General features: G+C 46.3%; 1 protein-coding gene across 2 annotated transcripts; it reads left to right on the top strand.

Annotated features, from left to right (window-relative positions):
- The first annotated feature begins 17,221 nt into the window (after nt 1-17,221).
- On the top strand, nt 17,222-69,815 carry LOC119442456 (delta-sarcoglycan). Of its 2 annotated transcripts, none has more exons than XM_037707352.2 (9): nt 17,222-17,519; nt 55,632-55,887; nt 60,976-61,095; nt 61,895-61,996; nt 64,249-64,336; nt 65,463-65,582; nt 66,342-66,414; nt 66,896-67,019; nt 68,662-69,815. In XM_037707352.2, exons 2-9 carry the CDS (start codon nt 55,648-55,650, stop codon nt 68,830-68,832), a joined length of 1,038 nt encoding a protein of 345 aa, XP_037563280.1. In that variant the 5' UTR covers nt 17,222-17,519; nt 55,632-55,647; the 3' UTR covers nt 68,833-69,815. The 2 variants fall into 2 exon arrangements, with proteins under 2 accessions (XP_037563280.1, XP_049518137.1); XM_049662180.1 differs by lacking the exon at nt 17,222-17,519 and adding an exon at nt 24,799-25,140.
- Nucleotides 69,816-72,089: the final 2,274 nt, after the last annotated feature.

The following is a 72,089-nucleotide window of genomic DNA, read 5'->3' as shown; positions in this document are numbered from 1 at the left end:
TCCGCATCCCCGATTTTTGATTGATCATGTTTAATTCACTTGCTGTGATCTGGCAATTTCGCGCACCGGACACGTGCGTGAAAGAAACATTTGTAGACGCCAAGGTTGTAAGTCGGATGCTCGTGGTCGTGGATCCGTGTAAGGGCGGCAAAAAGAAATAAACATCACCGTTATGAGGAAGAATCCAGGGCCTAATTCACAAAGCGTTTCGTTCGTAAGAACTACGTATCGTTTTTGATAATGACACGTTCGCTATCTGAATCGACTGCCTTCTTTTCTCACGGAACGCTGTAGCGTATCAAACGGAAGTGTGTATACGGGCGATGTATCTTGCCAGCACGCGAACGTTGCATTCAGCGAAATAACGGTAGGTTCGGCTGATGAGGCGAAAAGAAAATGGCGCTCGGGGCCTATCGGATGGAAGTAGAATGCGTTAGTTTGAGCCGCGCTTGATATAAATCAGTCACTGCTTCTCAGTCGAAAGTCACGCCCGTTTACTTTGAGTAAGGCGGCGTCAGTACTGTTTTGTTTCTCACACTACGCGTACACAACGGCAGAGCACCAACAGGCCCAATTCCGCGTTGTGTTTCGTGACTAGCGTTCCACCAAGAGTATGACTTAACTGCTGAGAAAAGCCTGCCGCTCACCCGGAACTCGGGCGGTGTTCTTCGATCATCAAGCTTGTTGTCTCCTTCTCAGTGCAGGCGATTAGTGGCTCGCTGGGTCTTTGTTGAAACGGGCCCCCAACAACAGAAGGCCTTGCGTAGCCTTCGGGCTGGCCCTCCGCAATATAACGTCTTCAGATCACGGCCCCAAGGGGCGATTGGCTCGCTCGTGCTGTTGTTTTTTTCTTCTCCTTGCCATCGACGGGATAAAAGTCGAGCCGAGAATTCACAATGAGTCAAGGCCGGCCTCTAGCGACCGGCGCCGTCCCGACGAATTCCTTCCTGTGAGCGACGTGCGTCGCAAGTGGCAGCGTGGACGTAACACGTTTCTTGCTCTATTGACCGCCACTGATTTTCCTTAACCTTTGAAGGGAAGGCCCGGTAGACAAAAAAGTGTTGACAACGTTATCACTATGTCAAAGATGTCCCGGCGACGTGCGATTGAAGATGTTCTGGTTTGATCAGCACAATGATTGGACGCACTTCGTCGCATGGTGGGAACAATCGAGTACCAAAAGGATGGAAAGTTGAGCTTGGCGGTGCTTCACGACTATAGGTACAGCACGAGGAAGAGAACACGGACAGGAGCTGTGTGTCAGGTGGACACACAGACAGACAGAGTGCTGTGTGCGTCCGCTCCAGTCCGTCTTGTCTCCCGCGCTGTACCTATAGTAGGTTGCAGTACGATTAGCGAACAGCTCACATCCTTGGTGAAACCCCATACGGCTTTGGTAATGAGCTACGCTCTCTATACCGGCTGTCCCCTGATATTATCGCCAGAGTCAAGCAATGTAATCGGGCTAGTTGCATACGATCCCTATCGTCACATGCAGCGCGAACTCGACACCGGACACAGGAGCAAGCAAACACGAGTACTAGAGTGAATAAACTTTCAAAAGAGCATGAATGCAATGTGCGAACGGCTTTTCTCAGAGTGAGTCAGTCATGATGGAGGCGTTAGCTCGGCGAGAACCAATCAGCGAGCGCTTTCTCTTCCTTCGACATCCTTCGCTCCCGCGCGGCCCTTTGCAAAATGGCAGTAACTCTTTAAACGGCAGCCAAAGAAAGCTATTTGCTCTAACAATTAGCATGTTGATAGCAAGATAGCACAATAAACCTCGTTATTGATTGTCTGCTTGGCTGGAATGAAAAACAAATGTATGTTTTGCGTGCCAAACCGCGTTATGAGGCACGCCGTAAGGGGGACTCCTGATTTGTCTTTAACCACCTGAGGTTCTTCAACTTGCTACCGATGCACGGCACATGGGCGTTTTAACAGTGGAGCTGTTTAAGCCAACCGTAATTCGTGCCGCGAGCCGGAAAATCGTGGGCCGATCCTGGCGGCAGTGCAGAAAGGGTCCAAGCTCAATGGCACATACCCCTGTGAACTAGCGAATTAAGCCTGGCTAAGTCTAGCTAAGCATGGTTGGGACTACTTAAACTTAGTCAGTAATCGATAGACAATCGATAGCCAATCAATAGCTAATCAATAATCGATAAGTTATCAATAAATTCCGGCAAATGCGTACGCTCGTGCTCTGCGAGGTGAAGAGGTTTTGCGCGCTATGAGAGCGAGAGAGAGAGAGAGACGCATTCACGGAGCGGGTCTCCTGGAACGCGGTGTCCCCATTGGAACGCGGTGTCGGTGTTGCAAGCTGCGCTATGCAACGCGCAGTGACGGCCATAAGTCCGAGACGCACGAAAAGAAATTATCATCATAAGTAATAAGATGACAAGTTCGCGCGCACTTCCAGAAAATGTTGGGCTACGATTGCCCAGCTTCGCTGTTTCAAGCGTTGAGCGGCCGAGTGCAAAGTTTTTTTACACTTCGCCCCCATTGAAATGCGGCCGCCGCGGCCTGGAATCGAAGCCAGGGCCTCGTGCTTAGCAGCGCAACGCCATATAGCGTTGCCATATAGCAAACCCAACGTACGCGGGTTCAGCTGGGCTGATCTCAGAGACAAGGTGATTCGCTGAACACCATGGCGCAGGGCGAATACGACAAATGAACAGCTACGCGGAAGCGCTAAATGAGGTGCGTCGGATTTCCGATTTCTTAGTTAACTTGTGTGATGCCAATTACCAGTTTGATATTTTGTGAACACTTTGATAGCTTTCTTGCAAAATATTTAATATGAATCTATAATTAAATGAACAAGCAATCACTTCCGTGAGGGACTATATTCTTGACCGAAATGGAACATATAATTTACATTCGTGCAGTATGTATTATAAGCAGGCATTTATGATCGAAGAAGGTGCCTGAACATCCCTTCGCAGTTTACAGTTAAGTCAAAACAAATCGTAAGTACCGTAGGTGGGGCCAAATGACACAACTATGTATACTTGCGCAGTTCCGGCTGCCACAGCATACACCGTACCTTACGCTCCTCTGCACGAAGTCGGTAAGACGTACTGCAGTCGAGCGTCGCCACTGGAACGACTGGCGCTGCCGTCGGTGTGACCTGACACGAGGGATCACGAGAACAGAGTCACCGCGTTGGACACACAGGAGTGGTCGGAGAACGAAAGTATTTAGCAACGTTACGGGAGCCTTAGATGCACTGCAATAATCAGAAATAATGAGATATATGAATGGTATAGAGAAACCTTGATACGAATGCGAAGCGCTGTCGCATATTCACGTGGGTAATGGAGTCCCTTATTGCACAACAAAGGCATATTTTCAAACAGCTCCGAAAGCACTCTCGGAACGGTGGTTTCCTGTGGCATGATAAAATGCTCATATACTGTGACCAAAAGCACTCGGCACGGTGAAAAAACCCGCGTGTTACGTTATGTGATATCCATGTCAGAAAAAAAAGTGGTCGCAGTTTCACCTGAAAGGCGAAGCATCAATTGCGATAGCAAACTTGTAGAGAGCTATACGGAGTAATGATATTAGCTTTATCAGCTGTATAAACTTGGACATGCAGCAGCATCGGCAACACGCAGAACTGTTGTCGATGCCATCGGCGTTTTGCCCGCGTTCGCTCAAAATGCGTGCGGCGTTGGTGACTGTTGCCGGAGCCTGTGATATAAATAGGCACTTGGTGCCGCAGCTAAACGTCGCCTCCCTTCCCTCCCCCTCCCCCACGGCTTCTCGCGCGTCGGAAGAAGGTGCGTTTGCTCTACATATATGGTGATTGTAAAGGAGAAAAGAGACACCTACTTCTGCAGCCCTTACGCGAGCACGGCGCAGAACGCGCGTTTGTTCTCCGCCGTGCGTTCACTCCCCGTGAAAGACGCGCCCCTCGCGCCCTTTCACTCGCACATACAGCGTTCGGCGCGCGGCGACGATTTCTTCTCCAAATGACGTCATACGGAACCTCACGGCGACGGCGACGGCGACGCCGACGGCGGAAATCTGCTTTTGAGTGTCCATATAATTGCTATCGCAATAAAAAGAAAAGAAAAGAAATAGAGAAAGAAGAAGCAAGGGACAGCCGGTCGGCGTGACGTTGCACAATCACAGCCCAATTTCGAGGGATGCTGTTTCTTTCGAGCAGTTGAAACATGTGTTTCAGTTGCCTGTTTTATTGCGATAGCAATTATATGGACACTTCAAGCGTATTTCTGCCGTCGGCGTCGCCGTCGCCGTCGCCGTGAGGTTCCCTATAGATAAAATCTTCGCCGCGTGCCGTATGCCCGAGCGGAAGCGTGCGGGGACGCGCGCTATCACGGAGAGCGAACGCACTCAATCTCCCACGCGCAAGCAAGGAAGCTGGAAGCCAGCGCCGGAAAGAGCGGGGGGGGGGGGGGGGCGCACTTCCACTCTGCCAACAACCGCGCTCGTCGCTCGCTCGCACCGTCTCTTATCTCCACACGGCTCTGACCTTTATGCGCCGTGCATTCGCCGCTCAGTTTCCGTTGAAGCGATAGACCGCACGTACCTTCGCCGCTGCGGCGTATCCGCTTGCTGCCAGAGTTTGCCGGTCGTTGTCTGCAGTCATTCAGTGTGATCTATTCATGTTTGTTTGTGCGCGCTCACACCACGCTTGTTCATTCAGTTAGTAATAGTCGGGCCACATTTTCCAACGCACGCTACACATGCAATGCTGCCCGGATCGGCAGTGCAGCGCTACAGGTGTGTCCCTTCGCACGCGCTGCCCACGGGAAGCGCTTCTCATCAACACCACCGTTTCACACGCGCCTTCTCGTGGTCATCGAGTCTGTCTTCATGTCGGTCTACTTACGCCGCAGCACACCTGCTTACTTAATCAGCTCATGTTTACTACAATTCATATTGCTACCAAAGCCGCTCACCTTACTTCGTATGACATTGCTGTGTTGCTATCGCATTCATTGCTTCGCCCTTAGGGCGAAACTGTGACATTTTTTTTAAAACTTTGCCCGTATACAGGGTGTTTCAGCGAACACTTTATAAATTCTTACAGTTTACCTGTGGCAGATAGCCCAATTCTACTTAATGAGCCGGTCTACTCGAAGCGACGGACACTACTCGCGCAAGAAATTGAAATCATAATCGACTAACTAATAAAAATTCACTAATTAAGTTTTTAACTAATTACCTGATGGCCCATATTGTAATCTACAAATTGTAGTCGTGGAGTTCGCAAGACGGACCCACTTGGAACAAATTCTCGGGATGATACCACTTTCGGGATATTAATTCCAGAACTTTGCGGAGGATCGCATTGGCGTTCCAGTTAATATTGTGCTTCAATGCATAAAGTGACGTTTTTTTCCAAAAAAAAAAAAAAAAAAAAAAAACTAACTGAAACGCCAATGCATTTCTTCGCAAAGTTCAGGAATTATTATCTCGAAAGCGGTGTCATCCCGGGAATGCGTTCCAAGTGGGCCCGTCTTGCAGACTCCACGGCTACAATTTGTAGATTACAATATGGGCCATCAGGTAATTAGTTAAAAAGTGAATTAGTGAATTTTTATTAATTAGCCGATTATGCATTTCAATTTTTTGCGCAAGTAATGTCCGCCGCTTCGAGTACACCAGCTCATTACCTAGAATTGGGCTATCTGCCACAGGCAACCTTAAATAAATTTTGAAAGTGTTCGCTGAAACACCCTGTATGACTGGCTCATTTTAAACCTTGCTCGTATACAACGCTTTCGAGCACTGGTTAATGAATTTTTACAAAGACAGTAATTTATCCACACACATTTTACTTCGCCAGAAAATTGGCCACAATGTTCCGCCCCCCCCCCCCCCCCTCCGGCAATTTTTTGCTAAATGTGATGTTTGTTGCATTCATAGCTCTCCCATAGGTCGCCCCTGCACACATTAACACAATACAGAAGTACGCACGCACACGTACAGTACACACACACAACACACACACACCACACACACACCACACACACACACACACACACCACACAACACACACACACACACACACACACACACACACACACACACACACACACACACACAACACACACCACACACACACACCCACCACCACAGAGACACAGAACACACACCACCACACGACGACACGAAGCACGCACGCACGCACGAACGCACACACACAGCACGACACGCACGCAGACACGTCCACGCACGCAGGCATCCCTGTTCTCAAGCCTGTAACAAGCACCCGGTTTATAGCGCCAAGGCACAACAGGGAAAAAAAAGTACCGTGTTCAAAATGCCACCCGCAAGGTTTCGAAGACAAATGGACGTCACCACACCACGGTGTTCCCCCAGCATCCGCGGATTGTTGAAAACCGATCGGCGTTTCCAAGTTTTTCATGCCCGACCGAGAACAGGTGCCGTGCGCGGCCCCGAAGCCGCGGTCGAGTGCGCCGAACGAAAGCGCGTCGGCCTCGCAGAACACCGTGATTTCAGGAAAGTGCATTGCAATATGTTTTCTCGACGCAAGAGTCTACGAACCAGATGCTGTCCTGACGCCGCCTAGCTTAAGCTTCGGCGCCGGGCCTGCCAGCTTGTTTTTCCCAGCTGAATGTCGCTTTCGCGTTAGCACGCTTAGATGATTAACTCATGAATTTCAGTGCAGCGTCAAACACCGGAATTTGCCCCAAGGAAGGAGAAGGAAATGACGGTAGAACCAGTCAAAAAAGTGATTCTGATTACAATAGGTGGTCTTTGTCACGGCGAAGCTGTCACGATAGGAGCGGCAGCCGTAAATGCGCTGGGCGTGAGACCTAAATGTGAAATGACTTCACGAAGATTAAAGTCTGCTGAAGATAGCCTTGATTAATACGATGCTTCTCTTGGGGTTTATTTGCTTGCTAGAAAGTCAGTTTTGTCTGCTCATACGGGATGGCGAGTATTTCAATTGATATGAAGTTACACTAGACGAAGTCTTTCTTTTTTTATTTCTGCTTCATCGAACACGGCCAAACAACTGCACAGTGCACGTGCTCTCGCGTCCGAAACTGGGGGGTTTTTAGGGTCATTTCTTTGTAACCTTGAGTTTGTTTGCTTCAATGCCCGACCAGCTTACTTCGGCCATCAATCTCACCGTCTATGCCGAGGACACCTGTCTTGGGCTTCAATGTATCAACGGCCAAGCCAATTGGTAAAATGTCCCAGAGATTTTCAGGCGTCACTTTCCGCCGGGATTCACTCCTGGGTCCCTCACGTTACTCACCCGAAGAAGCAACGCTCGTCAATCCTCTGCCATTCAAAGTTATCGCAGCTGCCATACACAGCTAAACTGTGCATTCCTTGCTAGAAAAGCTTTAACAGCGAAGCTGTTTAAGCCAGCCGTAATTTGTGGTGCGTAGCCGTGGTAGCCATGGCAACCCGAAGGAAGAGGAGGAGGAGACGCGGTCTCCTCCTCCTTCTTGGCGCACGAAACCCTTTCCTGCCCTTTCCCTCTCCGGCGGAAGCGAAACGGCTCTGATTGGCTGCGCACGTGGCATGAGCGCGCGCCTACGCAGCTGGCACAATGCCTAATCACTCACGCTCCGGCGCCGGCGAGCCGCCGCTGGAGCCGGAGTTTTAGCGTTACATCGCCGGCGCAGGCTAACGTATACAAACTTCGCTTAAAAATAATTTTCATTATTTGATGCACGCACGTGATGCCCTTCACAATTGGACGTTCGGCCAACTGAGGCGCTTGTAGATGATAAACTGCTTTTCGTTATCTGATGCACCACGACAATAACAGTAATGGACCAAGGGAGCAGCACAATTAGTACGTGCACTTAGAGCGTTGCGTTCGGTAAAGAGAGATGATGGCTTTTATTTATAGGAAGGCAGAGAGGTCGCCCTGAACTAATGCGCTCCAACCTGCTACCCTGCGCTGGGGAAGGGGAAAAGGGTAAGAAAAAGGGGGGTGGAGGATGGTGATTGCAAGAATAGGGGTGCGATGAATGCTGGTCAAGAAAACGGCCATACTTGAATCACAGTCTTGAGTTCAGTACTGTGTCGTGAAAAAATTGCCCCACGATCACAAGCGCGATACTACGTACAGCGCCTTGCACTACAAGACTGGCCAAATAATAAATTATTTTGCATAAAGGGAGACAACAATTTCCTAAACAGCGTAAAACAGGACATTTTACGGACTTACTGAAGTTACTGAGCAGAAGTTATCTGCCCCGTGCGCTTGCTGAGTAACTGGTGCCTCTGTGAAGCTACAGCGGCTCTCCTTCCGCAGTATGATTCGGGACACTCACACCACTCACATAGGTGATTCCATCTGTAGACTAATATTAGTGTTTATATCCCTTACGGTCGACCAGAACCGAATATTCGGCAATTTCGAATACCGAATACTGGAATAAAATTCGAAACGAATGGCAGACTTGTCGAACAAATTTCGAAATTTTGAATATACGGTCGCCTCTGCATTTCCATTAGTATTTCCTAATTTCTTCACATCCCTCCACACATTCTTCATCACCACATCGTTTAACAAAATTGCAGAATAAAATAAAGATAGTCCTCTTTAGAGCCGGCTTTCCCAAAATCGAGAACGCCACTCAAGAAAGAATAATTTAAACTAAATTCTGTGTTTTGACGTCCCAAAACCACCATCTGATTATTGCCACGTCGTAGTGAGAAACTCCGGATTTATTTTGACCACCTGGGGTTCTTTAACACGCACCTAAATCTAAGTACACGAGCGCTTTTACATTTCGCCCCCGTCAGAATGCGGCCTCCGCGGCTGGGATTGAACCCGCGACCTCGAGCTCAGCAGCGCAACGCCATAGCCACTAAGGTACCGCGGCGGGTGCGAAGTGGAAACAAGGAATAATGAAAAGAAAGCAAGAAGGAGATAGCACCAAGTACCACACGTGTGAACACAAGTCACAAGCACATACATATTGCAACAACAATATACAACAACAACAACAACAACAACAACAACAACAACAACAACAACAACAACAACAACAACAACAACAACAACAACAACAACAACAACAACAACAACACAACAACAACAACAACAACAACAACAACACAACAACAACACAACAACAACAACAACAACAACAACAACAACAACAACTACTACTACTACTACTACTACTACTACTACTACTACTACTACTACTACTACTACTACTACTACTACTTCTTCTACTACTACTACTACTACTACTACTACTACTACTACGAACTACTTCTAACTACTGCTGCTACTATTAACGACTACTTAAAATTACTGATTACTAATACTACAACAACTACTACTACTACGACTACGACTTATAAGACCATAGAAAACCTTACCACGAGATTTAATGAGAACGAGATAAACACAGGGCAGAAAAAAATATGGAGCACAGAACTTCAGCTTTGAGAAAAAAAATAAAACCATACGATACCGGTAAACTGAAAAATAAAAATAAAGAATAGGCGCACCTGTGCAAGCTATGGGGGCGTGAATTAGTCTATTGTCGGATAATTCGTAACAATGATCACTGATTACTAACCACGAGCGGGTTTCGAAGCGTGTCGGGTCGTCGAAGGGCAGGACTTCGACCGGGGTGGAAGGCGAACAAATGACCCTATATCGGCTGCGGCGCCCTTTCAACCAAACTTCGCTAGAGCATCGGAAGTCATTTAATGTGCACCACTGGTTTCCGACCGGCGACTGCTCGCAAGGTGCAGCTTCGCGCGAGGCACGGTCCCTACGACACCTAATGGCGCGCCGATTAATGACCCACAATTATTCCCCGAAGGCATCTGTAGTGTATCCACTAATGTTCCTTGTCTCCAACTTCCCCCGATGGCCCCTCGTTTACCCTGCACTCCATTCACGCCATCGGCTCTTTGACGCATTCTCAACAATTCGCGACGAGCGTTCCCCTGCTTCAGCAGAAGTATATGACGTAGGACGTCACATTAACGAGTGGCTGTTTAGGATCCTCCCGCCCATCTTTGAGCTCGTGTCTGTGAAAAAGAGAGCATTGAAGAAATAATAAGAAAAAGAAGTTCGTGCGAAAGCTTTATGTGGGGCAATTAGGCGCGTTGTGGCAAGTTAGCAAATGTAATTCATAATATAATTCAGTCATTCAAAGCATACATTTGTCATCTACGAAGAAATGGGATAGGTTGAAGTTCAAAGCTGTTATTGCCACTCAGACACTGATAGCTGGGCAGAAACCTCGTAAATAAAACCAGGCAGAAAGAGTTCAAATAATCGTACAATATTTTCGCGCTTAAATATAAACCTATAGATCATTTACAGCGCCGACGCATTTGCGCTGCAATCTTTGACCAGGCAACCGCGCCGCCAGTGAGCTCCTTCTCACTTCCCTTTGCCGATAGCGGACGACGTACTCAGTGAATGCAGAAAAGCGCTGTTTTCGCTTTCTGCCTTATTTATTATCCGCCAGTGATGCAACGGCCTTCAACCGAAAGCGGAAACGGAACGTTAGTGCTGGTGATAATCTAAACACAGCTTTGTTTCAGCCCGATAGTGGTGAGCGATTACTTCAAGTCGGCGCGTGTGCGTTCTCCGATGAAGTGGTACCCGATTGCGCGTACTTCTTTTTGTTTTGTTTTCGCGTATCAGCAGATAGCTGTCGGTCGGTAATATTGTTCTCAGTCGCATTAAAAATGTATCTCTGCTGATTTCACTGCCTCTGGTAGCCATCGGTTCTTCTGAAGATGCAAGGACTGATTGCCCCTGGAGATACGTAAGCAGCGAGAATAGATCGATACAATATGTAAATAAGCGTCTGCCGATATACTTAGCAACGCTGTTATTATATTACCTTATCGGGTGCCAAACTATAGCCCCTAGGTTAAAATAAAAATCAGCAGTCCCTCTCCTGTCGAGGAAATGGAGGTAAGCGAAGCTTGTCGTGTGTTTTTTCGATGTTCCTCGGAACGAATTGCACTGACGAGTACCACATTGTACTCAAACCACAACCGGTCACACGCACTGCAGCTGGCTCCGAAGTTCCGGTTGATACACTCGCGTTGAAACCTGGCCGTCGCACCAGGGAAGCTGGCGCTAGCGTTGCCGAGGCGTGCACCTCCGTTGTCGGGTTCCTGGAGGGCAAGACGACGCTGACGTTTGGCCTCAACATCGCGCAAAATGATGCTAAATGTGATCTGGGGGGCGTTTACAGTTCGCCAGGGCAGCGGGATAAACTCTGCGTTCAACGTAAAACACACGTATAATGCTCCGAATCGCTCGCATACGTAATTTACTGCAAATGTAGTAATTAGTCCTCACACTTTAAACTTCGTCTGCACATCACGCACAACCAGCCCTTAATTTTAAACAAGTATAAACAACGTGCCTTGTTTAGTTCACCGAGGAGACCGGGAAGCCTGTACTATGAACCTCGTTTACTGCTCATAGAGAGAGAGAAAAAAAACGATGGTGCAGTAATTACTTGCGACGCTTCTAATTAGGCCAGGAAAGCTAAAGTTTCGCCACATAATGCACGTAACATGAGCCCCATTTCCACGAAATATCAACTTGGTGTTACGTAGAGTTATCTCGGGAAACGGGCAGGTCTTGCAGCTAAGAATGGCTGCAAGACATTTTCGAACATTGGATTAAATTATTTTTGTAAAGGCCGCAGTTGATCCACACATATTTAATTTCTCCCAGAGATTTGCCATAGCATTCTCCCCATTTTCGTTAAACTTAATTTCGGTGGTATATGTAGGTCTGCCAGGGTAATGAGCTGAATTTTACAATGCTAGTAAGACACACTTATAACGTTTCAGAGCACTTGAATACGTAACTTATTGTAAAGGCCGCAGTGAATTTGCCTACACATCACACATTACCCGATCTTACTTCCACCAATCATAAACAAGCTCCCAAGTTTAGTTCATCGACGACAACGAGAGAAACTTGTATAACCATGGAAAAAACCGGAAAAACTGCGGTTCAATAATTATTTGGAACTCGATCTCCTAATTGACTCAGAAGCATTATAATTTCGCGACACATTGCAGCTAAACCGTGTCTCATTTCCGCTAAGTATAAACTTTATGTAACGCAGAGTTCTTTCGGGACATTGGGAAACGTAGCTAATATCGGCCGCTGTATATTTCCCATCACTCGGTTCAGAATTTGTTACCAATGGTTATTTTGATCCACGCGCATTTACTTCACACATAGCTTTGCTATAGTGACCAGCCCCATTGTGCTAAGTTTGATCTTGGTGGCATTTGTAGTTACGCCAGTGCAGGTGCCAAATTTTGCGTGGCTCGTAAGACGGGCTCATAATGCTTCAGAACACTTGCATACGTAGTTTATTGCAAAGAACGCAATCAACCCACACATTTTTAAATGTACCTACACGTCAAACATAACGTGCATCTTATTTTCGAAGGTGACATCTATAATTCATCGAGGACACTGGAGTAATCAAGTACAATTCTAGCATCAAGCACGGAAATAGAAAAAAAAGAGAAGAAATCACGATGGCTCAGCATTTTTTCCCTATGATTTCGTTCAAACCGGAAACATGAAATTTTCTCCACGCAGTACACCTCACATCCCCTCCATTATCACTGAATTTTAAGTTGGTGGCTTATGCAGTTGTTTATGATCCTAGGCATCTTTGCGGATAACGTCAGTATGACACTTTAGATCTCTTGGATAAGTAACCTTCTACAAGGGATGTAAATAACCTACATAAATTAAAAACTTATAATTCGTCACTCCGAACATGCTTCATACTTCAACGAAATATGAACACCGTGCCTCTCACAGTTAACCGAGGAGACCATGAAAACAACAACAACAACAACAACAACAACAACAACAACAACAACAACAACAACAACAACAACAACAACAACAACAACAACAACAACAACAACAACAACAACAACAACAACAACAACAACAACAACAACAACAACAACAACAACAACAACAACAACAACAACAACAACAACACAACAACAACAACAACAACAACAACAACAACAACAACAACAACAACAACAACAACATCATGCTTGTATAGCGCATGAAAGTGTGCGAAGACGAATATTCAGTAATCATTTTCAAAGCACACAATTGACTTATACGCTTCAACCTTTTGGTACACGTTGCGCATAGAAGTTCCTCTATTTGTTAAAAAAACTCTCTGCCATATTTGTTAAACTTAATTCGCGTGTTACAGACAAACACGTACCCCTCACTAACACGTTACCACAGGATCTACCCAGACACCTACCCTAGTAACATTTGCAAGATCTGTAAGACTCAGGCAGAATCGCTTCCCCACATGCTATGGGAATGTAAATACCCACGTACGCTTCGCCTGTTACAGACAAACACTTACCCCTCACTAACACGTTACCACAGGATCTACCCAGACACCTACCCTAGTAACATTTGCAAATCTGTAAGACTCAGGCAGCATCGCTTCCCCACATGCTATTGGAATGTAAATACCAATATCCGACAAATAATACCGTGACCCTCTCGTCGAGACGCCGCCCTGCGTAGCTCCCACCTCGACGACCAACTCTGGGCTACCCAGCAAGCCTGCGAGGCGGCGAAGAGGCAAGACCTCGATGTCCCCACGTGGGAGGCCTAGGCCCAGTCAACTAAACTGCTGGTTTAAATAAAAGTTTGTTCCTCCTCCTCCTCCTGCCATTTTTGGGTTCTCTCATAACAGCAGAAAATATTTTGAAATGTTTCATATAACGCCTTTAAACGTGCCAAAAACAAGGATTTAGCAAGTTTCAGTTACCCCAGTTAACATACACAGTTTAAAGTTTGCCTGCTCATTTCCCATAACATTTCCCACATTTACCTAAAAGATAAACATGGTCAGTGATCTAGTTTTTTCAGAAAACCATGAAAACTGGCATATAAAGTTTCCGCTTCTAGTCGTATTCTCAGCTTCACTGTAAAAGGAAAAAAGAAAGAAATAAAGAAAAAGAAAGAAAGGAAAGAGGAGGTGGACATTGTCTAAGAGTGTTAAAGTCTATAAAGGCCACTCAAACGTAGAAACTTCAATAACACCTTGACCGACTTCTGCTGTGACGACCGCATGGGCCGTCATTCCAGGATTGTCAGCTCCGAAAGCTGTCGGTCGTAGAGATAGCCGTCCGCGAGTGACGGCATGTGGGCCCTTCTGCGAGAACAACGGAAGATGACATTTCGGATAGTTTTCTGGCTGCTGCAGTTGTCAGGAGCAGCGCTGTCGTCTATTCCAATACGGATTTCTTTAAAGCGACGCCAGCTCACAGTCGGCAAAATATTGTTCTGTCTGTTCGGAATAGTCCAGATTGAGGACGGGGTTTATGAGAGGGGTCCAGGTCATGCAGACGTGTGTGTTGGAAACTTATTGCACTCCATAAGGCATTTGTGGCATCATAATCGAGCACGCGAAGGCTCTGGGTTGAATCTGTAATTCCAATCGGAATTGGTTCCTGCATGCCTCTTCACCATTAGACTGAGCCACTTCATCGGCATACTCGCTGCGACAGTGGCTTGTAAGCCATTGAAACGTGACGTAGATCTCCTTGCTCGATGAGGAGGCGAAGGGGCTTCTAAGTTTCTAGAAAAACTCGTTCGTAGTTTCCACGGCGTAAAGCAGAAAGCAAGCAATTTAGAACTGCCGTGAAGTCAATCCATTTTAGGGGTGGTTCGTCACGAATTGCACTACAAGGAGCAGCAAGCGTCGTAGCTTTCGATGATGTCTGGTGGGCTGCGTTAAAATTTACTGGTCGTTATTTGAGCAGAAAAAAATTACTGATAACGCAATTTCGTCCATGGTGGTTGAACCGTCGGTGTAAAGTTGAGTGCGGTCATTACAACAGGAGCCCAGAGAGCGACTTAAGAGCTGCTGATGACAGTTCATGCCTTCGTCCGCATTTCTGATACTGTCAGCCGAACTCGTGCTTAAGCCAAGCACCAAAGGGAAACCAGAACTATCGCTGCAGCTTTTTAATATGATATAAGGCGTACACGATGAGGTAATATCGTCCTGCAAAAAGATGCACGTGCTTAGCATTCTGGCCGTGAAGCGAGATGGTAGGAAGGGGCGCGAGCAAGGTGCCTGACGTGTGCTCTTGAGTGCTTCCATAAGAAATCAAATTTTATTAAAATATATTGTGCATCAGGAGAAGCGATGATTGAAAAACCTGGAAGCTACTGGTGCATTGGGGGCGTTACAGGACATTTGCAAAATGTCGTCGGAGCGCTTCGAACGCCCTATTGAACAGTAATTCAAATTTTAAAATTGTTGCTGTCAGGAAATGGCTAAAGATTACTGACGGAAACTTTGCACAGGTGCAGAGGGAAACGTTTAGTGCAAGCGCCAAATCTTGAATGTATTTTTTACAGTTAAGATGTATTGGTTTGAACGCGTTTAATTGTAAGCTGCTGCTAGTTCAGCGCCACCGGCATCGGCACTACGAGTGTGGCTGGACGCAGTGCACGAAGGCGGTAAATTAGGTGCAAGAATTCGGCGAAAAATTTACAGTGGGAGCCGAAGCACCTATTCGCCGAAAACAAAAGGCATTCAGAATCTACAACGAGGAGCGCAATCGGCGCCTAGATTCTGTTTCTTTCAAAGTTCCGCATCATGTTTACCATACACACAGAGAATCACTAACCCTCACTGAAATATTTCATCGTCAACTAATTTTCCTTTCTTTATTTCACTGCCTTGCCCCAAGTGGTGTGCTACTCCCAATTGGGGAGTAGCAGGTCAGAGATATGCTCCTCCGGCCGGCCTCTCCACACTTCTTATCATTATGCTTCTCTCTGTCACTAACTTCGCTGGAATTTGGTTTGGTATTCTGTAAGGTCGCAAAAGCCGGTCATGCGTGATGCCAGCATTCCGAGGTGTGCTATTTCATTGATTACGTACATTATTTTGTGCCTCCTGGGTATTGAATATTGACGGTCCCTTTGACTGATCTTTACAGATCCCCCTGTTTGTGCCACGAAAGTCATCAAAGCAGCTCTAAAGCTGTATTACTAGAATGGGTGGCTATAGTAGCTGTAATCAGGATTCATTATTGACACTGGGCCCCCTTACGCTCGCGGCCTAGAATCTTGAAAGTAACGTTGTCTTGCTCTGATGCCTGTACATGTATCTTCACTGCATTATTTGTGAGCGTGCGGCTGAGCCAACTCACATCAAATGAGTACCATACGGGGGAGTTGAAGGAAGGCGAATATGGATAGATAGTTTGTTGCTACGAATACGCGACGATAAAATTGCAGTGACAGGACGGGAAAGGACATTGCGTTAGGAAAGAAGCAGAGAGGACGAAAGAAGACTACACAATAACAACAACAAAACAAACGAGGACGCTTTACACCGAAGCACCATGAAGGAAGTTTGCATACAATCGCGTGTCTCCTACGTGGTCGGATATTCAGTTTCAGTTTATTCAGGTTGGTCAGAGATGTACATTATAATGTACATGTATAATTATTGTGGTTTTGCTAATTCAAGACGCAAGGTTAACATATCTTTGTCAATTAGCGCATAATATCCTTCGCCAGTAGTGTGCACTGACAACATTTTCGCGCTGTATTTGGCGTACCGCCGTGACTATACACCATGTTTTCATTTACCCTTAAGTGAAATCACATTAACCATGCATTCTTGAGTTTTGTTTTATTCGCAGTCTTAAATTGAATACTTCTTTATTGTTGCATGTTAAAAAAATGAATATTGTTTTTCTTTCTTTCTTCGAGCACAGGCGCGTGTTACCGCGTGCCACTTCCACAGCCATTTATGCTTTGCAGGTTCCTTTGTTTTAGGTGACACACCTGAAATCTTCAATCACGGCTCCTTATACACCGCCAACCTGCGTGCCCTTTCTCTCGCACAGCGCAGCCTTTCCCACTCCATCTTCCCACGCTTCGCTTGGTGTGGCGGTGGGCTCCGAGGCGGAAGGAAAGGTGATGCGGCGCGGCGGAACCGGAGGAACCCCCAACTGACGGACCGGCGGCGTCAGGCGCACCGGGAGCTGGGAGCGACGACGCGCTCTCGCTGTAAATATGGGGCGCCCCGGGAGCGCGTTCGGCGGCCGCGCCGGCGGCGCTCAGCCAATGAACGTCGGTGGCGCGCGGCGTGCGCGGTAGGCGGAGCGCCCCGGGGCGGCAGCGTGCGCCGCGCGACGCGACCCGGACGCCCGAAACTTGGCTCCGGAGCGTCCAAGAAAAAGGAAGGGGGCCCTCCGGCGCGGCTGGCGGACTTAAAATACGCGCGGCCGCCGCTTGGGCCCTGTCTCTGGAGGGAGAGGGGCGCCGGGGCGCGCGAGCGCGCGCGGCCACGTGGTTCTTGCGCGGAGCCTGCCAGCGGGCCTCCAAGTCTGCGGCGGCGGGCCGTTGTGCGCTCTTGCTTTCGCACGTGAGACGCGAGCTGCTGTTGCCGACGCTAGACTGCTGCTGTGCCTGTGGCCAGAATCTGCATGGCAAGCGAGGAACTGAGGTGAGCGATCGACGCCTCTTCCTTCTTTCCCACCTCTTGCCTTTCTCACCCCCGTTTGGTCTTCCCTTCCGAGATATGGGCATAATATACCTGCAGAGAGATTCACGTGGGAGATGAAAATAAGGCTTGGCTTCTTAGACGCTGTCATGTTTGGACTCGAGATAACTGATGAGTGAGAGCGACAGCAAGAAAATAATTATATTAGAACGCCGCGGCATAAATCGTAAATTGGGAGGCTGTTTATTGTTTCCTTAAAGAAACGACAGGCGATGATGCCTGTACTTGTTCACTGCCCCGAGAATGGATGACACGACCTTACGACTGAGATATTGATGGCAGAAAGGCTAAGGAAAGGGGAGGGGAGCGTGGAGTCCCTTACCCTTGTATGAACTGGGCAGTCGAAAGCTTTGGCTTGTTTTGCACTTACTTTCGCCTAAGAGTGGGCCCCCTGTTGACAAACACATTGCTTAAGTATTTGAGGATGCGGTTATGCCAGCAGCAACTCGGCTTCCTTTATCTCGCTTTCTGGAAGGCGAGGCAAACATTACCCAAATTACCCGCCGTGGTCACCCAGTGGCTATGGCGTTGCTCTATTGACCTCGAGGTCGCGCGTTTGAACCTGGTCGCTGTAGCCGCATTTGAATAGGACCTTACGCGAGAGCTCCTGGCTCGGACCTTTACGTCTTGATATCGTATTAACAATTACGATGCTTGTTTACTTTATGGAACAACCTTTTCTAACGTCCTGTTCTTGTGCTCACTGACAGTTTATTCTCAATCCAAGAAATAGCAATGAAAGCTTCTGCTTACTGTTTTGTCACGCAAGTTGAATCAGTAAAGAAGGGCGCGTCAAACCTAAATGGGCGCTATATGCTGGAATTAGGCATAAACATAATGCTTGTACAGCAATGGCAACAACGTCCGCATTGCTTTTTATACCTGCGCGCTCAGCGAATGAACGAGACCCAGCTACGCAAATTGAATGAAACACGAGTGAACGACACTGTTTAGGTGGCACGTAGAACCCTAGAATAGAATTAACACTGTTCAGGACTCTGATATACAGATAATAGAATCACATAAAATGTTACAGCAATGGCGAGAAGCACTCAATTTATGAACGGAGGCTACAATTTGAACGATGCTCATATTTCACAGATAGAACGGTGGGTTTCAAACAGTCCTAACGTAAATAATTCAGTGGATACCTTGTTTCATTTAATGCCTCTTACCTGTCCTGAAGCGTAAGCGGATTATTCCGCAAAGGTCTGCAAAGTTACTCTAGCTTTCCTACACCATGGCTTCAAGTGCAGGTGCTTCGCACGGTGAAGCATTTGTTACTAAAACGTTGCTTTCGAAAGGTTACTTAGAACTTCTTGGGGGAACATTTTCGGTGTAACGTACGCGGAAAAAATTGACGTCGTTGTACGTGGAAGAAATCCGGCAAGCTTCATTCGAAATAAATGAAAACGAAACTTAACTCAGCAATGATGATAAGAAATGTTCCTATAGTATGTGCGCACCTAAATAATGTATTCGTGTGAAGAACATGTAAAACGTTCTGTAGAGATTTTAAATAGATGAGTGAAGCTCAAAGCGATGAGCTTTTTTTATTGGGTCCCGTCGTGCCTTCCGGCGCAAATGATTATAAAAGCATCTTTTTAGGCAACTTAACAATGCATGTGGATGGAACTGTGCAGGTTTGTACTCTTTCGATGTGAAGACAGTTAGAAACCTTTCGTCTTTGTGACGTATTTGTGGTTATCTAGTTCAGCGTGCACATGGAAACCGCGTGTTCAGCGACTATGTTCTTAAGCCATGAGTGGATTCCTGCTTGTGGAGATGGAGTCGATAGTTCGACGGAATACCGCCGGATCAGGTAAAATCATTGCTAGGAAAGAAGCAGGCCACTGACCATAGTCAAAACAAGATGACGCTTCGAGATCCGTACGGATCCCTTGTTCACAATGGGAAGCCAACTACGCAGAAAGTTCTTAAGTATTGTAGTCTTGTTTGTAAAAAGCATGGAGTACGGACTGTGCTTGCACCGGCAAGCACGCTTAAATATGACGATCCGTTCTTGCGTTGGCGTTAGAAAACAACTTAAATAAAGAAAGAGAGATGGAAAGAGAGAGAGAGAGAGATAAAGGCAAAAGAAAGACAGGCAGGTTAACCAAAGGATATCTCCTGTTGGCTACTCTGTACCGGGGAAGGGGCAAAGGAGGGTGAAAGATGAGAGAAAGAAGAAGAAAACAAAACAGTACAGAACTTTCTCTGTTCAACGATTAGTGTGGCGTTAAAATTCGAGCAACGACGAGCACGAATGTACGAGATTAAACATGTGAAGCGCAAAGTATCATCTTGCGTTTATTACAAAATGCGCGGACGAAGAAAACAGAAACAAACAAACTATGAAGGAGCAGCCCTAAGCGTGCTACGTGTGACGTTTTCTGGAATTGTCACTCAAAAAATCCACTTTTTGCCTTGTCAAGCTGATAAGAGGAGCCGTTACACACTCACCTGCAGTTCCGAACAACATGGCAGGTGCTTTCAGAATTGCTTTATTATGATTATGGATTTACCGAGTGGCAAATGAAGATAAACCACGTGTTACACACTTAAAACAGCTTTTTCATCTTCTCTGTTTCTTTTTTCTTCGTCCACGCGCTTTGAAATAAATGCCATTTGATAGTTTACGCTTCACACGTTCAGTCTCGTACGTTTGTGTTGGTCCTTGTTCAAGCTGTTTCCTAACGCTAACGCAAAAAGAAAGCATAAAACTTCACCAACTAGCCCAACTTTATTCATGGCTGTTAAATATGACGTAATGAATGTGAAGAATCCACTGGCTCGGTAAGTTTTTTCTGGTGTAGTCTACAAGATTCTGTGTGCAGATTGCGAATCGGCGTATATTGGTGAAAGCAGAAATTTTTGTAGGAGTCAGTAAAAAGATGGTGTCAGCAAAAAGATGGCAGCAAAAAGATGGTGTCACCAATGACCTCTCACTGACAAATGTCGCCGCGCAGCATGCCCAGAAGACGGGTCACGATATAAACTGGGACAACGCGCGTATCGTAGCCACATTTAAGAACCTTACATCACGGCTCAATCTTGAATCTTTAATCATTCAAACAACCGGTACTAACACATCAAAAACATCATGTGCCACCCTCAATCACGTGTACTCCCAAAGTTTGCGACGTGCGTTCAAGGCTACTTAATAACCTTCTGCGTCGTTTGCTTCGCATTGTGCACAAGTGATTCGTACGTATCTTCAAACATTATGTTTTGACCTATATCTCCTTCTTTAATAGTAACTTCTTTACTCTAACACTTGTAGATATGTAACGACAAAGCGGCTATGACAGGTGCTCCAGGCTGCCTCATGAAAAACTTAGGGACCTTGAGAAAAGCTTAGGCAGCACCATAAGCCGCGACATCCTTTGTTTCAGATGAATGCTAAATGCGAGATGCTGATATCCTTCAGAATCTAAAACATATCACGACTCGAATTTATGAGTAAAGTGACAAATTACGTGTCGACACCACATGCAAAAGACGTGTGTTTCGAGAGAACACCACTCTTCCCTTTATCCTTTTTTTCCTTTCAACAAGGGCCGAAGCGTCAAAATATCTAGGCAGCCTCAGAAAAAAAAAGGCAAAAGAAAAAAAAAAGACAGTTCAGTTGCCTGTCCACTTTATCCTATACTGAAGCCTTCCTCCTTGTTCAGTGGCTATGACATTCTAATGCTGAGGATGCACTCGCCGGTTTGATTGACGGCCGCGGTGACCAAATTTCGATGGGGGTGAAATGCTAAACACGCTTGCGCACATAGATTTGGCTGCATTTTGAAGACCACCAAGTGTCAAAATTTATCGGGAGCCCCCGTTAGGGCGTCTCTCATAGCGCCAGTGATGCTTGGCTACGTTAAATCCGGTAAATAAATAAATAAATAAATAAATAAATAAATAAATAAATAAATAAATAAATAAATAAATAAATAAATAAATAAATAAATAAATAAATAAGTCTTCTTGCCCTTTTCGCCAATAACTTGTCAGGCAACCGAAATCTTTAGAGTTTGCGTTATGCTACATGTTAAGCCTAACACACTGTAAATGTATAGCAAATGCTAGACATTTACGGTGTGGTAAGCCTGGTTGCAATCTCTTATTTAACGAGAGTCTTCCCGTTTTTTTTTTCTTCTCTTACACACACATAATGTGTAGTACCATGTAGGTGAGAATTTCAGTATTTCATGACTCCGTGGAGCAATTTATTTGCGGCTGTGTATAATAGTGAATATTTACAATAATTATTAAAGTGTTATGATTAAGCATGTTACTACTGTCTGGAAAATATGGAAGGCTAACTTAATTTGTTACACCTACAGGGAACATGAGTCGCATGAGATTTCCTGACGATCTGTCAAAGGAGCTACGTAACTTCAGAGCAGGGCTGCACGAATAAAAACTTACAATTAAGTGCACTTCACCTCTGCGAGCATAGTTCACAGCGATAATGGCAGCACATGAATTGCTACAGCTTGTAATTACGGCTATAACCACTAAAAAATACATTTTGTAGTAAATCGGCACAATGAGCTGATCATATCGAAACGCGTACATTGTTTATCACTTGTTTATCCTATTTCCTGGGACCGCTTTCCACCCTCTAACAACTTAAAGTCATCGCCCAGTGCAAGCTTACGCGTCTGCATGCGTTAGAACTTTCTCGAATGCTATCGTTGGTTCTTTCTTTTGTCTATGCTGTCGCCGACCTTGCGTCCACTGCTGTGTAGAGCGTGCGAGCGGCAGGCTTTGCTCTGCAGGGCGACACTTGGCGGCAGTTGCTGGGTCCGAGACAGTGTGCCCAGGATCATGCGTGGCGTAATAAACCTGTAGTACTGCTTTTGACGAGTGGTGACGTTGAAAAGCGCATTTGTTTACCTAAATCTGCACTCGGCCTGAGGGCACTTGCGGCTCCGAAAATGCCATAGAATGAAACACATAGGCTGATAACACGCGCCGGCCTTTCACAACGAATGAAGCGCGCTCACGGACTGTTAGAGATAACAAAGGCGCTCACGAACATCACCTCTGGTTAAACGCAACACGCGCAAGTTTGGGCGTTTATTAGGCCGCGCATGCTCCAGGGCACGCAATTTCGGACCCATTAACCCCTGCCAGGTGTCACCCCGCAGAGCAAAGACGGCCGTACAGCACTGTACTTTCTGGAAGGTACGCGCGATTACGCTAGAATCTTCCACGAATCGTATAAATAGTCGGCGCGCTTGAGCCGCTGATCAGATTTTCGACGATCAACCGTTCGTCACTATTGTTCCTCCTGAGTGTAACTTGTTTTTGTGGGCACAGATTCGCCCAATAGAAAGTTAGTTTTGTGAGTCGCCGTTGTGCCACGCTGTGGTTCTTTTTTCACCGTCACGGCAATGTGACAATATAGCGCCGTCCTTCACAGCAGGGGTCCCCATTTATTCCTAAAATATAACACGGATACATTTTAGAACCGGTCGAGCGCGAAAAATATAGTTGGACCAAAGAGTGACAGACGCATGCACAGTATACTCTCGTGCCAACGCCAACTATCACTTTGAGACGGCTGGCACGTGTGTGACGTCGCAAGGCAACAAGTTGCTTAAGAAGTGAGAGCACGTGCCCTCGCGCCAGTTTCCAGTAGGCCGCGAACGCAGCAACAGGACGAGCAAGCAACTGTCAACATTGTATTGTTATTCTCGTGCATCACGTCACATAGCAACAAGTTGCTTATAAAAGCGAGAGCACACCAGCTTTAACCTCACCTTTCCCTGTAGCAGCTAGCGCTTTCGGACGCTATGTTACAGTGTACTGCCATCGGGATGGGCCCAGGTCGTAATGTAACATGTAACGTTTCTTCGCCAGAGTACATTAACTAAGTTGTCATGCTATCGTCACCCACACCGTCGACGCCTTGCTACTGTCGTTGCAGAAATGTTCGCGTCACACACGCAATAATTGATCACCTTACACAAACGTGTTGGTTCATCTTTTAACGCTTTGCAGAACCCCAAACGATGATGGATAGCTACGTACCTGCAAGATTCTTCTCATAAAATTGATTCCTACGGTGCATGAGCTCTACATACCTCTTTTTTTCCCGCTAACGTCTTCTGGAAAAACTCGTCTGGCCGTCCATTGAAATCCTTCGCAGATTCATTGCACCAAAATGCATTCAATTGTGCCAGTGAAGCTTAAATGCTATAACTTCCACTACTGACTTTTCTGTCAGAAGATTGAAGAGCGCAGGTAGAGGTGGCAAAGAAGGTAAGAAACGCTGCATCCTTATCTAGCACCGGCCTACCATAGTGTGAGGTCTATTCCACGAACCATCGCGGCCTTACCGCAATTATCGGATACATTAACAAAATATACCTGACTAATAAGTTTTCTGGTTGCGGAGAAATTATTTGTTAGGTTCCCAAGAGAATATTTCCTAATACAAAGATGCTCTGCGTACGTCTTCAGAATCGCGCAAGTTTCAACTTTCCAACCGTCGGCAAGCCCATTGAATCTCTTTCCTGTCGCTGCCAGCAACACTTGAATGCATAGAACGCTATTTCCCGTAAGAAGCGTAGGGAGGCATGACTTGCTTTGGACCACCTGTCGACTTTGCTTTGTCAGTTAATGTGAAGTTAGTGCGACGTCGAGTCGCATTGGACTCGTTTCTGTGTCACTTTGAGAGCATGCAAACGCTTCAGAAACAGAAACAGAGCAACAAAACTACGGCACGCAAGAAACCTCTTTAGTGCACGTGACTACTTTACATTCGAAACACATTATAAATACCGTGCGCCGTGCTCCTCATAGTAATTGAGTAGGTAATTGCTTGCAGACAACATATGTAATGAGGAAATAGGTAGGTGTTCTGCTCGCAAATTATTGTTCGTAATTGCAGGATGAGCTCCATCGCGGCGGGCAAGCATCGGGTTAGACGTATCAAAATTGGGGTCCACCTCGGCACGCATCTTGGTTGCCTAGCGGGGCGCAGAAAGTGGTGAATATTTCCGCCGGCTCAGTGTATTTTGGTGCGCCGATGGCCTCACGAAAGCGCAGAGTCTGACGGCCGTTCAAAAATAACGCGCTCCCAGGGGGTGGGCAGTACGGCAGGCAAGCAGAAAGGGGGGTGAGAGAAGGGTAGGCAGAAACGGGCAGGGTGCGAGGGAGAGGAGAGGGCGTTGTGGCCAAGGAAGCCGTGGCTCTGGTTGATGGCACAGCGATATCGTAAATCGTAAACAAACGCCACACTTTGCGTACACTCAAGAGCGCATTTGCTGCGGCTCAGACGGGGCCGTGGGCGAGCGGAAATGGGCGTCGGTTGAGACAGCTGGCGCTGGGTGTGTTTGTGTGTGTGCGGGCTCTTGTTCCTAAGGGCGGTGCGTTGTGCCGCGGCCGGCCGCCGACGGACCAGCGAGACTTGCAGCTCGGGCTTTTTCGCGTTCCCGCCGTTCCCCGGCGACTTGCCAGGGGAGGCTGCCGTGGCTGTTCGCCCCTGCTGTGCGAAGAGCCAGAAGCCGACGCGATCCCGCAGCCGAAGATGTTATCGCGGTATGCGACGTATAAAAAGGTGCGCATTCTGTTCTGTTCTCGCTGCGTTTGCTGAGACCTCTGCCACCTCTCTGTCCGTTCGTGCGTTCGTTCATTCGTTCGTTGGTTCGAGTGTTTGATCAATCAATCAATCAATCAATCAATCAATCAATCAATCAATCAATCAATCAATCAATCAATCAATCAATCAATCAATCAATCAATCAATCAATCAATCAATTATTCACGGCGCGAACTTACAGTGATTCACAAAAAGTACTGTGCGACTTGCTTGTTCAGCTTCAGCACTCGACAGCGCGCAGCTGCAGATGTAGAAACCATGGCAGGAATGGACGATTTACGAATTGCACGTCTCGGATTTGTTTACTTTGGTTGCGGTGCGGTGTTCTGAAAATAGTCCTGAAATTAATTTGAAACGTCCGTATATTTGCATGTAGTGCCGGCATAGGGATATGATTATGTAATCATGTTATAAACGGTTTTGATTCGTATCTATGACCTTGTGACATAGCATAATGTGCTACGTCATAATGAGCAGCCATATGTACAATTTATAGGGTACGTTTACTTAGCTACATATTCAATAGTCAGGCTCTTTCTTACATTTACATGGACGTAAATATGATAAGACCCCTGATAAGGCCCCTATAAATGAGCTAGAGTGGTTGTATGTTGAGACCCAGGAAAGAGGAACATGAAAAAAAAAAAAAAAGCAGTAAGCCAGCATCTTAAAAAGAACTTAGGGCCAAAGGGCTTAACGCTGCACAAAGGCTAACAACAGCCCTTCTACACCACACATGCATGATTACCGAGCGAATATTTTAGCATATTGAGATTGACCATCAAGCCGAATGTTTAGCTACATTAACGGTTTAACCAACGCAACAAGCGCTCGCTCGGAAAGATACAGTGTCGCACACGCATGCCCGAACACACGAACGCAGAGGGATTTCATCGCCACGAGAGCTCGGTGCTGAACGAGGTGTACGTTGGCAAGCCATACCGGATGTAGACACCAATATATTTTGCCATCAGAAGCCCGATGCTGGAACCCCTGCATGTTTCTGAGTCTATGCCGAGCATGATGCAGCTGCTGTGTTCAGCAGCGAAAAAGCTGCACTATATGTCGTGCCCAGGTCAAGAGCAGTACAACGGCGCTGCAAAAGTTGAACCCTTTTACGGCCGCCTCTGACGACCCCAACGAAAGGCAGACAACAGCAACGAGGACACTTTAACGTGTGGTTGACAACGTGTACCTCTCATTTCTAGGCTAGATGCTTAGGCCGCGTGTTAGCTGATTCTAATGCTTTCGAGGGGCAAGCCCACCCTACCATTTACCATTTCCTAACTCTGTTTACTATACCTCTCTTTTATATTTAGCAAGTTCAGTTAATTAGGCATCGTAACTATTGCCACCCCCCTTTGTTCATTGGGTTATGCTCAGTTTATTGATAAATTAGCGGTCGGCATACGCCTATAGTTGTCCTCTGGCATACTACTTCGGTAAGGTACTGAGCTATTCATGAAAAGTGTATAATCAACACATGCGAGGTTTTAAGCGGAATATTACTGTCTCTGAGCAAACAAACAGTTATTATTGCGCACATACAATTTACTCTGGCAGCATACGAGTATAGACCCCGCCGCTAAAGTGAGAAACTTAAGGAACGTTCTTTTCTCGGTTATAGAAAAACGCCAACCACAGCTCACAGTTGAAGGAGAGTCCGATTTTTTTTCGATGGGGCCGAAATACCACGTATCCTTGTCAAATTTCGGCACAAGATTCACTAATGAAGCGTACAACGTCCCAATGCAACATAAAGGCTATGAGTGATGCCGTGCGGAAGGCCTCCTGGGTAATGCTGACAGCCTGCGGTTGCTTAACGCGCATCCATCGTGCAGGGAACACTCCTCCGTCCTTCATATGACATATGGGCCTTTCCTCCCGTTAAGCTTTCTTCTGCCTTCTCAAAGCGTGGTACGCGAGGTACTACCTCTATTGAAACGCAGTCGCTGCGGCCAGTAATCAAACCCACGCGACTTAAACGCCGTTTTAATTTGAAAGAAACCATGCAGTCAGAGTAATATTTTTCTTTTCCCTTGCATATGCTAGCCCGCGCCGGTGATGTAACGCTACAAAAAAAAAAAAAAAAAAAAAAAAAGCAGCTGCTTTCAGAGCTGCACAGGTGGTCGGCATGCGCTCATGCCGCTGCTCCCACGTTCGTCGTCGTCGTCGTCGCTTGCGTGCACAGCTGGCTGCGTTGCCGCTAGTCAGTCCAGCGTAAAATTCCACTTCTCTTCTGTCGTCGCAATGGGGAGGCCACGTTTACGGGGGAGGAGGAGGAGGAAAGAGAAAGGCACAAAGGGGTATGAGTCATTTATTGTCGTACGTAACGGACAGATTTAATTTTGAAGAAATTTCATGGAAATCCATCCCGAATGAACGCGCTCGTGAAAGGGCTCATCGTCGACGGGCCGATTCTAGCGTGAGGGCTTCCGAAGCTCACGCGAAACGTCAGCGAAGAGCCACGCACCCCTAGTTGAGGGAGCGCGATGTTGAGGCCAAACGTCAGCGTCGTCTAGCCCTCCAGGAACACGACAACGGTGGTGCAGGCCTCGCCAACGCTAGCGCCAACTTCCCTGGTGCGTCGGCCAGGTTTCAACGCGAGTTTCTCAACAGAAGCTTCGCAGTCAGCTGCAGTGCGTGTGACCAGCTGTGGTTCGAGCACAACGTGGTACTCGTCAGTGCAATTCGTTCGGAGGAACACCGAAGAAACACACGACAAGCTTCGCTTACCCCCATCTCCTCGGCAAGGGAAAGGGGGGGGGGGGGGGGAAGTTAGATTGGGAGCCTCTAAAGTTGGTTTTCACAAAGCGGAGATGCACACTTGGGTACTTGGTTGTAGGTTACCGCTGGAGAAATGACCATTCTATCGGCTGTCTGTAAACTCTTCTTATGGTTGTTCCCGTCCACCATCCACTGACTCGCGAATATTTAGGGCGAAGGACGTCGCCGATGTATACGAGGCAACGTAATTGAACATATTCTACGGCGGAATTTAGGAGCATTTGTAAGCGAGGGCAGTTAGGGCGCTTGATAAAAGGACTACGCCGGTCTCCGCATTGTTCCTGCCAACGACCGCGCCGCGGGCTTATTTAGAACGCGCTCGGCCAGGAAGGAGACTGTTGAGGTGCTCGGCCGCAGGAATGTCATAACTCTTTCAGGAAAAAAAATTGGAAGGGTAAAGGAAAACACTCGGCGTAGTAAAACTTCAGCGATATAGTTGGTTGCCGAGTCAGTGCCACTTGCGATGATTACAGCTCGCGCAGTTTATTTCTTTTCCATTTATTCGAAGCGAAGAGAGCGCGGTAACGCGTCACCACTCGCGGGCCATATCCGCGCTGTCAGGACAGAATGCTCACGCGGCTTGCTGCTTATATTCGAAATGCCGGCGAAAAAGCTGCGCCGTGCCGTTGTGCGCCGCGGATATATACGCCTGTGGCGCGTGGTCTCTTCGCTGGAGCTATTCTCTTGCTCTGGTCGTAAACGGTAACTGCCAGACCAACCGACGCGAGAACACGCCGGCGGAAGCGCGCCTGGAACGCGAAGAGCTGGGGTGGTCTGGGCGGCGTGCGATGGTAGTGCGTGTTTAGACCCTGGTTTCTCGCCTTGGTTGCGGCGCGTTTTTCGAGCCAGGGGCCCGTTATGGCGTGACGGACTGCGTCGTAAGCGAGCGGTACACGTGTCTGCGGCGATGAATTACGAGCGGTCGATCTTTCCCGACAGGTGTGCTACTAGGAGCCGTTGTGAATAGCCATAACGCGCAGCTCTTAACGCTGCGTAAGCGGCATGGATGGACGTATAACGAAAATACATTAAAGGACCAAAAAAGAAAAGAAAAACAGAAACACGGCACGGGGAAGAGACGCAGCGCCCCGAGGGCAAATTTTTTGAGTTCGTCGAGCGGCGCGATGGCGATCGTAAACGTCTGACCCTAATCGCCTGCAAACGTGTTAGCGATCTTCCAGCCTGGCATGCTCTATATTAAGAACCTAAGGCGCGTGTTCCGTTCGTGCGCAATGACGACGGGTATATAAGTCTTCTCGCAAGTTTTGACGCGTTTCCAGCGGTAGTACTTGAAGATTGCTGTATGTAGCGTTTTGCTGTCTACCTGCGGTACGAGTTATACGCTACACGTGCTCTACTTGCCTTTGATAGGGCGCGAAGTTGTAGCGCTCTTCATTGCGTAATTAAAAAAAAAAGTGGTAGATTTCAAGTACTGACGACTGCGCTGCATATCTCATTATGGTTGTACAACACAATTACTGGCAGAAGTAATTCGTCAGGATGTCGCTAGACGTGCAGTTGCACAAGCGTTTGGCTACTGAAATGCTGCGCGAGAGAAGTACCAAATATATATGTTTACTAATGTACACTCTCAAGTTATTGCAGCATGGAGATTGTGAAAAAAAAAGTTATTTTTCGTGCCTATCCCGCTACTAGTTTTTGAATTTGGGGGCGCAACCTGTTGGTTGTACGCGAAAGCATGCTATGCATTCTTAGACCAAGTAAGCTCATTCTGTAGATTCTGTGGGAAACTAGCAACACTGAATCACATAATACGGGACTGCGAGGCAGACAGGCCTCATCGTGGCCTCTCCCTCACCTGAAGCAGGGCAGGCGGTGCTGTTCAGTTCTGGCCTGGAAACCCAACTCCAGGCTATATATAGAACGAGCTGAAGAGAGAAACATCGCTTGATGGCTATCTGGCCTACCTGAAGAAACCACGCCTAATAACCCCACCTAGCGCTGACGAAATAAAGGTTTTACTCATATTTTTTTTCACTTATTTCATCAAGCAAAAAAAAAAAAAAAGGAACACAGACTCAGCAGTCTCGCGTCAATGGTGGCGCTACGCAGCTCCCATGCAACGTACCCCTTCACATGAATTAGCAATCCCGCTCACACAGTCACTCGCTGCGGTAGCTCAGTGGTTATGGCGTTGCGATGCTGAGCACTGCGTCATGGGTTCGAAGCCAGCAATGGCGGTCACATTCCGATAGGCGTGAGGTGCAAAAAATGCTCGTGTACCGTGCATTGAATGCACCTCAATGAACTCCAGATGGTCAAAATTGTAGAGTCACCGAACTATGGCGCGCGTGCCTCATATTCAGAACATGGCTTCGGCACGTAAAGCTCAGAATTTGATTTTTTAACTGCATAATTTTCTAACAGCAATACAGTTTCTAACTGCATAATTCCTAGATGCAATTGCTGTGGAAGCGCAATGTGCGCGAGAAGAAATGAACGCGAGGGCTACAATTGGTTCAGTATTTATGCTGCCGCAAAACACAAGGAACTGCAGTCTTCTGATTACACTTCCTTCCTAGAAAGACTTGTGCAGTAGTACCGTGGCTGAACCCCGGCTCTCAGGTTCCCGCTGTTCCTAGCTCTGCTCGAGCTTTTTTCTTGGCCGCGACGTTCTGCGGGTCGGCTTAACGGACCTTCAGTCTTCAAGTCTTCATACCATGCACCTTGTTGTTGCTAAGCTAATTAACATATAGAGTCACTAGTTTGCTATGGCATTTTAGCCTTCTCAATACAAGCCACTGTAAAGTAGGGTGTGAATTGGTACACAGTACCAGCGCTCGGATGGCGGCTAGAACTTCCCTGAAGCCATTTGATGCATTTCTAAGAAAACAGTCTTGGTGGCAAGTTCAGAGTGTTTAGTCTCAGGGCGTATTTTTCAAGTCACTCGGTCACAATGCCCACGTTGGCATTACCTTCCACAACGCTCTGTTCACGGGAATTCTAATTTAGGTGTCTTCAAGTAGTGCCTACCCACCGCGGTGGCTTAGCGGCTATGGTGTTGTGCTGCCAAGCATGAGGTGGCGGGATCAAATCCCGGCCGTGGCGGTGGCATTTCGATGAAGATGAAGTGAAATATCGCCCGTGTTTCATGTATTGGGGGCACATTAAAGATGATTTGATCATAATTAAATCATGGTTCTTGCACGTAAAACGCCAGAATTCATTAATTCAAGTCGTACCTGCGACCGATTGAATGGTGCTACAGACCGAAAGAGAGAGAGAGAGAGAAGAACTTTATTTATTTCCGGCAGATTGCTGGGCTGGGTTCCCACCTAGGAGCCAGCGGAGAGACCGTGTCTCCCGGCAGCTTCCTCGGCCTGCTGGATAGCCCACAGTTGCTGGTCCAGGCCTGAACTGAGCAGCGCAGTCCCCCAACGCGCCCGAAGGCCCTCATTGGAGGCCGCGACCCCAAACCGAAAGAAGCTGGAAGCATTTTATATAATTTATACTTTATCATGTGTTGCCACCAGCTATCAACCTTGTCTATATTTAAGAGTTGAAATGGTGTGCTGCTAAGCAGACCAACTGGTATGTGAAGCGTAGACGCTGGGTTTGAATGACAATGCCTGTGCGCAGCTACGTACACATGCAAACCATGCACCGCACAGCACCCCTTTTCACACAAGCAGTGAAGCCTGATGCGACACCTCGCGGTACATATTGCTTTCATTCCTTTATGGACCATGCACCGTCTGGACTCTACGTGGTATGGCTGATGCGTTCTGTGTTCTATACTTAAGAAGGCTTCCCTATCCTGTGCGCTCCGGCGCTCTGCGCGAAGCTTAGGAGTACGGCAGCACGACTGCCTGGAATCGAACTATCTCTCCGAGCACGATCATTTCTCACGGATTACCGGACGCGCTGGGTAGGAACGAGCTTAGTCGCGCGATCCAAGGAAGTCGGAGAGATCGGCCGTCAAACCACAGCACAGTGGCGCTGCCAGAACCGTCGCTCGCGAAAGACAGAGCTTCAATAACGGGGACGTTCGCTCAAGCAGGACGCCTTTGCCAGAGCCGAGAAGGAAGCAACCGACCGCGTCTTGGCCGCGCGCGTTTCCGCGCTCCGCCGAGTCACAATTATTACCACCGCGAGTCATTATTGCGAATCGCGCACTTGCCGTCGACCACAGAATGGCGGCCACCGAGGCGTTACGCCGAAGCGTACCACGCTGAGCTGAAAGAAAGAAAGACAAAACAAAGGAAAAGCAACAAAGAAGGGAACGTTGGTGGGCCCAGGAGTTGCCGCCACGGTAGCGCCAGTTTAGCTCGTCGCACACTGTAACCAACCAAGGCGCGATAGCTAGTCGGGTCGCAACGCATGGCAGGGTCAGGGCAGAGAACGAGTTTTTAATTAAGCTGCCCTCTCGCGCGCACGTCGAGGTGGTGAACCTTGGGCTGGGGACAAAACACCTGTGCTGTGATGAAGGGCTGGTGGGGTGGTGTCGGCTCCTGGGCTGGGAGCCCGTACGGTTCCTGCGCATAGCGTACTGGCTCTGAGAAACTGCTGGCTTACGTTGTTGCATCGGTTTCAAGCGGGGAACAACGCGTCGTGCCAGGCGTTAACGGTGCCTTAACAATGAAGACAGCTTGCAGGGGGGGTCTGTGCTACCGTAGCTGCGCGATAAGTGTGGCTTATTAAAGAGGAAGCTAAAATTGCTGACTTCGCGCGCCAGCCACCTCGAGATGCGTCAGCGAGTTCAGCCGGTGCCGCTGTTCTGCCGATGCAAACGGTAAACTCAACGTGATTTCTGCCAGGTTGTCTTGTCCCAGTTTCTCCTTTCTTGTATAGTCTGGTTTGCAGAAAACAAAAACGTGAACAGCCTTCGTACTCACGGTTTCCCTTCATGAAACTCCGCAATGACAAACTTGACTGTCGTTTATTTGAGGAAAGTTTATGCATCTCCAAATACATTTCTGGCCTGAACATTGTTTGCAATATGTTTAAATAATTTTTATGATGGCAGAAACTTCTAAGTTAACTTGATGACAAATGATTACGGTTTAGAAAGAAAAATAACAATGGAAATACTACAGCAAAGCCAATTTTGTTTCCTTCAATATTTATTTAGTGTGGGACGCGGACCATTTCCGCACGGCTGTTATAACTTCGTCTAATGTCACCTGTGTCATCGCCGGAATAATTCCAAATAACCTGAGCACGTGTGGACTATTCAATATCACACGATCAGGATAAATACAGCCGGTCAAAGACAAACGTCTGCGTTCGTATTGCCGACGATCCACTTCACTCGCTAAATTATTCCCGCGAGATGGCCTGGATGCTAAGTATTGGATCGAATGCACTATAGGTCACATGAACGGATCAATACAATATTGTTTGAGCCGGCATTGCACCCGATGAGAAATACAATGAATGTATTGTAACGGCCATTACGATTGGCATGCGCTTCTGTTTGCAACAACTCAACAATGAGCATAGCACACGTAATGAACTGCGCGGCGTCTACAACAGTCGAAAATTGAAAAGTAAGTGTTCAAAGAAGCAATTGTACAATGGAAGCTTGCGGAAATAAGCTACAGCGTGTTCCTGTCTTTTACGTGTATAATTCGGCATTCATTGCTGCTTAATTGCTTGAGCCATTTGGGGCCTTGTGCCACAAGGCAATTTGCCGAGGTTACTTTGTGACGGACGATTTTTGTATTTACTGTTCAAGAAGTGACGTCATAACACCAGGCACGCGTCCCTGTCCAGGCGTTCTGTAGACTGTATCCAACTGTGGGGGCACCTGCGGGAGCGACCTTGGTGAACATTTTAGTTCAAGACAACCACGGTACCGCTATCGCCTATGAGAAATGAGATCAGTAAGTGACGTACAACATCAGAGACTGCATCGAAAATTGATCTCCTTGATTCTGAGATCAGTGTCTGTATCATCAGGACATTGGTTACATGCATCCGCTGACAAGAATGTATGCCTTCTGACCCAGTGCGTGGTGACCACGCTGCGTGATCAACGCTGATGATGATTTGAGCATCTATGTATCGGGGCAATGGAGTGAAAAACAAGTGCTAGCTGTTGCAGTGGCGCCAGGGAGCAGACACGGAAACGCACATACTTATCTCAATAAAACTGTAACTTTAGATTTGTTTGTACAACGCGGGGGTAGAGAACAAACCTGGCCCTGCCGATGAAAGACGACAGCGTAAACATGTAAATGGGATGTCACAGCTAGAGCGCTGTGACGTCATCTTGTACGACTGTTTGCCCGGCGTTCCTTATGCCACAGCAAAATGCCTACTTATCCCCTTTCTTCAATTATGCTTCTATCTCTACTAGTATTTATAGGTCCTCCAATTTGAACACCGCCGTTCTAATCGGAGCCTACATCGTATAGTCGGCTTTCCCGCTGCGTTAGCGCAGACGGGACGCTCCGAGTGTTGTTAAAAGCACAATTTATCTGAAGTTGAACCTGCACTTTCAAACAGTTTTCAAGATGGAGGAGCCATCGCATCGATATAATCGCACGATAGTGCGTCTTCTTCACTAACATATTATAAGAAGCCAACAAACTCGAATAAAATCGGGCCCCTCGGTTCCCTTTCTTCTCATCCAGTAACATATTGTACGATTTGGGGCAAACAGTAAAAAACTTAACAGCTCACATTGAATAGAGACTCCTCAGTAGAGCAACAGGTTAAGGTAGCGTTGATGAACGTAGACGTCAATCGTACGAGGATGTGCACTAGGCTTGTTGAAGCAGACAGCTGAAGAAAGACGCTTAGTACTCTGACGTTGCTTGAAATAATATCAGAGTTATTTACTGCCTATAAAACGTTTTATTAGCAGTTTCTTACAGTATTCTAGTGTCGAGAAAGGCCGATCAAAAAACAAATGCTTCAATTCATCGGATAACACTGATACAGTATTGGACGAGAAGCGAGCGAGCAGTAAGCTCGTTCCGCTTTGTGCCGATAAAATGAAATCACGTGCGGTCCTTGCTTTTCGTGCCCACTTTTGCCCTTACAGAGCGGCCACGTCCAGTTCATAAGCTAATCGAGTGTGCGACAAAGCAGGAAATGCAACCCACCTTTCAGTCTCACTTGGTAAACTTTCTCTATACGCGCCTTCACGTCAATGCGAATTCTATTGAATGCCTGAGGCGTCGCCTGTGCTTCTTTCTATGGTCTCTTCTTCGCATATGCCACGTCGGGCCCAAAGAGCACGCGTCGAGCCGCGTCCGGGGCGTGTAGCGCTGTTATTTACGGAAGCAACGGAAACAAAACGCTGCTACAAACACGTAACGAAATATGCACACGCAACGATAGCTTACGCCTGCCTTTCCGCGCCCTCTCGGACTCTTTGCCGACCGGAGCCCCGAGGCGATGAGAGTCGCTGGGCGGTGATGGCCGCTCGATAGGCAGGGGGCCCTCTGGTCATCCTGCCAGGACTCAATTTGCCGCGGACCGATCTGCGGTGGTAGGGCTCGGGCGCGCGCCGCCTGAAGTAGTACAATAACACGCCGCCGTTCTCCGCGCAAGTAAGTGCGCAGTCGCCAAAGGGCAACAAATGGTGACCTGGCCGGCAGCGCGCGGAACAACGTCTGCTATACGCTGACCTTCGCTACGCGGACTGCTGCTGGAGCAGACTGTGTTTGTCTTGGCCGCGGCCGTGGAAAATATATAGGGATAAGGCACAGGTTCAACCCGGACGCGGGTCTGGGGTATACAGCCAGAAGGACGGGTTCCCGTGGCGGCGTTTGTTTTGTCTAACAACACTGACGGTCGCTGATTAAAGTTCGGCACTTTGTTACGCTGCCGACACTGCCGCGGGGGTGTCCGGAGATGTGCCGCAATCGCGCGTACGCGCGTTGGTTTTCCATTATCAGGCGGAATTTCGCTTCTTCAGGAGGTGCTCGGTATCTAAAGCGTCACTTCGTATATCAAGAAAAGCTTCTAAAATTCTAAATTACAATTACATTGGCTCTTGGTTCCGCGGATCTCATCAAGAGACTACCGTTATGGTGTATATAGTTTAACGTAGGTACACTATTCAGCGTAATTGCGGTATTCGTATGCTTCTGCGGGGACCACTTTCAGTTGTCGGTATATTGTCTATGAAGAAAGAGGATGGAAGAAACACGAAGGCTCAGCAGCTAAAAAGAAAAAAAAAAAGTCTTGCTGCCTCTTGCATGCCTGACAGGGAAACCTACTTTTCTTATGTGTTTTGCTAGCGGGTGACATTTCTCTATTGTACTATACTTTGTGGCAGGCACTCTGTTCGTACTCTTACTCTTGAGACCAGTTCGAAGTAATAACGACGCGTCGGGCTATCTGCTGTTAGAGTAAACAACTTCTGTAGAAACATTCCTCTGCCTAACAGATTCCAAACGTTTCAAATACCGGCTGTATAAGGTCACAGCCTAAAATTGCGTTCTTTTGCACCCGACAAGACAGGTTCGCCAAAGTGAATTCGATGAAGCAAACAGTTGAAAAATGCTGAGAAAAAGAGACAACAGAGCCTCGACTCGTATACGAACTATATACGCTCGCACAGGAAAGACGTGCGCTCCTGGTGCGATCAGCGCGGCGACTATTGGCGTGGCTGCGGCGGGAAACGTGCGCTGACAGCGGGCCTGTCACGAGCATGTGGCACTGCGACTTCCGACCCCGGGTGTCAGCGCCGGCGGTCGCTGCCTCGCGGCCAGGCTGCTCGTGCGACGGGGTTATTGGAAGCGCAGCCGCCAGTGCTTGCTTGCTTGCTTGCCCTGTCCGGTTTACCTGGCGGGAAGGGATCGTTATAAGCGGAGAAGAAGAACGCTCACGTAGGGCGTATGCAGAAAAGGCCGTCCGTCGTATGTGTGTGTGCTCGTGTCGTTCTTTCTTCCAGGTTCTTTTTTTTTAAATAAGGCTAGTTATCTCCCTCGTTTTCTGCATTTCACTTTGTTAGACAAGCGATTCGCAGTATTCACGTCTATGCTCTATTGCTTTCTCTTGTTCTTGTTGAATTTATGAATAGTGTCTTTCAGATGAAGGCAATCACGAAATGTTTTATTGTTCTACCTGTCCGTGTGATACAGACAGTGTGTTCCCACTAAAATTTCGTGTATCCATCCTCGCTATATACGACGTCCAATGTCTCTTCCTCCGGGAAACTTTAAACCGACTGGACTCGAGACCGTTTCTCTGAGTCAAAGATACTCGGATCGTGGCCACATCCGTCCCTGGCACAAAAGGCGATACGTGTACTAGCGCAGGACACTAGTGCAGCAAAAGTGCACCGGCCTGAGAGACCGCTTACCGTGCTCTTGTGCATCTTCCCACGTGCGCTCATACTCTCTCTTCTTCTTTTCCTCTTTCTATTCTCCCTGTCCCTTACTCCCCATGTAGGGTAGCAAACCGGACGCTCGTCTGGTTGACCTCGCTGCCTTTCCTCTCCTTCTTTTTTCTCTTTCTTATTTGTGGAATCGGTGCGTGGTGGCATCCGTTGTTCTATGATGATACGATGAAAAAAAAAGAGACTTGAAGCCATATATTCATAACACGTAATGATACTATCGGAATAACATGATACGTAAATGAATATGTGAAAACAGGAAGAACAGAAGGGAAAGAAGTCGGTATGTTCCATGTACCTATGGAAGTAGGAGTAAGAGTGAACTGTTTCTCTCTTTGAACTCATACAAAAAAAAGCAAAGGTGCTTTGAGTAGTATATCCATGCAATATCGAAGATTACCAGGCGTATCTTGGCTGCATACATTTAGCTGCCCTCAAAAAAAAAACAGTACCATCTGATAAACACGAATGGTCAAAGCGTCATTGAATGATATTAGAGCTTCCTACATGGATAACGCTATATAATTTTCAGCAAGCCGGCGTCTTGGTTATATGTGATTAGGTTGCAAATCCGTGCACCAAACAATAGGCGACAATGACAGTGTTTGTCTTTGCTTCTTCCTGATTGCGGCTCCGAAGTTGCATACAATAAAAAATGTTATTTTCAGTCTGCCGCCTCTCGCTGGCTTATATATGAGCTTACATACATGGACGTGGACGAGCCACTAGACTCCTAACCTCGAGCATCGTCATGACGTAAACGTGACTAAGGAAGGCGGACAAACGCTCACTCAGGAATGCAGCAGGTTGGCTATACAGCAGCACTAAGACAAAACACAAAGTTCCATATAAGGGCCAGTATTTTAAAGCAATAAATATGCATATCTAATCATCGATCAAGGAATATGTTGGGACTGCTCCGTTTGGTCGCGTGACTTCCGCTGACGTGAGAGTAACCTGGCAAGCACTATGAACTTTTACGTGTTGCAGACAGACCGAAGGAACGGTGGTTTTCTCGGGGGCTGCAGACGTTCCTTACCAAGAAAAGAAAAGAAAGAAAGAATAAGTGTGCCAACTTCCGAAGGCAGACAGGCAGGCAATAAGAACGACGAAGGGCAGCTCGTCACTTGTCGCGTGGAGTTGACTGGCGCCAGGCAAGACTTTTTGGCCAGAGATTGCAGCCATGAGCCCCTAAAGGCATATGAGAGAGGGGGGGGGGGGGAAGCGAAAGGCACATACAGAAGAAGCAAAAACGGATGCAAGATGTTCGCAGAGAAGTCCGCAGTGACACGTACAAAATGGGCGGGTGACGCAGTGACAGGAATGACGTCCGAAGCGAAGCGACTTTTGCTCGTTTCGTTCAGTCTCATTTTAGAGGACGAATTTTTCGCGTGCCTCGTGGTCACCCTGCGGCCCCTTCAGCGGAAAGACGCGCGACCACGAAGTGGCAAAGGTAAAAAAAAAAGGACACTGGATTGTCAGGAGGTGCATGGGCCGAAGAGAGACGTTCTCAGTGCCTACAAAAGTAAATCGTGGGCGTAGCACCGGTGATATTATTTTGCGCTACCAGAAAACGAACTTGTTGGAGTTGAAAGCAGGTAAATACAGAACGCCCAAACATTGCGTATCTGCCGTCTTTGTTATTCGAATAGCTTCGAGGTGATTATGACGCAAACTGTAAAGGCTTGTGAAACGTGCCTGGATTCTACGCATGGATTTGATGCAGCCATCGATACATTTAGAGGATGCACGCACGCGTGCCTCATGCTTGCGGCCGTGTGCTTGGGACAAGGTACTCGTATATCATTGCTATCGCAAGGTTGCCCGTTAAGTTCTGGTCATTGAACCTTCTGTTATACTAGCCTGTCGTCAGCAAGGCGGCAGAGAAAGCCATATTTTACGAATATTTTAGGAAATAGCGTTTCACTTTTTGCATGCTCCCTTGGCTACAGGAAGCTCTACTGACCAACGGTCGGAACTGGAAAGAGTAACAGAACGAGTGATGCCAATTCCGTACTTGAAGCAGTAGGCGCCGTCAGAAAGAAAACAAGTTGCCTAACTATCAGCGTACGTTTATTTTGCCTTCTCGTTTAAAGCCAGGATGAAAGGAACGCCACCGTAGGACAAGGACGGAATGACGATTAAGACATGGCTGAGAGCATTGGTGCGTTCATCTTTATGAGGGCTGCTGCTCAATGCTGGAGGCGCCCAGATACGGCAGTGTGCGCGCAAGATGTCTAAGCACAACGCCAACGGTACCAAAGGCACAGCCGAGCGAGAACATGCCGCCGAGTCAATACAAGGCAGCAGTACAAGTGGTCAAAGCCATCCCTGTTTTACTTCGTACCACTGTAGGTGTCTCTACATCACGCTTTGTGCAAGATCCTCCCCCCCCCCCCCCCCCCCCCCTATTTTTTTTCCCTTGCCGAGTTGGCACACTTCTTTCTTACCAGCTGATCCTGGTTTCAAAGGAGAGGTGCAGCTCCCCGACATTGTTTTTTATTATTATTAGTTTTATTGCAACGAATATATAGGAGATGTTCGCACTGATACAGATGACGCCGGCTACTCCTTTTATGGGTAATATGTAAAAAAAAATGTACTTTTTCGTGCCAAAACTACGATCTGCTTATGAGCCACTTCGTAGTGAGAGACTCCGGAAAAATTGTGACCACCTCGAATACTTGAACGTGCACCTAATTCTACGTAAAAGAGCGTTCTTGCATTTCGCTCTTTCACTCCCATGGAAATGCGGCCACTATGGCTGCGACTGAAAGCGCGACCTTGAGCTCAGCAGCGCGACTCCATAGGCACTAAGCTGGGGCGGGTAAGTAACACGGAAATATATTGACACGTATACATGTTTATCTTTCACCGGTGGCCGCTTTCCACCGGCTAACAAGTGTTAAACGTTATCGCTCGGCGCAGGACGCGCCTGCATCGGAAGCTTCTCGAACGTTATCGATGCTTCTATCCTTCGTCTGTTGTCACCGACACTCATGTAATCTGATCGTATGAGCGACGCGAATTGTCTAGAACTTTCTGGAAGACACGCGGGCATCAGGGATTAATCTGGAACCTTCGGTGACTCAGGTATAAAAACCGACGCGTTTCGCCGCAGATCAGATTTTCGACGATCGCCGACTGTGTTCGCCGCTATCGTTGTGCTTTGAGTGTACCTTGCTTTTGTGGGCACAGGTTCGCCCAATAAACAACCAGTTTCGTCGTACACAGTTTTACGACTGTTTACTTCAGCGTCACTACTACGTGACATTATGATAGACGTTTCACAACTCACAAAGGTTAAAAATATATTACAAAATGACATTTAGCTAAGTCCCGAAAGCATCAAATTTAACCATAGAGAAAAACGACATATATATATATATATATATAGTACGGTTGTTAAACGGGTCGGACATATAAATGAATGAAAATGATAATAACAACTTCGCGTTGATCTTTGCTTTATTGCCGAACAGTTTCAGTCGGTGGACCCACCTTCGTCCGTGGTTACAGGGCAGTAAGCCCTGCCGAAGAACGGTTCACGGACCCTACCTATTGGCTAAAGAATCAAAGATTTCCGCGAAGTTGTTAAAATAATTTTCACTTATATATTTATGTGTCATTGTTTATGATCTGGCTAAGGTGGAAAGATAGTGCTTGGCGTTGTTGGCGCCGTGTACACCAACTGTCTTTAAAAAGAGGTTGTAAGGAGAACTAAGAAAAGCAAACAAAGATGTTGTTCCATCCTTAGTAACGAAGTTCACTAAACAGAAAGGTCCCTGGGCAGATAAGAACGAAGTCCTTCATTCGTGCCACATCACACAACAATGATGAACACAGACGCACGATCCCGATGTGTGCGCAAGGAAAGCTTACAGAGGCGCATGAGGCCTGCTGGTCTCGGGTGACAGATAGTCATTCATGCCAACAACTCTGCGTCGAGATGCTGAGTGACTTTGTGATTTAAACGAAAGAGACAACACTGCACTTTCAGGCTACCACAGGCCTTACCTGCCTTCCAAGCAAAAGCTTCCCAAATGTGGTAAACTGTGGGTACATGGGAGATATATCCCGTGCGTAAAGAAACGACCGGCCACTTTTCCTACATCACTGGTGTATAGCGGCCTTAATATTAGGACTGCCACGACCAATCCGGACTTCCATTGTGCTTCTGTCTATATAGCCTTCTTTACAGCGAGACAAAGCTCACTCTTCAGGTAAAGCTTCCTTTTAAGCTAAGCAGAAAGCTTTAGGATAAGTCTTTCAACTTGTAATACGTATGAAAGGTAGAAATACTATTATTTTGTAATCACTCATGCGATTGGAATGGCAGTAGTACGTCCTTTTGGGGAAGTGAAAATATTTAAATTTTATGCCTCAATCTTTCTGAAAATTTTTTCCAATTTTTCTTAGGGAAAAATCTCCGCACAAGACCAAGTTTACAGAGTTGCTATATGTGTTTTTTTTGCAAAGTTAGAGTTGTAAAATGTGACATTTTACTGATATTTAAGCTTTGATATTTTATAGGCTTCTAAGTTCAAAAGTTTTGAAAAATTACGCAAGTAGCTTTCTGCAGTAATTCAATGTTGGCACTAAAAAAATTTAATATTTGTCAAATTTGTTCAGCGTCAGCCGAATGGAAGGTTTTTTTTGCACCTGATATATATTGCAATACAGAGGCACTGATGAGCTAAAGCTTCCCATTAAAATATTCACGATGCAATACTTTGGAAAAAATCCACACTAGTGAAAATATTTCTGTAAATGCAGTATTTGGGCAGTCGAAATCAGCACTATTTCACACATTCCCATAAGTGAATTACTTGTTACTGTTGAACGATGCGACACTGCTAGTTTCCCTGCTTTTTTCTTGTGCAGTTTCTCGCCTAATTTTGGATGTTGTTCGTGACAACCAGAGCAGCAGCTCTGACATTAGATATTCTGGCTATTAGGCACTGTAAGAAGAGGAAGTGGGTAGATAAAGATAAGGAAAAAAAATGGCCGCATATCTGCTTGCTTCGCAGCAAATGACGTCGAAAGACGATAGACTTCTGCCACCCCTGATACGTAACACCCTCTTTTCTCCCCCCTCCCACCCCCCACGCTCTTTCCCTCTCATCTCACTCCTCCCATGATGGATGCAATGGAGGTTTTGCTGAATTCAATTCAAATTTCCCGCGTTCGCCCTGCTCTCGCTCCATCTGTTGGGACCTTTTATTACTGTTGGATTAAAGCCGGCTACAGAGCCGCGGCTTCAGTCATCTTGCTTTTAACGCGTAGCGTCTCTTCGACACCATTTCTAACCCGTCGATGTTTCATTTACTAACGTAAAACCAGTCCAATGTGTATTCTTAATTAAATGAACGCTCGGATCACGGTTATGTACATTTATTTTGCCTCAAATACACCTAAGGTTTTCTTTGCGCTGTATAATGTTGACGTGTATGACCCCGTGCCACCAGTGCTAGTAACTTGGTTGGTTTTGGCCGGGCGGCTGAATCGAGTGACAGACAGACAGACGGACAGACAGACAGACAACTAAGTTTTTCGCGTTTAGGTAGCCCAGGAAAGACTATCGTCTTTAAAAGTTAGTGTGCACACACCGCAAGAGAAATGCTCACGGACGTATAGTCACAGGCGGTCATATAGTCCTGTTTCATGCAAGAAGCGCGCTTCCTGCATCCTTTGGCTTCCGTCCACTGCAAGAACTAGGTGATGTACTCCGCGCTCTTAGAACGGATTCACCAGCTTCCTCAATACTTCACTGCAGTCATTTAGTCCTGTAGATACATGAGTACCTCGGCAAATCTGCCGGGATATTTTCTTCTGACAATAGTCTGCCGTCGAAGTGGCTGAAAGTGGCATGCGGAGCATATCATTCGCTATCAAAGTAAGGCCAGTGGCAATGAAGGTGCCTTATAGATTTTCCCCATCCGCATGAACTGCAGGAACTGTCGTAGTGGCTCAGCGGATGTGGCGTAGAGCTGCTGAACACAAGGTTGAGGGTTCGATTCCTGACCACAGCAGCCGGATTTCGACGGGGTCGGAATACAAAAACGCTCGGGTACCGTGCTACGTGTACATATTTAAGAACCCTAGGTGCTAAACGCTAATGTTACCTTTTTGTCTTTTGTTTTAACTTTTTGGAGTCTTAGACGAACATAAGGCCCAGATTCAGATACCATCGGCGTATAGAGCAATACATCAATGCTATCACAATCAAAAGAATCTGTTCTTGCGAGCTTGCTGAATACGCATGGATATCCCGCTTGCGGAAAGTCAGTAATTTATTGGCTTACTCACAGTTTGCGCGATTATTAAAATTAAAATAAAACGGGAGCACTTCCCGTAAGATTGCCTCTAAATGTGTTTAGGCTAAGTCGTTAAAGCTACTCTATCTCTAAGCCACTCGATGGCGAGTTTCAACGGTGCCCATAAAGCGGTGGAAAAAGGACCCCTCGAACAAGCGAAGAGGTTGCCCTGTGCAAAATCCTCGGGAGAATGTTCGCGGGGAACACTTCGCTGTGAGGTTGAGCGGGAAAGATAGTGGGCTGCGGGAGACGAGCGGGAAGGGTTGCTGGTAAGTGACTGAAGAACGGTCGAATGAACCAATCAACCGGGCCCAGTCCCAAGAGAAAACGAAGCAACAACGTAGGCGTCGAGTGGTCTGGGAAAACAAAAAACAAAAAAACGCGAGCCTTCTTCCGGAAATGGCCGCTTGGAGCGACCCCTCCGAGAAAACTTGGTTTCTTTTTTGTGTGCTCTCGCAGTGGCGATAAAAAAAAAAAAAAGAACTCGGCCGTTTCTTGATCACCACTCGATAGATCAGATATCATCGCTGGTCACTGGCTTTTTCTTGTTTGCGCCGTTCTGTCTTTTTTGATTAAAATGGGATCAGGATTGAACATTTGTTAGTTTGCGTATTAGTGTAGATAAGTTAATAAAATATATGAGTCTTTAATAGCAATATACTAGTTATTAGCGTGCTATTTTTCTCTGCGAAAACTTATTCGCTATAGATTTCTGTGGCTGAGGACGAGGACGTGGGTTTGGTGTGGACCTGTGGCTGCTGAATTTCACTGGAGGATGAGTTGCGGATAGCAGAGTTCCGTGTGGACGGAAAAGAGCCCCAGTTTGGTCAAGAATATTCTGGCACCCTTGACATGAGAGTGGAGCCTACTGGAAGAGAATTCAGTAGGCTACCATGCATAGAGAAAGAAGAGAATTGAAAGATAATAGTGCCAAAATTAAGCTTCTCTGAGCGCATTATCAATCTAATAAAGGTAATAAAATTAAAAAAAATCACTTTGTTCAAGCGGCAACGCCGGCTAAGCGATTAACTCAGTCATTACCACGCACCAATCAGCATTCCTTAAACAAGTGACCGTACCACGTCGTTAAGAGTGCGCGTCTTCGTACCAGTTTTGGTTCATTAATTCCCACCACAACTCTTGTTCCTGTCAGAACTGCTTAGTGGCAGAAGCTTTGTTTTGGAAATAAGTGCGTAAGACGTGAACAGCAGGCAAAAGCTGCGGTTAGAAGAAACGAGCGCTTACCTTTGTATATATGTAGATGTACTGGCAAGTCATGTGGAAGTAAAACAAGATTTTCTGTTCACAGGAATTTCATTCGCGCAACGAAAATTGAGTTTCGACAACAACGTCGAAGGCAGAGTGGGTGGTATACGAGCGACCACTCCAAAATCGGAGAGCGTACGCGACTAGCATGCCGCCCGAAAGACAGGCGTAAGTCCCCCACACTGGCCGAATTGAAAACTGCTCACGGCTTTGCGTTCAGGCCCGACGTGGTACCGCAGATCAAGCAATCTGATTTGGGAGGGCCCTTTAAAATAGCTCGTACAGTTCCTTCTTCGTCTGCTCATGTAACCTGTGATCTGAGAACTTCATGTGATCTGACATAGTATATGAAAACAACACTGAATGAAGGTCGTTGTAAAGAAAAATAAAAGAACATTTCTTGTTGGCAATTTCAAGTTCCTAGAAGCATTGTACTGGTTGTGCCTATGGAAGTGAAGTATGCGGGGCACTTGAAATACAAATTTAGCTCCGTGCGAGTGCGGATAAAAATGGTGCCTCCGTTCATATTTGGGCACGATAAGTAAATAAAACCCGCATTTGCAAAACTTCTATAACGTAATTGTCGTTCTCGACTGGCCATCACAGCGACTATCACCACGTTGTGGTAGGGATTGTCTCCTTAACTACGATAGCTATCTTGAACGGCGGGCTCTTGAACGTCGTCTAGTGAGTAAATTGGTCGTTTTTGAATACAGGCGCAAAGCTTTCCTAATGTAAAAGCTTTTCTTTTTTGAGTGGTGCATAGCCGCCGGCACAAGCCACTTGTAACAGCGATAAAGTGACTGATTGTTGGGATAGTTGATAGTTGATTGGAAAATTATCACTAAAATTTGGACACAGACAATGTGTATACAGACAAGGACGAACGCTACTACCAACTGCTTATTTAAACAAACACACCACCGATTTGTACGCTCGTTCGAGCGCAGGATGTCATGCCACTTCATATGAAAGTGTAAAATTTTATCAAGGACTACCATGGGTGTCAGATACAGGCATTCAAAAACTCTAGCTTGGTCCTGCATGTGCAACGCAGTTGACGCCTCGATTATGCAGATAAGGGAATGCTTGTTAATAAGAAAAGCTTCCAAACCCAACCGAGCCGTGTTACCTCTCTGCCTTTCACCTCTTCTCTTCTCTCTCTCCTTGTCTCACGAAGCCGCACCTCACGTCACATCCACGTTCCCTAATATGGGCGACCAAATGCACCTACTTGTCCTTTTTCTTCCGAGTTTTTACATCATGCTCCCTAAGTCCGTTTGTTTATACAGCTATGAATGATAAGCCTTCGCACTGTCATATGAAGTGGCGGGACGCATGCGCTCGAATGAACGTACAGATAGGTGGCGTATTTATTTAAATAAATTATTTAAATAAACAGTTGGCAGCAGCGTTCGTCCTCGTCTGAGCCCTGCGTCTGTGTCCAAATAGTTAGCGCTCAGTTTTCCAGCTAACCTAATAGGCGTGATTAAGAGACGATCACCGCCGCGGCGACAGCCAACCAAGGACAGCGCTAATGTAACAGAAGTTTTGTGAAACTTACTTAGGAATTACTGTGCTCTTGGGTAGTCGCAACGGATTGTGCTGTTTGAGAAGAGGAGCTGTATTGTGCTGCTTCATTCGCGCATACACAATTTTCAGCGATGCAGGTGGTATAGTTACGGCACAGGAGGGCTCAAGTAACTAACATTTTTTCAAAGAGCAGCTGTGCATTGAAGCTGCGTGAACCACTCAGTGCAGACTGCTGTATTCGTTTTTATCTGGACGTTAAAACTTTCAATCCCACAAATTACGATAATTCCGGAAACTCCTACCGTGTTCTTGAGCTTGAAGCTCACCATTTTCATTTGATAAGCACTTACGTTCGTTTAAACGAGCCAAGAGAAAGCAGCGGTCGCAGATAGTGTTTTGACAAGCTCGTCGATATTATAAAATAATACCACACAATCAGTGCTGAACAGCCGTTGAAGAAAGACAAAAAAAAAGAAACAATAATAAATGAAGCGTCTGGCTCCATAAGCCTTCTTCTCCAGGATGACTCGGCAGAAACTGAAGAAGACTGATGCACCGACTGCGCCCGGGTGATCATTGTTACATACCAAGCAATCCATCAGCTGCAGTTCCCTCGGCCAAGTGTATGCGGAGTAGGCGTCGTATTTCGGAAATGACGGCGGCCGCCCCTTTTACCGGAAGTCACCGTTCCGCCAAAGTAAAAGGACGCTGGTGAAAGACGAACCCGACCGCGGCTATGAAAGAGGTGCGCACACACAAACACGCGTGCGTGCTCTAGAGGCTCACTGTGTACCCACGCACGGAGAAAGGGCCCTTGCCGGAGACTTGCTCTCCGGTTCTGGAAGCGCTTGCTTATGGGGTAACTCGAAGTCAGGATAGCTGGCGTAAGAGATGGCCGGAAGTTTGCATTTGCATCCGCGGTAAGAGGCGGTAAGAGTCGCCGCTGCCTCGAATACCCCCGCCTACTTCATTTCCCCAGCGCGTTGATTCAGAATAATGCAAATGCCAAAGACCACACAGGTCCATACCACGTTCGTAGTACCGTCCTCATATTAATATCTAATGCTTTTATCAGCGATGACGTGACCATGTTCTGGCACACATTTTCAATAAATCTGAGTGCAATTGGAGACTTTTTTGCATGTTCAGTGTTAAATTTTTTATATTGAATTAACATGCTTTTTATTCTCAAGCATGCAGTCCTAGCTGAAAACCATTTTGGTAGGAAGGGATGATTCCGTGCGTTCAGTTTCTGGGAAGAACAGCGTGGTTCTTAAAAAAAGCAAGCATGGAGCGTATTGTACAAGTGATAGGTGAAGAGTTACAGCCGGGTATGCTTTCGCGTGTATTCTTTTGCCGCTGCCGTCGCGTTTCATTTTTACCGTGATCCTGCACTCTTAATTGGCATCTTGTGCAGAAATTTGGGACATCAACTACTAGCCCCATCTGTCGGTACCGGGCGTGTAGCAGTCGAAATGCTCCCCCTAGTGGGATCCGTATTTTAAATATTCACTGCAGCAGAATACTTCTTTGTGCATTAAAATAGCTTAATTGAGGTAACTTATAGAATAGCCCATCAATTCGGTACTGAAACTCTGTAGCGCTCTGTTTAAAGAGTTATAACAGCGTAATTTGCATTGATATGCTCAAATTACATTATTGACGCAGTCGCTACGACAAGCTCTTGGTACAAGTCAAGTGTAACTTCATTTCTAAAAGTCACCACTGACCAGGGTTGCAAAATACGTTTTAACATAACTGCGCAATGAGTTAGCATTACAAAGGAATATACCTTTTATTCGATCGTCGCAATGAGCTGGCTCCGCAAGCGTGTCAAGCCAGGTCTTCGAAATTTGGCAAGTTATCCCACACGATGCCGCCAAAAACACTTCACCTTACACGGACGTGCTGTGCCATCTGGTAACACTTTTCGAAAACCCAAATTAGGCTGTCGCATATCTGCACACGTGTGCTTGCGTGATAGCGTTTTCCCCTTCTTTCACGCGGCCCATATCGCGATCACATAACCCTCGCCCACTATGTGTATATAAGCGCTGGCCGCAAGACTTGGATGGGCATTTTACTGCGAAGCTGTTTCAGCGGACCCTGTGCCTTCGTGGTCGGTGCGCTAAAAACCACGTGACCTAGCGGGAGAGGAAAGGAAAAAAAAAAAGAGCTCAGCCCTGTGAGAAAGCTGCGAGAGGGTGCAGATGAAAAGAAGAACGGAGAGGGGGGTTGACGTATGTCGCGCCGTCCAATACTCGCGCTGGAGGGGGAGAGCGTGAGGGGCGCCAACCAATGGTGGTGTACGAAAAAAGTAGGTCAACGGAGGAGTGGGGTGTGAGAGGAGTTGGCGTTAGCGTTGGTTGCATATACGGAGCTTTTATCAAGGACTCGTGTCTGAGAAAATCTTAAAAAGCTCAAGGAAAGCGCTAGGAACGCTGTCGCCCGCGGACGCCGACGCGTCCCATCCCCCGCAAGTAGCGCCATTCGGGCCAGCCAAGCGGCCGCGAATGCAACTACGGCTCGGATGCGATGGCCAGGCTTCAACGCGAGTTTCTCAACCAGAACTTCAGGACCCAGCTGCGGTGCGTGTGACCGGTTGTAGTTCGAGCACAACGTGTTACTCGTCAGTGCAATTCGTTCGGAGAAACACCGAAGAAACACATGACAAGCTTCGCTTACCTCGATTTTCTCGTCAGGGAAAGGGCTAATATTTTTTTATAAAAACATGGTCACCACGCGAAGCACGCAAAAGCGAAAATGAGCTGAAAGAATGGTGAAACAAATATTTACAATATAGACTGCTTACGAACCTTGACTTGCATGGTGTAACACTCGGTGTAACTAACACAGCTTCGCTGTTCGACCATCTTCACTGAGTGGAAGGGGCTGTGATTTTTTGTCCCTTGTATCCTTTGGCTGTCATTCTTCCACGTTAAGTTGCTGCCATACAATAAAGCATGTTTCAGGTACAGTCTGCCTCTTCGTTCACGGAAGCCCCGGAACACGACACTGCATAGCCAGGTACCCGCAACATGTTTCGCATGACATTGATTCCCCGCCATGTATGGGTAACTGTTACACCATTACTATGTTGGCAATAGTGTCAAATTGCTTGGAATAAAATATGCACCGTCGTGTTATAAGCACATATTCAGAAACGAAATGTAGAAAAAAATGTAGATATTCAAATTCGAAAGAAAAGTGGAGGCATATTTCATAGGAAGGTGAAACTCTTGTCGAAGTGACGGCAGAGTGGGGAGCGCTACTAAGCACGCATCAAACCATTTGAAGGGAAATAAGCTCACAAATCAAGCAGATGCAACACAACATTGGAATGAAAGTTTCTATAGAACTTAAATCACAGTTGCACGTACGCATTCTGGCGGATTGACCAAGAATGTTCGGACAAGCAGTGACGCAACAATGGGGGAGACCAAATATAAAAAAAAATTAAATTAGAGAGAAGAAAAACTCCAACCACAATTTATTTTATAGACCCGAAGTTTCGGATCCCGACCGGCTCCTTCTTCAGGGGTGATATAGCGTGAGTCGTAGCCGTGCTTATATGCGTTTTTGGTGCTTAGACAGGCGCTTAGACACTTCTCGTAGACCTTGAAACTCAAGGTGTACGAAAAGTGGCTGCGCGCCTGTCTAAGGGGAGAGCAATGGTGGGTGAGAGTAATTATATAAAAAGCCAGCGAGCAATAGCAAGCTGATGTTGGACCACCACCACCACCACCACCACCACCACCACCACCACCACCACCACCACCACCACCACCACCACCACCACCACCACCACGACCACCACGACCACCACCACCACCACCACCACCACCACCACCACCACCACCTCCACCACCACCACCACCACCACCACCACCACCACCACCACCACCACCACCACCACACCACCACCACCACCACCACCACCACCACCACCAACAACAACAACAACAACAACAACAACAAACACTGTGGGATAGCAGAAAACGAGTTCAGAGCTGAATGCATCGCTCATGTCTGCTGTCTTTTTTCGCTTTCTGTTGACTTGTTCTCTTTACTATTGTATTCGAACTTGTGCATGTGGCGCTTGAGTACTTCACTGCTTCTACATTTAAATATTTCCCTCTATGGCACTTAGGCATACTGTAAATGCTGAAAGAAATCGTACCAGCAGCTATTACTGTAGAAAAAAGTGGCGTCATTGATTTTTGAGTCAAAGTCCACCTGAGTCGCCTGTGCGTAGTGATGTCCTACTTCTCTCGACGGGTGCAGTGCGCACTATACACCGCTGCCCGGAGCAGCGCTCTCGAGAACGACACAGATCCGCACTTCACCAGGCCCACAACCAAGTGGAGAGACTTTTCCTATCGAATGCAAGACCTTGCGTACAGCAGCCGAATACTAGCCGTTCTCGACGGTCGCTCTCCATTCTCTCGAGGTTGCCCAGCGTGGCTAGAGGTTCTGTTCAGTAGTGGAGTCCACCGAGGACTTGGAACTCTTGAGCCACCCCTCGTCTACACGTGCTGGAAGGCCCGAATACATTTGTGTATTTTTTTCCTCTGAGCTTTGTATGACAGGCATAAGCACCCTTGACTGGCCAAATAAACTCAAGTACTGCCCTCAGGGCGTCAGTCGTGCCAGTGCTAGACACAAAAAGTGCATTTGATGAAGAGGTGCAGCCCAGGAGTGAAGAGAGATACTGATATTCAATAGTATTGCTTGTTTTCGCCTCCCAGGAGGGCACTTGCTCTTTTCTGAACGCCACTGTGCTTCACGAGTGTGTGCCACCACTCTGACGCTGTTGACGCCGTTCGATACGCTTTTGCACGTGATCTAGCTACCTCGCGCAATGCACGATCTCTCCGTAGACTACTTCATGTGTCGAGATCAGTAACCCATATGGCTGTGACTGAGTTCCGAAAAACAATCAACAGCCTTTCGCATCTTCACGTCTACCTTTCCTTTTGCGGTGACTAATGACTGTTATTGTTTGTTTATTTACATATAACAATTGTCAGGTTAGCCTTCGCGAGCGCCGCACAACACAGCATGATTAGTTAGGTGATCTAGCGAAGCGGCCCCGAATTGCGATTAATATCGAGGGCGCCCCGCTGTTTACTGCCCGCAGGCGAATCACGTATAGAATTCCAGTCAACGTTGGAACCCGGCTGAACAAATGTTTGCCCTGCTACGTCGTAAATGACGCGCTCGATAGTGGCACCCACATCGAATATCAAAAGCCTCTTGAGCTCTCTATCCGGTTCTCTGGGCAGAACAAAAGGCGCAGCTGTCGCCGCGTAGGGAAATAAAAAAAGTAGCCTCGTAAATCTTGTTCCGATGGCGACAGTTCGGAAGGTTCTTTGTGTCCCATCGGGCAAGTTTCCTGCCACGTATCTCGAGTTTTGGCGATGTCGTAGCACCATCCCTTGAGGTAGTGCAGTGAGGTTTATGCCTTTACGACGGGTGTTGATCCCGTGACAAGGCATGGTCCTCTGTGCGCACTCTGCCGACATACGGGCGTGCGCATCTCTTTATCGGAAAAGGATATTACAGAGACAGGTGTGGAGGCAACATACATGCACTTGCTACAGCTAAACAGTGCTCTTCGGGCCCATTGTATATATAGTCTTTTAGTAAACCTAATGTCGTTGCTTGGTGTATTTTGTCCACTTCTTATTGTGGCATGCCCCGAGGGTTCGTTCTAGCCTGTCTTGAGTTTCGGCAGCTTATCAGGAACCACAAGCTCTCAAAAGTTTCCGGTTACGTATTGCTTTATCGGAAACTTTATGGTGTGCATGCGATTCTTCAGCTATTTATTTCGTTTTGTGCCCTTCTGGTAGTCAGACCGAAGTCGCTACAGACAGTGTACTGCAGAACCTGTAGTGGGCTGTAATTATGACTGCAACTCTATCTTATCCTATTACGATATTTGTTTGCCTGCCAGCCTTCAGCATCACTCTTGCTTCTATACGTGCGCCAACAAGCACGCCTCTTTAGCAAATATTCGAAGGGAGCGCTTTTGAAAGCACAAGCTTTTGTGTATATGGTTGCGCTATTGATCGATACAAAGTTCATCCCGGCAAATAGTGTAATCAATTATGCCGCTAATATCAAGCTGTGTAAAAAAATAAGTGAAAGGCAACCACAATTATCCGTCAATCTGTTTTCTCTGAAAACAGACTTAATGGAGCTCATCTATATTATCGAGTGCGTATATTTCGGGAAAAATATGTTTGAAATAGGTTGTAATTAGGCACATACTGACATCATAGAACCCCCCTTTTTTGCTGTCAAGTTTCACCAGAAATGATTAAGACAACATCGACAACATTGCGTCAGTAGATGATAAACACAATTATGTGTGCTTTAGGGCCCGCACGTTTAATGTAGTCTAGCCTAATGAGACGTTGGCAGTATCAGCTTGGGTTTAGATGGTGCGCAAAATTTAGATAACCAGGGTAATAAATGAAACCTAAACCGCAGAAGTAGAAATATGTGACAACAAAATAAATAGAGGTTGGATTTGTGCCGCTCAGTACAATAGTAATACAAAAATGGCTGCTAGTAACTGGCGTGAAAAATGAAAACGTTGCTGCAGAATATTGGGGTGCGTCACTTAAGGGCCATTAATCAGGAAAATAATACTGGCAACAAACAAGCCCCGACTGGTTCGTTCATTCGTTCGCAAACATACGTAGCATATGCTGTCCCCATATCTGCGACATTTATTCTGCGTTCGCAGCCTAGACAACATCATTCTTCTTCCGGCAATATATGTTGGGGTTCTGACGATGGGGCTCTTCATGACAACAAGGCTAAATTCTCTCTATAATTAATTTTTGTTTACCCTGCCTAATCACTAGACCGCATTCTTCGGCTGTACCTCTTGTGTTTGTTTCTGCGCTCTTTGAATAATTCATCATCATTCATGAACTAAACACGATGCATCACCGTTTATACCGTTTATAACTAGCGTATCTAGTCTCATACGACCGTGGTGACTCTTCCGATAGCATGTCACCTGCTAGGTTCTATGACAACGGCCCCGTGATCGAGGAGCGCACGCACAAATTGCCTGTGGTCATGAGATCACGAGTGCGCTACAGCGAAAGCCAGGAAAATTGCTCGGTTAAGCTGGATTGACAGGTTACACTTGTAAAATACGAGATTGGCCAGTTGTCCTTTGATCTGGAACTTCTTAAATGGGAAAGGACTCAAAAACGAACTATGGGAGGTTACGCCATCCTAACGGTCTTGCATCAGCTTCACATTTGACGTCATAGGAAATATTCTGATTGTGTATTCGCGACGTAGTTGAATCTGAACACGAACCTCGTAGATTTTGGGTACTATATTCCTCTGCACAAAAAGGGCTGTAATATTAGAAATTAGTGTAAAATGTGCAACGTCTCAAAGAAGTCATTGACCTCTCGTATTACGCTGAACAAAAAAGTTTACCTTTAATTTTATCCACGAATAGGCAGCCTTTTCTGGTGAAGGCTAGAACTTTGCGAGAACGTTATACTAGTGCAAACACACCCACAATTAGGGTGTTTTAATAAGGTGGCCTACAATGCAAACAACCCATAATTTGCACTATTTATTTCCAGCCAGCTAAGAATCGTGCACGAGTGATAGAATATAAAATGAGTCGCGTAACGTTAAAGGACCGGAAAATAGCGCTATGGTTTAGGGACCAACGGGGTAGAGCAAGCGGGGGTAGCCGATATTTTAGTTCAGATTAAAGGAAAGAAATGGAATTGGGCGGGGAATGTAATGAGCAAGACAGATAACCGGTGGTCTCTTCGTAGTTGTAAAATGGTTGCCAAGGGAAGGGAAGTGCAGTCAAGGACGGCACAAAATTTGGTTGCGTGATGAAATTAGGAACGTTTCAGTTGGAGACACGGGTAACTAAATCTCTGCGGTACCTAATCTCTGGGAGATGCCTTTCTCTTGCCAAAAACATAAAATAGGATGACTATGATGATAATGATTATGATGATGGTCATGGTCATGGTAATGGCCAGCCGGTGCCAGGCGGCGGCGAGAACAGGGTCCCTTCTATCCTTGTTTTTCAGGAATAAGCCGGCGTAGGAACATGACATGATTCGCTAATCTTGTGGCATGTCAAAATGTCGACTTTGATAAGAAGAGAGATATGGATTTGTGAAGGTATACTGGAGAGGATTTTGTGCGCACTCGTTCTGTGTGTCCAAAAGCATAATATGCACAAAATATTACCATCTGGTGTTTTACGTGCCAAAACGGCGAACTGATTATGAGGCACGCCGTAGTGGGGAACTCCGGATTAATTTTGACCACCTGGGTTTCTTTAACGTGCCCCCAAGCATTGGACAGGGGCGTTTTTGCATTTTTCATAATATGCACAATGCATCTAGTAATTAAGGCATACATGTATACAGAGAACACGCACAAGCGACGTACGTAAGATCTTATTCAAACAACACAGGGGTTCACAGGAAGATGGACATGTGAAGTAACCTACAGTCATCAAACAAGGGATGTATCAGTCTAGAGCCAAGGTTTCAACAAGAGGACTTGTCTTCGTCAGGAGGAGGACAAGTTCCCTTGTAGCTCTAGCATGAGACATATCTCATTCGCCCACTGTAAATTACTTGGAGACAAGCTTATACGGACATCAGAGATTATTAACCTGCACCACTTTTTTATTGCCGTTATTTATCGAAATTTGTTTTTATGGTATAGGGTTCGTGATAAGTGTGCATCATTTTGACAAGAAACATCTTTGATACACCGGGGCATCACAGCGGGGAAATACGGGACACATGGAAGGAAGGGGATGGACAGACGAGTCACGAGTGCAGACTGACAGCTGAGTTTATTGAAGAAAAAAAAAACGCTCCGGTCGCACACAAACACACACACACACACAGACACACACACACACACACACACATATATATATATATACCAACACACACACACACACACACACACACACACACACACACACACACACAGACATATATATATATATATATATATATATATATATATATATATATATATATATATTGGTTTTTTTTCTCTCGACAAATTCTGTGGCAAGTCTGTGCTTGTCCGGCCCCTTCTTTCATTGGGTCCCGCGTTGCCACGCGGTTTGTGCCAATGCATCGTTATCAACTAGCCCAGCTATCAACACTGTTAAAGAAACATTTTGTTGTTATTCGCAGGTGAGTGCCGACGAGCATGGCGTCGTCCGGGTCGGCGGGCGTGGTGGCCGGTCCCCTGGTGCCGTCGCTGACGGTCACCCCGGCTTCGGCTACGGGCACGGGGTCTCGCCGGTCCTCGGTGTGGGAGGGGACGGCGCGCCGTCCTTCAGCCTGGGAACGGCGCTCGTCCGTCTTTGTCGACGCCGTAGTGGCCGAAGACCTCGTCGCCTGCCACGACGAGGACGCCGCGGCCGCCGCCTTCGTACACAAGCAACAGGTGCGAGCACGGACCGCCACAGGCGTCCGCAGAGCTTTTCGATAAGGGGGTGCAGAACTATCTTGCGGTTAGAGACATGGATAAGTAGATAGTCCCCGAAAAGTGCGTGAAGTGCCTTGAGAATTTTAAGAAGGTTGGGTCGCCCAAGGTGGAAATAATAGGAGACGGAAAGAGGGCCTCTTTCTTAAGCTATGCAACCTAAGCCTAGCCCAATACAGTACTATGATACCCGAAGAATGATAATCACATTAGAAAAAAAAAACATATTTGGTAGCTTTCAACTGAAAATTGATTCCACTTTAACAACGATTTCGCAGAAAAGTTATTGAAATAATGTTCGAGCTAGAGCAGCAACAAATTTAATCTCAGATTTGCATGTCTCAAATGTCAACCTTATATGCATTGTGATTGTATAAATGCGCGCCTAATTCAAGTTGATGTTCTTACAACGCAAGTCGTCCACTTTCAAATAGCCTATCCTTCACCTTTATTTACATTTATTTACACTTTAGTTTCAGTTTCATACAGTCTAAAGCTACCTAGTGCAACCATGCTCGATCGGTAAACGCCGATCATAAGAGAAGCCTAGAACTAGAAACTTTGAAACTATGCACTCGCCCTTTGCATCTTCGGTGAAAGTTCGACTGGCACCGAGCACCAGTCACCGATTATGAAAGCGGGTAAAGTCAGTGAGAGAGAAAAAAATGGAGGCAGGGATGTAACCAGTCAAGAGTCCGGTTGGCTACCCTACGTTGGGCGAAGGGAGAAGGGGAATAGAAAAAAGAGAGAGAGAGGTATGCGGTGAATGCGGTCAAAGAAAGAAATGATTTGAGCTCTATAGTAATACCAAAAAAATTTGCAGGACGCTTAAGCTTCGCCTTCAAGAGTGGAGCGCGATAGCATTCAAAGATCCTTGACTATTTCTCACACTTCCCGGCAACTGCAGCTTATGTAACCGTAATGTTTACCGGGAAACGCTGGCGGTGAACGCTATGCACGAAGGCGCGCTTTCTGGTAGAAACACGGCCTCTTTCGTGGGCCGGCCTTCTTTTATTGTTTGCACCTTTAATATTTCAGCTTGAGAAGATTTAGCATAAAAGGCATGCGCTGTCGGTGTTTTGTTACATGACAATTGTTTGTGGGCTGTCAGTCTCAAAATTCCAAGGAATAACTTTGTAAAGAATGCAAGAGAAATTGTGAGCAACTTTAGCGGTAAAATCTATTTGGAGGGCCTGCGTGGCTGGGGATGATTTTCTCGGCCGCGGGCGGCAATGCCGACGCCGACGCCAGATTTTCGACAGGGGCCCTAAACGCTATCGCGTTAAAAAGCCACCCTCATCACCGAAAGATGCTTGGTAAGCCAGAAAAGACTCAAATAAGAAAGTCGAGTGGCGACGCCGCCATGAAGCTTCCGCAGAAGATTGCAGTTACTTTCTTGAGTTTCGACGCCGTCTTTTAGGGCCTAGTTAAATTTTAAGAGGTAAAAAATCGACACACTATTTTCTCGAAGAGCCGCAGACTGAACTTAGAGAGTTTCAAGTACTTTTAAGGAACCACTGTGGCTGAAATGCGAAAGAAATGCACTGCCATCCGTAACTTCCCACAGACGTACCGGCATTGGCGTTCGGCGCGAAATTTAAACTTGTAATAAAAATTGCCGCGTATCTGCGTGCTTCGCTGCAAATGTCGTCGAAAGACGATAGTCTTCTGCCGGCCGTACTACATGAGTGCTGGTCTGATCCGCGGCCACCCGTGATGCTGTTCTCGTACCATTTCCGTCCTGGCATGATAAATGCAATGGAGGTTTGTTTGAACAGATTTCATTTTACCGCATTATTTCATCAAGCGGCCATTTATGTTTTGCCCTGCCTCAGACAGCGCTTCCTTTATGTTGAATCGGCCGCATCTGGCTGGCATTGATAAAATTGAGGAGGCGCTGCGTGAGACATGGACGCCATCTGGCAATACATCGGGAAACATGAGCTTGTGCAGAGGGTTTCCTTCCTCCATGGCAGAGGGCGCTCGTCGGCGCGCAGTCGGGGAACGTCGTTCGTCGGCGCGCATAGCATGGTATTTTCAGCGCAGCTTAAGAAAACAGGGTCTTTAGAGTTACGTATCTATGTATTTTCTATTAAAGGAACACACCTCCTAATACTTACCTAGTGATGTTGCGCCTCAGATATGCGTAATATTTACTTTGTGATCGATAACGTTCACAAGTATGAACAGCCGTACCAGTTTAAGTAGTGTGGGTGGTAAGCAAGTGGTCCAACTTTGGCCGGGTGGCTGAATCGGGTGACAGACAGACAAACAGACAGACAGACAGACAGACAGACAGACCAAATTTTCAGCGTTTAAGTTCCCCAAGAAAGACTATCGTCTTTAATAACCTTTTACCGCGAAATCAACTAAAGTAGAATGCTGTAGTAGGAGAAATTTTGACAACCTGGGTGTGTATAATGGGCACTAGAATCACACAACCATTTTGACATTCCAGCCCCACTAGAATGCGGTCTCTGCGGCTGGGAACTGAACCTTCGACAGTACCAGAATGCTATAGTGACTTAGTCACCTCGATGGATAAAAAAGCTTTTTTTTTTGGCAAGCACGTTGAAACGGCATGGCTGTGAAATCCTGCCCAATATATGTCAGAGATTATGCACGTCGTCCATGCCCGATATCCGAGCTGGAACAATCCAGTGATCTTGCGCAAGTCATTTTAATGAGAAATTAAATTCGATTACGCCGAAGTCGACCTTGAGCTCTCGAGATTGGCGGTGAAATTGAATAAATCTTTCCTTCAATTGTGCAAGCAGCTATTTGGACGCTCTTTGGAAGAAAACCGTTAGCGATCTGGAGCAAAATTGCTAAGTTTGCGTTTTGGGTGGCCGAGCGGTATAGCTTTTAGACGCGTAATACGTGTAGATGTACCAAACGGCACGTGGAGCAATAGCCTTCCTGAGGCTTGTTAGATTACAGATTTTGCTTCGGTTTCTGTTTACATATAGCGAGAAAAGAAAATAATTCCCGCTAAATTGCTTTTGTTCAGCGCGCTTGCAGGATCGCTATTCGATTACTTCACGCAATACTGCATGAAAAAGCATGATCACTGATGATGCAACACGTGTCAAAGCTACACGTGGGCTACTAAGTATGTGGTGGTGGATGGCTCTGCGTGAATTTTCGACACGTAGAGTACTTAACCTTGCGCCAAAACGAACCCGTAGGAGGTGCTGATTTTCTGTATACTCATGGTAGATTAACATTTTTTAAAATAATGCAGTTCAGTAGCGTGTCGTGAAAAAAGAAAGAAAGAAAAAAGAAGCCAACTGGTGTCACTTCTACACACTTCTTCTTTGCCAGTATATTCAAATTAAGAAAGAGAATAACATCTTTCAAGAATGTTATGTTTCATGACATTTGTTTGCGTGCTGTCATTCTCAAAAACTGAGGAATAATTTAGTCAAAAACGTAAGAACTCGTTTGAAAAAAAAATGTCACAGTTTCGCCCTAAGGGCGAAGCAATGAATGCGATTACAACACAGCAATGTCATACGAAGTAAGGCGAGCGGCTTGGGTAGCAATATGAATTGTAGTAAACATGAGCTGATTAAGTAAGCAGGTGTGCTGCGGCGTAAGTAGACCGATATGAAGAGAGACTCGATGACCATGAGAAGGCGCGTGTCAAACGGTGGTGCTGATGAGAAGCGCTTCCCGTGGGCAGCGCGTGCGAAGGGACACACCTGTAGCGCTACACTGCCGATCCGGGCAGCATTGCATGTGTAGCGTGCGTTGGAAAATGTGGCCCGTCTATTACTAACTGAATGAACAAGCTTGGTGTGAGCGCGCACAAACAAACATGAATAGATCACACTGAATGACTGTAGACAACGACTGTCAAAACGCTGGCAGCAAGCGCATACGCCACAGCAGGCGAAGCTACGTGCGGTCTATCCCTTCAACGGAAACTGAGCGGCGGATGCACAGCGCACAAAGGTCAAAGCCGTCCCCCCCCCCCCCCCCTACCTCCGGCGCTGGCTTCCCGCTTCCTTGCTTGCGCGTGGGAGGTTGAGTGCGTTCGCGCTCCGAGATAGCGCGTGTCCCCGCACGCTTCCGCTCGGGCATACGGCGCGCGGCGAAGATTTTCTCTATACGGAACCTCACGGCGACGGCAGAAATCCGGTTGAAATGTCCATATAATTGCTATCGCAATAAAGCTTTGGTGGTTGAATAGTACTACAATATATGTCGCATATGTTGCATGCATGAACATATCACACACACACACACACACACACACACACACACACACACACACACACACACACACACACACACACACACACACACACACACGCGCGCGCGCGCCCACGCACGCACGCACGCACGCACGCACACACACACACACACATATATATATATATATATATATATATATATATATATATATACATACATACATACATACATACATACATACATACATACATACATATGCGGAGCTCAACGCCAACGGTGACGGCCAAAATTCTCCGGGCGTATGCATATAATTGCCATCGGAATAAAACTAAACAGAAAGCTTGTGATTTCAAAGCTTGCATGCTCGTGCGAACGCTTCTCGCTTGGCTCATGACTGTGCGCATTTTGCGAGTTTTCCAGCGCGATCTCAGCGTACACACAGTTTGTCATTGTGCCTGAAATTCAGCTGCTTCTGCATCATCACTCCACTGATGAGCACCTTAGCCGTGTTTCGGGTACGGAGGGTATGGTACAAAGATAAGCTCTTTTAAGAAGGGACTATTACATGCGTTGTGAATTGGCGAGACGCAGGAGGTGACGGTATGTCTAGGAGGGGAATGGAGGCGGTAGGAAGTATAAACACACTGTATCACTGAAGTCGCATTGTGGAACTTGGAACTTGGTTTAGGAGTCTCGTGCCATGACTAAATAAAGACCTTGCTTTGGTGATGCTTCTTTTTACTTACTTTAGCTTTCACAGTCATCTCTTGCTGGCTCACTCTGTCAATTTTACTTTGCATGCTGAAGGGAAAGGCAGATAACATTTGTTCCGCTGTACTTAATGTGCAGGTGGGCATATACGGATGGCGCAAGCGGTGCTTGTATCTCCTGGTCACGCTGTTGTTTGCCATGGTCATCATGAACGTGGCGCTGACGGTGTGGGTGCTCAGGGTGCTCGACTTCTCGCTGGTGAGTGTGAGCAATGCCTGCTGCTGTCTTTGTTAAAACCTCCCCTCCTCATTTCTGTTCAGTGGAGTTGGTTGCTCCCACAGCAACAAGGTGCCATGTTAAGGGTGGGGACACAGTTCACTAAACGCAGAATAAATGAATCGGCCCAGAAAAAAAGGAAGATTTAGGGAACTAACCACAGCGCGTAAGACCAAATGACAGTCCGCTGCGGCTATTTCTAAGGTTATGAGAGATGGTGTAGCGGCACCTATATAGACACTCGGTACAATTATGTCATTGGTGAAATTGGTTTTGACACCAATACCATGACATTTAACAATAATCGGTCACTGGTGTCAATGTAATAGCTGGCCTCAGATGACCAAGCACAAAGGAGTAGGAAATAACTTTTATTAGTCTGAGTGAATATTAGGTCACATTCGAGCCCTCTCGTGCACTTAGGCTTCCTGGTCCATCACGAGTTCCGTCATGTGAATATCCATGTCCCTATACACCCCATACCCATCAACGACGGAGCTCCTCCGTTATCTAAAGGGCTGCCTTCACTTTAGTGCCGCGTTATATTAATGCACAGGGTAGGTATATAAACGTTACATATCTTTCTGTACGCGAGATAACAACTAAAAATAAGAGGGAGCACACATGGAGTTTATTGGGGATTTGCCGTAATGCGCTGGTGTTAAAAAACCGGGAAAACACTCTTTGGTCTAGGTCTCTAATTTATGCACAGAGTGCAAAGAAAATTTGCCACATGCTGGTGTTGTAAGTTACGTTAACTTGACTTTTTCTTCTTCGTCAGGATGGCATGGGCCGATTACGCATAGTTGAGAGCGGCGTGCGGCTCGAAGGAGAAGCAGAGTTCCTGGATTCACTATACGCCGCACAAATACGATCAAGGAGGGTAAGTCCACATTGCCGTGTTCGCTCGCGTTGTGACGCATTGTTACGTTTGCGTTTGTATCACCAGCAAAATGTGTAAAGCTATCATACCTGCCGTTCCTATAGGCCTTGTAGTAACCAGAGCATACACTAAGAACAAAGGCTTGGTTGGCAAAGCCCTTTGCAGAATTGCGTGCTGCTTACATATGTGGCTTTATTTCCGAACGTTCTTGTTGACTAAGATTTAGTAGACTCACTCTTATAGGACACCAGTGCGGTAAACTTACTGCATCGGTGAGCACTATGACTCTTGAATTAAAAGAAAGAGTTTAATATTAAAGTTATATTGTCAACAGCGAATCAACGGTACTATTACTGGGCGGAAGAGACCCAAATATTTATTGTCTACCAAATAAAAATTTGCACCAAAAAGTGTCTGTGTCCAAACTGCGCATTCGGACTGCAATGTAAAAGAAACTTGCCGTACTTACGATGTAAATGCAGCTCCGATACACATAATTTGAAATGTCCCTTACGATTTTACCGTTTCTCGCTATCCCCATTGGCGTTCAATTCTAACCGATAAAGAATACTCTCAAACGGGTAGCGAACTGCTACAGGTTCCTTTAATTACGCTTCGCTTTAGGCTAATTGCACGGCTCGCGATCTCCACCGACACCCAAAAGACGTCTGTTACTGTCCAGAATCTCCATTTTCCGAACTCCAAATCCAGTTTGCGGGTTCGCTTCAGCGAAAGACCGTTTTACGTCTCCCCTCGCTTCCGTTTACGTCTTACCCCTTTTATTCCCAAGAACACAATCTCCTCTACACGCAAGCTTACGGAGCGCAACGAGGCGAGGTCATTGCTCAGCGGGTACACTTGCGCGAACCCTACGCACTAAAACACCTACACCACACGCGTGCACAAAACTCTTCGACCCGCCTGGCTACCGCGCGATTGCGAGGTCCGGAGCACACGCGCACCTTTTTTTTTTTTTTTTTTTTTATTCCGGAGGGAAGTAAAAGCAGAGGACTAACATATCGGACGGGTCGACGGAGCGGGGCTCCCAGAGCGCATTTCGAACTTGCGCCTAACAAGCACCACCACTGCTGTCGGTAGACTAGGGCAAACCACTCGTTCCGACGACGCACGTATGGCGGTGAAGGCTGTGGCGGCGGAAGCGAACGGTCCTCCACGGCCAGCCGTCGATTCCCTCCATCGCCCCCCCCCCCCCCCCCCCGATCGCCCCTCCCCCTCCCCCCGCAACCACCGCACGCATTCGGTTCGACTCGCAGGCGTTAATGGTATGCCGCGATCATCCCAGGTTACCTGTTGTAGGGCCGTGCGATGCGTGTGGCGGCGGTGTACAAGCGAGTGTGAGCGAGAGGGGAGGAGAGGAGGGTACAGCGTTAGGGGGGAGGGCGGAGGAGAGCGCCGCGCGGCGGCTGTGGCGCCGTTAATAATGGTTGGCACGCAATCAGTGGGGTCTCATTAAGCCTACGACACGGGGCACCTCGCGCAAGCTTCATTAAGCCCTTAACCTGCGGGTCGTGCGTGCGTGGGTGTGTGCGGGCGGGCGAGAGCGCACTCCATGTCGCCAGTCGGTGCTGTTTGGTAACGACGACCGGTGTGGCACTGCCCCCGGAATATGTTCGGTGGATAGGCGGGCTTCCGACATGCGGCCGAGAGATCGCGTGCCTCGTTTTTCTGTTTGCTATAGCGCCTTGCGAGCGTAGCTTGTTTGAGTGCGTTGACCACTGCGCATTTCTTTATTATTTTTATTCGCGGTCGATATCAGGGCAGATAGCCCTGAGCGACAGGTGCAGTAAAGCAACTACAAAACCAGAAAGTGCGAGAGTAAGTTGTACAAAGTATCGAATGTAGAAAGCGCGCCTCTAATGTGTACTTACCCAGGTGCACCCGTGTGTGTTGCTCACTATACCATGAGTTCTCCAAACACGCTTCCCGTACTTAGTTCCTATACTGCCTCACTGGGCCGCAAGTACGGGAACGTCGATAACACCGCGTGGTTGTGATCAGAACGCGCAGTGATTTTTTTCTCACGCCATTTAGGTAAGGCCCCAGAGTCCCGTTAGGCAAGTTAACTGTACCGCTTAACGAAAGAAAACAGGTGTTATATAACTCAATAAAATAGGATTTCAAAATACTGATGTCCTAGATTTGTTTCTCGCGTCATCCACATTTGGTGGCCAAGTTAAATGTTCTGTTGTACGCTGGTCACTTATGTACAAAAACAATCGCTTCATTTTCAGGAACAACCCCTCAACATAGAGTCTTCCAAGAACATTACGCTCAATGCCAGAAATAACCAAGGGCAGATTTCTAATAGACTTTTTATAGGTGAGTGCGTTCTCTCTGTATGGTTTCTGTGGATATAAACATCATGCCGGCATGATTTGAAATCTTGTTTCATATATTATTTTTGTACTAGACGTACCCGTTTCACGATATATATTATAAACAATCAGTATACACACGTAGCCATAATGAACGTGGTCAGCTACCAAGAAAAGTAGCAACTAACTGCTTTTCAGATTAGTGTGCAATGACGAGAGAACTTATTATTTGTAAAAGCACAGTCCCCTAGTGATTTAGCACAGCGGAATTATCCCGTTACCATCACAGCCATCTGACAACTTTGCGGGCGCTATCTAATCCGCGCTCTTTGCAGTTGCTCCGTCAAGGTGTTCTCGATCGCATGTGCAGTAACACAGAATAGGGCAAATAAAGTTCCGCAGTATTCTTCAACGTGGAGAAAGTTTCTTGAAAGGTAAAAACTGTCATCCATATTAGAGTAACATCAAGGCTGAAAGGAAACTCACACTGCTTTCTCAGAGATTCACAGCTAAAGCGAAATTTCTCGTGATGCGGGAATCGAACCCGGGACCAACACAGTCCCGTGGCAGTCACTGCGCCACTGTAGGTTATGGTTGCTCTCAGACATGTACGAATTTTTCTCTTTCAAGCTGTAATATGGTTCCGTTATGCTATAGCACAAAACATAAATAAGAAGTAAATTATGCTCTAAGGGGAAAAGGGGGGTAGGGGTGTGACGTTAGTAGAGTATTCCAGCACGTCGTGAACATATCGCGTTTGAGACTTGTTGCTTTTAAGTTTAGAATATGGTTTGGTCGTTTATTTATTTGGGACTATGTTAATTATGTATTACCACTAAGTGTCACTTTGTTAATCTGATAACTGATCTAGAGTGCAATTGTTTTCTTCGTACCACTACCACTGTAGGGTAGGCCTCCGCCAGATTTGATACGTGCACTAGAAGCATAGCTTTCAAGCGACGTGGAAAGCAAAGACACGAAATGTGCGCTATTTTTCTTGGTTGCCCTTTTTGGATTATTTTCGTTTGTAAATAAATTAAAATAGTCTTACAGAGAAGAGACTATGTTGTATTCGCCGGCTTTGTACTTAGGAGCGTAACACAATGTGGTTGTTTTCCTATCCATTACAGGAAATTCAATCGTTGAAGCTTTCGCCGACGAGTTTCGAGTTCGTGACTCGAGAGGAAAGCTGCTATTTCGGGCTGCCGACGATGAAGTTACAGTAGCAGCAGACTCTCTAAAAGTCACTGGTGAGCATTTATGTGTTGGCGTAGAGTTCTTTTTTTTTCATAAAAAAAACAAGCCTAACTCAGAGTTCACGGTTTGCTTCTATATTGATGGCTTCAAGCGAGATGGCAACTTGTTTGGCAGAACTGAGGTAACCGTAAAAAAAATCTTTCGTCAAAATAACGAAATGCGCTGCAATAAAATAGCCGAGCATCATTAAAGTTTTCTGTCCTTCTTACAATTATTATTGTCAGTATACCGCTCGCAGACCTATACCTTCCGTCACAATGGAGTGAAAGTTATACATACAGGAGCACTACAGGGTACTCAACTGAGTTTGGGATGAAGAAATTTATTTATATTACTTTGAACTAGCCTTAACAAAAGCAGAGTATTTGTCATCGTTCGTGTAAGCCACAATGCCACACAGAAAATACCAAACCATTTTCTGTGCGACGTTGTGGGTACATATAATTCTGGATAGTTCTCCCTGTGCAAGAGCTAGTGGGTATATGTTGTTACTGCATAAATAATTTCTGTCTTATTTGCATCAAGAAAGTCCAGAAAGGATTTAATGAGGCAAGTCATAGATCCTGTAACCGTAGTCTGGTAAGTGGCTTGTATGCAGGTTTATCATGGACCTGAAATGATGCTTTGTAACACTCTTGAAAAGGCATGTGGCTAAAAGTGTGATTCATCATCGGCGGCGCGATTATAACGCAGTCAATTCCATCTGGAAACTCACCAGGAAATAAAACTTCTATTACGCTTTGTCTTTTCAGGTCCTGGAGGCGTAAGGTTCGACGGATCGGTGCAGACACCGTTAGTTCGCTCTGAGACGTTCAAGCAGTTAAAGTGAGTGTACTTGTAATATCCGTCAGACTGTAATTACTGAAAAAGAAAAAGGAAAAGAAAACGACATTGCGCTATTGCTCTATCCGGTTTCCTATCCGTGGATTAAGAGCAGTGAATCTAAAGCTCATTTATTAAAAAAAAAATAGAAATGAACAAACCGAATCAATATTAAAAAAACGAAAAAAAAGAGAAAATGTACTTGGGCACGTCTTTGTAAAATACAATTTTTTTTCGTGTAATGCTGTTGCCTGACCTTTACTTGTATTGAGAGCCTAGCGAGTGACGATATACATGAGGACCCCCCAAATTTGGCTACGTTGCTGCTTCCTTGCGCATGACTGTTAACCGCATGAGGTCATACGTCAGACGTTAGGGACACGGAAGAAATGCGAAACAAAAGTTGCTGGCTGCAAAAAAAAAAAAAAAAATAAAACGGAAATGAACGCGTATTCTCAGTGCTGCCACGTATACTTGTTTTCAGGCTCGAGTCGCCTACCCGAAGGCTTAAGGTGGAAGCGCCGCAAGGCGTTCTTGTGGAGTCAAAAGCTGGAGACATCAGTGTCGCCTGTCACCAGAACCTTACTCTCCAGTCAAGGCAAGGCGAGGTAAACACTACGATAGCGCGAAGTACACTTGAAGTTAGGGGAATTTAGGACAATGGAAATATTGTCGGATAAATGTTGTCTTGTGAAGCACGATAGCTAGTAGTGCGTGTTTGCCAGCGTTGTACTATACAGGTTTGGAAAACTAACATATTTTAGTAATTTTCAACCTGAGAATAAAATGAGTTGCTCCCTCTCTCTTTGTCTCAGAAGTGCAACAAAGTTCATTCGCATTATCAATACTCCTGTAGCTGGCTAAATAAACTACTGGCAAATTATATATTTCCCCAATAGCCCCTGGGCCATTTATTGAATAAACATTTATTTCATCAATCAATCTGTAAACAGGGGCAAGACTGCATTCTAAAGGAGCCAAAAACTTATTTAGCAAGCTTCATGGGCTTTTACTTAGTCATAACGAGCTAAATACGGGAAAATACATTGAAATACGTGACATTTCACTGATGTAAGGCGCTGAAGTTTAGGCGCGAAATTAAGATTATCGCCTTGTCTATCTTGTCTTCATTATCAGGGAATTAACAGAAGTAGAGTTTCTACACAAATAATTACAAGTCTTCACAGATTCAGTGTTTCTCTTTAGGGCCCCTCTAGGACACTAAAAATAACTGTACCACTGGCATTCCGCATATAAAAAAAAAACGATAAAGAAAAAATGCTGTAAACGCTCAGGGATCTACGTGGGCGTCTGTTTTGTGTTACACTCCTTTGAAGTGTTTTGTGATGGAAGAAGCTCTGTACGGCTCTAGTTCTAAGAAAATGCCAGCAGCAAATTCGCCTCCAACAAAAGCTACTCATACATAACTCTCCCTTCGATTCTCATCTAAGTTAGAGTCATTTAATAAGTGGTAGTAGTACGTAAGATGCACTTAGTAAATTAGTTTTGTTGCAGAAGGAAGTCTTTCGAACAGTTGCTCGTTTAGATTACAATCGTTACACTCTAGTTTATTTTTAGCTATCACGGTCTGAAAGTAACAGTACTTTATGATTACCAACTCTCAACATTTTTAAGGCAGAGCTCCATAAATGGTGCTCTAACTTGCAAAGCGCCGCAAATTTACGACAAAATAGGCCCATTCACCTAACAAGACACCGTGCGTACTGACATGTCCCATGAACGCGTGCTATTACACATTCCAGCGCATAAAACACTTTTTGCCACACACACTCAATAAATACAACTTTACTGAAGATTCCTTGCGTGTTATATCAAAGCAGGAATTATTTGTTTTGTGTAATGCCATCAGTGACTAGATATTTGGTATTGTTTGTTACTGTCTGTACCGATATGCTCATATCTTTATTGCTCATGTTGCTTCTTACGCATGTTTGTACATACATATTTCACGAAGCTGCTTTGTTCATTGCTTTCAAGTTACCGGGGAGGTGGGGCCAGTTAACTTGCTTCTTAAGCATGTTTGTACACACATTTTTGACTAAGCTGCTTTGTCCATTGCTTTCAAGTTATCAGGGAAGTACGGCCAGTTAAGCTGCCTAATGTGAAGCTTTTAACCTTACCTTCACCACAAATTGTACACTGTAGATTTGTGAGAAATGCCATATAATAAAAAAGAAATCTTGAAGTCAACAGACAATACACCTTTCTTTTGTTATGTTTTCATCGCAGATATTCCTGGACTCGGAACGCATCGTGTTCCAGAACCTCAAGACACCGCTGCCGGCGTTATCGGGGAGCCCTTACAAGAATGTGTTTCAACTTTGTGTCTGTCAGACTGGTGTGTTGTTCCTGTCTGAACCGGACGGACAGTGTCGAGCAGATGACAGCGTCTGCAAGTGAAACTCAGCCAACCCAGAACTGTGTACGCCAAGGTCAAGCTTATGTGTTAGCGATCGAGCTTAGGGAATGTGCATGTGGCATATCAGCATACAGTGAAGATGCAAGTGGAAGAAGAAATAACCAAGATGATATGGTGTGCTAAGAATATCGTGACAAAGCACGTGCAAGCTTCAAGAGCAGAAGACGGGCTGAAGGTATAAATACTGCTCCAAAGTCTCGCAAGCTATACGTGTTAACAGAAGGAGTTGGAATGCTCAGTGTGTATAGTTGCTGATATGACAAAAAATAGAAATCTTTGGAGAAAGGCAAGGTCACATATTAGACGCACATAACGCGGGTTTAATGTGCAGTTTTCTATTGTATAGTCAGCGCCGGCTGATGAACTTCAGGACGGCTCTTATTGAAGTAAACCTGTAACTTTACATTGAAGGTTTTATGGCCATAGATCAAGGCGAAGTTTTGAACCTACGCTACGTAACTTGACCTTTATACGAGGAGAAGATTTTATATGACCGAAGGGACAACGAAAATAAAGAGTAATTAAATCAAATCTGAACCAATCACTGGGCTATCGCACGACTAAGGTGAGCGGGTACTAGATACACTTATCGGATTAAACGAGATAGCTTCATGGAAAATACATTCGCAACGGTAATAAAGGCATTGGGGAAAAGCTCTTCACCACGGGGAATGAATATTGAGTCAGGTAAATGACATTATACTAAATATGGACATTACTCTCAGTCCAAAGCTGCACGTTTAAAACAAGCATGCTACGAGGGTGCAAGCGAAAACTTCGTTTATCTGTTTGTATTCGCACCGCTCAGGAAGGGTCAAGATCACAAATTGCCGCGAGCGAACCGTATTTGTTAGAGCTTCGATGTTGAAGGGTAGAACAGTGAATATATCTGTTGCCGAAAGATTGTTGCCTTATATGTCACGTTGAGTGTCTGTAAATAAACGTATATCAATCATTGTTTACAGTGCGCGTTCCCTGGTTTCATTTCAATATGATCGTGGTGCTGTACGGTGACATGAGTGCGTTGTCGAAATAAATATGGTCAGAGAGTGGCATCACAGCCGAAGCTGCGCTCTAGAAGTTGTCTTCCCCATGTGGCCAGCATCTAGCTGAAAGAAAATCGACACGTTTATAACTCGTCAATATACAAGATGCAGGTTTATCGAGCATGCCTTTGAAAACTCAGCTATAGCTAATGCCCCTGGTAGTTTCGAAAAGGAAGATTTTGCCATCTGCACCTTGGTGTCCGAGGAGCTGAAAACTTTCGTGCGTTGAGAGATTGCTAATTCTGCCATCAAGATCAAACTCATTGCGTTCGTCACACAACGACACTTCTGTCTGCGCCCTTTCGAGCTGGTTTGTAATAATGGTGAGAGCGAAAGGATGCATCGAAAGGCAGAAACGTTAACCAGAGTACACTATAGAGTCGCAGACCGCAGGTTCCAGCGAATAAATCTTTCTGTGAGGAGTTTTCTTGGGAGTACTGGCCTAGAACATTTTGTTCTGATAGGAGACGATTGTCTAATTGGTCCAGCATTAGTCACATCACTTGCCTATTGGCGCTATGATCGCGGGAACACAGAGATAATGTGTACGAGCGTCTCATCACAGCTGCATGTATCGCACGTGGCCGTCGGCCATTCCAATAAGAAAGGTATAGGAGATAGTAAATGCGACACCGAGCCACAAACGGTGACAACGTGGTATGTTCAGCTAGTGGTAACCCAGGCGGTAGATGTAGCTGCATAACCGAAGACAACGAACATAAACGACACATGGTGGAGACGTTCGACTACCACCGGGCCAATGTAAGTTTACCGGACATCGAGGCCAGTCCAGCCACAGTGTCGATTCGCAAATATGGAATCAAAACACACCGACCGCTTTTTTTATTGATATGATATAAGGAGATGTTGACGCACAAATAAGGCGCCGGCTACTCCTTAGCTCTTGAATGGGTCTAACCTACAACATACAGGGTTCAACATACAGGATTACATGTCAAACAACCTTCTCATACAAGTGCTATAGAACATAAAAAATAATTGTGAAGCAACGTTTTCACGGTAACACTACAACGTAAAAACAATATGTGGTACACACAATAAAGAAATTAACTCCACGGCACTGCAGAAGAAAGCTTCAAAAATACAAATAATACTGTCACCTAACAATGCAGTCTCTAGTCAGCGGGTGGTGCATACATCGTGTAAATGCATTATCACATAGTCAGAACAGAATACTCAACATCACATAATCCACAAACACATACACATATACGGCGACGTTGAAATAAAAAGAACATTAAAAGCGTTAACAACGGCCAACAATGCCGTCGTCTTGGACAAAAGTTTTTAATGCTTTTAAAGCGCTCTTTTGCAAGGCCGTTGTTGACCAAGGGCCCAAAAGTTTTCTTAAACTGAAAGGTTTATGGTCTAATGCCATTAGAGTTGATTTAAGTCGTCGTCTTGGTGTGTCGTGATGTGGGAAATCTAAGAGGAGGTGATGTATATCTTCATCTACAAATCCATAATCACATTCGGGGGTTTCCGCACGGCAAATTCTATGTAAGAAATGTTTTGTGAAGGCAGTGCCTAGCCTTAATCGATGAATAAAGGTTTCCATATTTCTGTCTAATGACAATAGAAACTTGAATTCAATAAGCGGATCGATATGGTACAAATCAGAGCTCTTAGAATTCTGGCCAAACCACGTATTTCTACACATTTTGAAGGACGTTGCCCTCATAATGCAGCGCAATTCGCTTTCATGTGCAGATCGGGTGACTTCGTTGGGGTGGTAATTCTCGCTCATATTGCAGTTTTCCGGAAGACATTGAAACGTTATGTCATGTCTGTTGCCATGGCTGCGATAATAGGTCTGTCGAATTTCTGAGATGAGTTGTTCATTGGGTCCGTGGCGCATTGCGTTTTGTATGCTCTGGGTGGCTCCCTTGGAATCGTAAGAAACTGTCCATTGTTGCAGTGGCTCCTGAAGAATGAAATGCAGCGTGGTGTGCAGCAAGTTCTGCACTCGTCGATGGGATTGTATAGGATGTTTTCAACTAGATATTTTCAGAATTTTCCGGAATGATGAATGCAGCTGCAGAGCTGTTGAGTTTCACTGAACCGTCTGTGTAGACATGTTACCGGATTATGTGCGCGTTGTGATGTTGTTTCAAGGTTGCTTGCTTAAAGCTTGCAACGGCCCTCCGGCCTTCTTTCTGATGCCGGGATTG

The sequence above is a fragment of the Dermacentor silvarum genome, chromosome 2 (genome assembly GCF_013339745.2).
Source record: "Dermacentor silvarum isolate Dsil-2018 chromosome 2, BIME_Dsil_1.4, whole genome shotgun sequence".
NCBI classification, from domain to species: Eukaryota; Metazoa; Arthropoda; class Arachnida; order Ixodida; family Ixodidae; genus Dermacentor; species Dermacentor silvarum.
This window is presented reverse-complemented; position numbering and strand designations above follow the sequence as displayed.

Excerpts from the sequence above, each read along its gene's own strand:
- LOC119442456 (XM_037707352.2), top strand. The coding sequence starts at position 55,648 with ATGGCGTCGTCCGGGTCGGCGGGCGTGGTGGCCGGTCCCCTGGTGCCG. Across the intron at positions 65,583-66,341 it reads AGACTCTCTAAAAGTCACTG|GTCCTGGAGGCGTAAGGTTC; the intron begins GTGAGCATTTAT and ends TTGTCTTTTCAG. Across the intron at positions 66,415-66,895 it reads GAGACGTTCAAGCAGTTAAA|GCTCGAGTCGCCTACCCGAA; the intron begins GTGAGTGTACTT and ends ACTTGTTTTCAG.